Source organism: Microcebus murinus, chromosome 2 (assembly GCF_040939455.1).
Source record: "Microcebus murinus isolate Inina chromosome 2, M.murinus_Inina_mat1.0, whole genome shotgun sequence".
NCBI lineage: Eukaryota > Metazoa > Chordata > Mammalia > Primates > Cheirogaleidae > Microcebus > Microcebus murinus.
The window spans coordinates 80,703,634-80,766,463 of NC_134105.1; the positions used below are offsets into that span (position 1 = coordinate 80,703,634).

At 35.2% G+C, this 62,830-nt stretch overlaps 1 protein-coding gene across 1 annotated transcript; it reads left to right on the forward strand.

The window, feature by feature from the left end:
• The first annotated feature begins 5,826 nt into the window (after window positions 1–5,826).
• On the forward strand, window positions 5,827–58,792 carry SLC35A3 (solute carrier family 35 member A3). The gene is made up of 8 exons (XM_012748641.3): window positions 5,827–6,286; window positions 28,834–29,038; window positions 35,607–35,761; window positions 41,153–41,275; window positions 46,598–46,769; window positions 48,084–48,202; window positions 49,921–50,054; window positions 54,743–58,792. The coding sequence occupies exons 2-8, from the start codon at window positions 28,852–28,854 to the stop codon at window positions 54,831–54,833; spliced, it is 981 nt and encodes a 326-aa protein (XP_012604095.1). The 5' UTR covers window positions 5,827–6,286; window positions 28,834–28,851; the 3' UTR covers window positions 54,834–58,792.
• Window positions 58,793–62,830: the final 4,038 nt, after the last annotated feature.

Consider the following 62,830-nt stretch of genomic DNA (forward strand, 5'->3'; position numbering starts at 1 on the left):
CAAACAGAACTGGTCAGTGACAAGATATTGTGAGGTCCCACTGCTGTGGGTGTAGGGAATACTCTTTGAATTAGATGCTAGTTCTGCCCTATAGGAGGGGCTGCCCAATTCATTGTCACTTGATCTTCTAGGAGGGAGTCCTTTCTTTATCATCTTTTTTAGCTATATTGAAAGTGGGCATTGGAAAATATGTAGTGTTTGGAGGCTAAACAGTGTTTTGAGCTCATTTCCTGTCTATAGAGGGCAGGAGGCCAAGAAAACATGTTAAGTCTTGTCCAGGCTCTTGGTTCCTTTGGCACTACAATTGTCAACATTACTGGCTTCTTATCTATTTGATTCCAACCAACTTCATGGGCCAATAGCCATACCCACAGTTTTTTCCTTGATTCATTTCTGTTTATCTATGTACTTAATTCCTGGTCCCTCGAGCCCATAAATCTTGATAGGAGAACAATACCTTTATTCTCTTTTTACTGAACCATTTCATCCACTTGAAAGGACTTACTGGGTGACATCTCAGTCCATTTAGAGATTTTAAAGACATGAAAGTGTGATGGAGATATGCTTGCTTATTTGATCCTTATCTAAAGGCCTAGTTCTAATAGCCTTTTTTTGGTTTAAAGGCTTCAATTTGAAAAGCATTTGCCACTTGAAACCATGCAAGTTCCTACAATTCTATGCAATCTCTATTTATTCCTTTCTATTCCTGCTTATAAATTAGTCAATTATTTTCTGAATACTTATCTTTCATGAAGTGTCTTGTAAAATATAGCCAATATTAACCTACACATACTATTAACTACTATTTGTTTTCTAGTCTCTTCTCCTGGAGCTATGAACTTATTAGGTTCATTATTTTATTTAACTTTCAAGTTATTGTAGGTTGCAGTTTTATCAAACATTCCATAGCATAGCATAGATTATCATTCTTTAAGCTTCTAAAATTAATGTACTAGTCCCTGTTACTTGACTCCTAAGTCAATGCCACAGAAGTCATATTTTTGTTAAAATACACCTATCAGTTTCTAAATTAATCAATATATGCCTGGTTTTGTCAAAATCTTAATGAGATAAATAATAAAAATGTATTTCTTGTTCACACTTATATGTTTATTGCATGTTACTGGGATCTTCTCTTTATATCTCCTCACTCTAGACTATAGTCTGATGAAACAATCATGAACATGCACATTTCCAGACTCTAAAGCAGAGAGGAGAATTTTGTACAGTCACAAATTGGCAATTCAATTCTCTGGCCCTGAGGTGACACACATTACCTAATCATAACTCATTGCCCAGAACTAGTCATGTGGTCCCACTCAACAAGAGAGCCAGAAAGTGCATCCTACTTTAGGAAGTGCCCTGCTAGTAGAGATTGGGAAATAGTTGGTGAATAGCACAATCCAATTGCATATGAACTTCATAATCAAATGTACTCTAGGACTGGGGAATAGAGGCCCAACTGCGTTAGAGGTGCAGCCCCCCACCTATTCCCAGACTTAAGAGGCCCCCTTTAACAGCACGAGTACATACTGTATATACTGTACACCTTCTTCCTAGTCTTCCACAAAGACTAGGTGGTGCCTTTATCAGGTTACTGCACAAGGTAAATGGAATCCCCAATGCTTTCATTTATATTTAACCCTGACTTTGAGATAAAACCAACTCATTGATCGAAATATAACTTTAGAGCATCAGGTGATAACTGAAACCTTGATCATAGTCAACAAGCCCCATAAGGAAGCAATCATGCAGGGTAATTTCCCCAGTTTTTGAATGTATGGAGGGAGGAGAGGGCCTCACTTCCATGAAATCACACTCTGGGCTCTGGACTCAAGAGTAAGCCTACTACAACAGGAAAAGCCAAGTAGAAGCCACTGAAGCACCCCTCTTTGGTTAAAGGAGGAAATGAAAGGTAAGTTTATTTCACACCTATACATGTTGTATATAGTGTTAAATTCTAAGATCCATCTCAGAACTAAAGGATCACATGACAGTTGAGCTATTGTAATGGAAGTAACTTCATTCAACTCCTGTTGGAAGTAAATGATGGACAAGTAGATAATCTTTGGCAATCCTTTCCAGTTCTGTTTATATTTAGGTTCTTTCCCCTGAAGAACTAACAAGAACAAGCCAGATTCAACTACTGTAATTTGGCAGCTTAAAACAACAAACTGGTTTTTCCTGCTCATGAGCTGTATTTCAACTCAATAGTTTTAAGAACTATAGTAGCATAGGAATAAAATACTTGGTAAAGAGATACCTGGGAACCTGAGGCTTAATTTTCTAAGCACTGAATTTTTAAAATGTATTTTAACTATTTTGAATACAAATCCTTTAATAATGTATATCACCATAGTCCCTGCCTTCTTTCTTATGTGTTGTCTTTATTTTCTACTGGGTCTTCTAACAACCTCTGACCTAAAGCCATTAAACTCCCTAAACCACCAGCCTTGGCTCTGTTTGAAGATACCAATCTGAAGAATGTCATTTTGTGAGCATATAATGCTTGCAGTGTAAACTGCACCAAATATAATTCACTTTGGTCTAAATTTCTCTGGGTTACTATAGGGAATCGCAGTTATTATAATATACTCATGGCTTCGATAGCATTGTCAGATTTACCAAATAAAAATGTAGGATACCCAGAATTAGAATTTCTGATAATCAATGAATTTTTAAAGTATATTACAAATATTGCATACCAAACAATTATTCATTGTTTATTTGAAATTAAAATTTAACAGGTCTTCTGTATTTTATCTGGCAATCCTGGTACCACTGACATACGTAGTTCTATTAGGCCCAGGCTGCCTTTAGACTGATATCTTGTTCTCATTTGTCTATCTTTTCCTTTCTTTGTTTTTTTTAGAGATGGGGGCTCATTATATTGCCCAGACTCATAGCACACTACAGCCTCGGACTCCTGGGCCCAAGCAATCTTCCCACCTCAGACTCCTAAAGTAGCTAGAACTATAGGCGTGGGATACCATGACCAGCTTTGGCTGTCTTTACAGCGCCAAAATTTTGCCTTTAAAATCTGTTTGCCTTTAAAAGCTTTGGCCCAGTGTCCCCAGATTGCTGTTTTTCTCTCTTCCTTCATGGTAAATCTGTTCTTCACTGATACTTCTTACCTCTATTGCTACTTTTGCTGTCTGCTACCTTTTCTGTATTCTATGCTCATTCCTCTTCTGTCCCATTTTTTCCTCCTTTGGCAGCTAAGTGTAGTGTTTTAAAGTATGCACTTTAAAGGGAGACAAAGATTTGAACCCCAGTTTATCCTTCAGTAGATATGAAAACTACATTAAGTTACTTAATGCCTGTGAGCCTCAATTTCTCTTTCTGTAAAATTCAGGTATTAATGCTTACTTTATAGGGCTGCTATGAGAGTTAAATGAGATAATGTAGGCTAACCACTCAAGGGTTGTAGGATTGTTATTATCAAAACAGCCTCAGACTTTGGATATTTACTTGAGATATTGGATGTCCAAACTTGCAGTTCAGGCTCAGCTGACATTCTTGCTATGAGAGTTAAATGAGATAATGTAGGCTAACCACTCAAGGGTTATAGGATTGTTATTATCAAAAGAGCCTCAGACTTTGGATATTTACTTGAGATATTGGATGTCCAAACTTGCAGTTCAGGCTCAGCTGACATTCTTGCCCTGGTGAGCATTTGTAGTGTCTGGCTTATCTTTGATATCATTACCAACCAGTCCAGTTCAGTTCAGGAAGTATGTATTGAGTTTCTAAAATGTGCTAGGTGTTAGAGATCTGAAGATAAATAAGATAGCTCTGACCTCAAGAAAAGTGTTGGGATAAGAAGATAGATATGAAACAGAATCACAATACAATGAAGTAAGTTAAATTACCTAGATACACATGGATGCCTCTAGATGTTATGGGACCACAGAGTGGGGTTCAGATCCTTGGGAGGAAGCAGGCAAAAAAAAAAAAAATGCTTCAAGTTTGGGATGATATTTGAGCAGAGAATTAACAATTAAGTGGGCCAGCCATAAAAAATATGAACGAGTAGCATGAAAGTATTTTACACTTATTAAACAGCATGAGGAAAAAAAGTAGAAATAAACACTATGAATGGTGTAAACAAGGAAACTCAAAGAAGTTCAGTATTATTGGAGTATAAATTATAAAGCTAGGAAAAGCTAATTTAAGTATTACTTTATTTTGGTCATCAGCTTTGAGGCTCATATTTTTATTTCACATCATCAGTTTTGAGTTTTATATATTTGGGCCTTTATTTCCATTGTTGCTCTTCTTTGCATAGATTTTGGTCATTTTTAGTTTCTTGCCTGTCCGAGGTGTCAAAGTGAATGTTTAATAATTGTGTTTCCACTTCTCATTTTTATTATTTTAAAGCTTTCTGAACACACTAAAGGATCTTTCTTTTTTATAAAGAATGTATATCCTAAGATGTATTTTTCTTGCTAGTGTATTTTTAAAATATTTTAAATCTTTCCTTCCCCTTACAACCACATGTTTACTCATTACCAACTATTTTTTTAATGAATATATGTATACGTGTACAAACACACACACATAACAGGCATATGGAAATACTGTGGGTCCAATTCCAGACCACCACAACAAAGTAAATATCACAATAAAACAAGTCACACAATTTTTTTGTTTCACAGTACATGTAAAATTTATGCTTATGGTATACTGAAGTCTATTAAGTAGGCAATAGCATTATGTCTATAAAAATGTACAAGCCTTAATTAAAAAATACTTTATTGCTAAAAAATGCTAACAGTAATCTGAGCCTTCAGTGATTCATCATCATTTTGCTTGTGAAGAGTCTTACAATAGTAACATCAAAGATTACGGATCACAGATCACCATAACAGATATAAGAATAATGAAAAAGTTTGAATATTACAAGAATTATTTAATATTGTATGACATAGAGACATGAAATGAGCACAGACTGTTCGAAATATGGCACCAATGGATGTGCTGGATGCAAAGTTTTTACAAGCCTTCAATTTGTAAAAAACATAGTATCTGTGAAGTACAATAAAGTGAAGCACAACAAAACAAAGCACAAAAATATGAGATGTGACTGTATATAAAAGGATCTTAGAATAGTGCCTAGCTGTTATTATCATATATCAGGCACATGGTTTCAAAAAAATTGGACATATATTAAGATCTAATATATATTTCACCATTCATGAATTTTCTCAAGATCATATTACAGAAAAATTTAAAGCCAGTTACTCTAACACAGTTGATTTTATTTTCCTACATTCTCTTTTTTGTATGTTTCTCTTTAACATAGTTTTAATCACTGCAATATAGAAACAAGCTTAATTTATAGCAGCATTGTTTTAACAGGCAAGGGATAATCCTACTCTACTATTTGATCATCCAACTGAACCTAGAATATTAATTTCAGCCTGTTTTCATCACCATAATGGGCTGCAGTGGTTGGAAGGTTTTCAACAAAGATATTGGAAACCCTTTAAAAGGTGATGTGTAAGGCATCCAGGCAACCAGGAAGGGGGCTGATCCCTTACAACGCTGAGATCCTCTAGCCCCAGCTTTCTTTTTTTCCTCTCCTGGTTAATGGCACTGGGCCCATTTGATGCAACGCTTTGAGTTTCCCTGAGCCTCAAGGTCTCAGTCAGGATGGGAGAAGTGGAAGAACAAGCCTTCTTCCAATTGGTTGGCAGCCTGTGCCAGAGCTAATCTGGTTTGTTTTCAGGTCAATGTCATTTTTAGGAGAGGGTTCGTTTACTTTCAGGATCCGCCTCCCAACTCCTCTGAGTCCTTTGCCCCAAAGGACTTCGCCCTTTCTTTTGCAGTTGGACACCGCGGCCCCATCTGCAAACAGACAACTCCGCAGAGGCCGGCAGCAAGAGTTACCCCCTCTGCCTCGGCCTCTCAGTAGGTGTCTAGCAGGAGGCAGTACGCCAGGCGGCCACGCGACGGTGAAGCAGACACCTGGGGGCTGCCAGCGGAGCAGCCCAGGTGCGTCGCCTTAGGGACAGAGCTGGCAAGTGCCAAGCTGGGGCAACCAGAGCCGAGCCGGGAACGGCGTTTGCCCGAGCCGAGGCGGAAGCCGGAGCATTTGGGGGACGGGACCGCGGGAACCCGGAAACGCCTGGGCTGCACCGAGCTGGCTGCAGCGACGGCGGCGGGAACGGGAGGCGCTGCGGGTCAGCGGTCGCGGCGGACCGGGCGGGCTCGGCAGCCTGGGGCGCCCGGCGGAGCGGAGCCGCGGCCCCCCGTGCGCGCAGCTGGCCGAGCCGCGCGGGAGGTGAGTTCTGAGCGCTCCCGGGCCGGGGCGGGCGTCTGGAGGCCAGCGACTGCGGGGCGGCCCGGGCAGCTCCCTGAGGAGGAGGAGGAGGAGGAGGCGGCGTGCACCGGGGCTGCTGTGAAGTCTGTGTGAGTGAAGGGGACGGTGTCGAAGACCCGTAGTACAGTACTAGCTAAATTGGGGTGGGAGCAAGTGAGGTGACACGTTGTAACCTGGACGAACGACGTGTGGTATGTGCTGGGTGGAGGAGGAAAAAGGGCCTGAGGAGAGGGGTGTGTCAAGCGAATGAAAACGGCCGTGTGTGCCTCAGTCCTGGGCGCGTAGAGCGAAATGACAGTGGAGACACTGGCGGTCAGTCGTTCCTTCAGTGAACGTCCCTCCAGCTCCGGCTCCGTGTGCAGCCCTGCGGTAGGCGTGGATCCACCAGCCCGGGACCTTGCGCTCCACAAGCCGCAGGGACTTCAAAGAATGGAAAGGCTGCCCTTGGTAAGGCTAGTGTGAACAAGGGCTGTCTGAGGTGCGGTGAGATTCCCGTCAGAACAGGGTGTGTGTGTGTGTTTTGGGGGAAGGCGGCGGATTTGAATGAACATATTTATTTAAACCAACTACAGCACCTCACAGTTCAGGAAGGTTAGTTCAAATTAAAGAAGAATATTAAATAGAGTAATGGGCCTTGCTTTAGTAAACGGGTTATATTTCATTGCTTTACAGTAGAAGGCCGACTCCTTTATTATGTTCTCTTAAATGCTGTATTTGAAAAGTAAATATTTTTATTTTTAAAATCAGTGTTAGAATGGTAAAGATGAAATTTGGTACAATTTCTAACTTGGCGCTTTTACTCACTTTCACTGGTAAACTAAGTTTTATTCCTTTAAGGGAATGACTTCTGAATTTACCTTTCTGATCCTAACTTTCCTCCGAAGTGTTGATTCTACTCCTTCATCATCTCAGGCTTAGTTCTTCCCTTTTTCATTCCCACTACCTCTGTGCTAAATAGGCTCTTCTTTCCTCTTATTTTCATTATAGCAATAACTTCCCAACTGGACTTGCTGCCCACAGCCCAGCCCTCAATACTGCTTTGTAAAGCCAAAGGTCTTATGCCATTCTTTGGTCATTCTCTCAGAAACACCCATTGCCTCTATTGGCTTTACAATAAATTTTAAATTATTTAGGGAGGCATTTAAAGCCCTTCAAAATTTGAGTCTGTTCCTGGCTCCTATAAAATCAGTATGGTCTTTTCATCTTTTAAGTTATTACTTTATCTCACATACTATATTTTTTAGCTAAACTAGAGTCGTTAATTTGAATTGTAATTTCTGAACATGCTATATACCTACTTGCCTTGGTCTTTGCTTATATCCTTTCTTCCTACAAGGGAGGTCTTCCTTACTGTCTTGTAGAACTTCTACTTACTCTTCAATGCCTGAAATGCCATCTCTTTCTTATGAAGCTTTTTTTTTTTTTTGAGACAGTCTCACTTTGTTGGCTGAGCTAGAGTGCCCTGGTGTCAGCCTAGCTCACAGCAACCTCAAACTCCTTGGCTCAAGAAATCATCCTGCCTCAGCCTCCTGAGTAGCTGGGACTACAGGCATGCGCCACCATGCTCAGCTAATTTTTTCTATATATTTTTAGCTGTCCAGTTAACTTCTTTCTATTTTTGGTAGAGACGGTGTCTGACTCTTGCTCAGGCTGGTCTCAAACTCCAGAGCTCTAACGATCCCCCGGCCTGGGCCTCCCAGAGTGCTAAGATTACAGGCATGAGCCACCGCGCCCAGCCTTATGAAGCTTTTTGAAATATGAGTCCAGAACATTTTTTCTCTTGTGTGCTGGCCTTTATAAATCTTATAATAGTTGTTAAATTTGCATCATACCATGGTTGCTTGAGAATTTTATTATCCCTACTAGAATGTAAGCTTTCTAAGGAAAGTAATTATACCTTTTAATGTTTCTAGCACATGAGTACTTGAGCACATCATGATATATTAAACTCTTAATAAACATTTGTTACATTAAATCATATAGTGAAACAAAGTCTGTTATAGTGCTCCCAGAGACAAGATTAACTCTTGAGTTGTAATATAACATTACTATAGATTTTTATTAATAATTTTATATTTGAAGGTGCTTTTCTGTTCCATGTTTTAGTACCTCATTTGATCCTGGTGATAAATATTTGAGCGAGGACTGTTATTATCACCTACATTTTATACATAATATTGAAGTTTAGACAAGTCAAATAATTTGCCCTAGCCCTACGTACACTCCTTAGGCTGCCTCAGTGTGTGTATATATATATATATATATATATATACACACACACACACACACAAACACACACACATACACACTCACATGCACACACACATATACATAATTATTATTTTTTTTGATACGAGGTCTCACTGTATCACCTCAGGCTGGTCTTGGATTCCTGGGCTCAAGTTATCCTGGAATCTCAGCCTCTTGGGTGCCTGCCACTGTGCCCAGTTTGCCTCAGTTATATCTGAAATGGATATAATTTGTATCCTCAAACATGTCTTTTACTTAGTAGGGACTCAATAAGTTGAATGAATGACTTGATAAATAATAGAATCAAGGGAAATAATCTCAGTTGTAAACCTAATCTTATAATTCAGTAGCTGTGAAGTATATCTTTTACACTTCTTTCCCTTTCCTGAAAATTTTAGAGAATGAAGTTTCTATTTGATGTTAATTAACTGTGGAATTTTTTTGGTAGAATTGCCAGAAATTTAGAGTGTTAATAATTTGTAGACCTATCTGGTCACTGAAAAGGCTTGAACATCATCAAACCGGCAGTTAATGTGTCATTTGGGGGTATGAATTTATTATTAAAGTTTGGATCAATATGAATTGGTAGCCTAACTGTAGGTTTTAATCCTCACAAAAGCAAGTGTATGCTAAATACATTAAATTTAATTATCCATTAATAAAGGACTATAATGGTTATATATTTTTAACACATTGCCACTAAAAAATTTTTCTTGGGACCATGGTATTTTATGAAAACAGAGTAAAAATTTTGAAAACAAATGGATCCTTTCTAATTTAATGAAAAACAAAATTTTTGACTTCTATTCATTTAATCTATGTTTTTAGAATTACTTTGTCAATATTAATTGTAACAATAAGAACGTCAACAAGATTTTTTTTTTTTTTTTTTTTTGAGACAGAGTCTCACTTTGTTGTCCAGGCTAGAGTGAGTGCCATGGCGTCAGCCTAGCTCACAGCAACCTCAAACTCCTGGGCTTGAGTGATCCTTCTGCCTCAGCCTCCACCATGCCCGGCTAATTTTTTATATATATATCAGTTGGCCAATTAATTTCTTTCTATTTATAGTAGAGACGGGGTCTCGCTCTTGCTCAGGCTGGTTTTGAACTCCTGGCCTTGAGCAATCCGCCCGCCTCGGCCTCCCAAGAGCTAGGATTACAGGCGTGAGCCACAGCGCCCGGCCGTCAACAAGATTTTTATGAACCAACTGCAGGGTTTTGCCCAGGGTTTGCTTCATGAGGCCCGGGCTCAAAACTAGCATGAGTTAAATACAACTCACATGGTAGTTAATGTGTTAACCATTGTTTTCTTAATGTGTTTTGTTATGTAAATTTTAAAGTGTTTGGTATATAAATACGAAAATGAATTTAGAAGCTAGAATGTTACTTAGCTTCTCTACCCAAACTGCCTACCCAGAACTCTTACTAATTTATCATCTATATTGGAGATACCATCTCAAATAAAACCAAAGAACCAGTTTAAGATAAGTTGCTATATGTTTAGAGATAAGAATTTTAATTGAAAAGGTATGCTAGGTCAGGTAGCATAGTAAAAATTAGAGTTAAGGTGAAGCGAAATTTTTAGGTCACTTCAGATAAAATGCTAAGAAATAAGTTCATTCTACAAAGTGTCCACATAGGACTTTATATATACTCTGCCTAGTTTTTTTCTGTGAAAGTTGGATAAGAAGTTTTTTTCTAAATTCATATGTGCTATAAAGCCAATTTCAAACAGCATTTATAGTAGCATTTTCTATCATGAGTAAGTCTTATAAAGGTATTCAATGAATAAGGCATTATAGTATAATAACCACTTTATCTGGTTTATATTCTTCATAAGCACCCTATGAGTTACATACTATTATTTATCCCCATTTTATAGATGAGAGACAGAGAAGTTAAGTAATTTGCTGTAGTTATTAAGTGGTAGAAATAGAATGTCAACTCAGTCTGAGCCCAGAGGTATACTCTTGTATACTGTGGTGACTGACCCTCTAATACTTAGACATACTTAACCACAGGCTTTATTGCAAAAATTATGGATTTTGACTGAGAGAAGTCTTAGTTAATATCTGAACTTTGACTTGTTATGCAAGGCAACCCATACACTTAATATCTCAGAACTTAAGTTTCTTAATCTGTGAAATGAATGATACTTTTACAAATTAAATGAAATTTAAAGGAGATAATGCCTGTAATTCAACTAGCACAGTGTCTGATGTGGTGTAGGTGTTAAAGTTTCTTCTATTAATTTAATTTCTCTTGTATAGGTACAGTTATTAGAAAACATTTAATGACAACCAGTTTTCGGTTTGCATCTGTCTTTTATGTATTACACAGATTTATAAAGAGATTATTCTCCTCTTCTGAGGATTTACATATTGTGTCGTTTATTTATCCTTTTATAAATCCAACTTAGAATAAATGCCTACAACAGGCGCTGGTAAGGAGATGCAGGAAATATGATAAATAAAGAAGGAAGTGTATGTATGTCAACAAGTTAGTCTGATAAAATTTATGAGCGGTATTATAAAAGATATATAGAATGAATGGGAGTTTAATAGAAGGAACTATTCAGTCTGATTGGAAGACTTAGGAAACTTCACTAATAGGAGACCTGTATTTTGAGTTCTGCAAGATATGTAGAAGTTCTAAATGTAGAGAGTGGGTAAGAGTTTTTTCTAAAAGAGGAATATTTGTTGAGAGAATGCATGGAAAAATGTGTTTGAGAAAGGTAATAGTTTATGGCAAGAAATTTAGGTTAGGACCAGATTATGAGGGCTGTTCTATGTGAAGGAGTTTGGACTCTGTCCTCTTATTTGGTAAGGAGTCCATTAAACTTTACAGAGGGAAAGAATGTGATCCGATCTATATTTTCTTAAGATATCTGTTGTATAGAATATAGATTAGAGTCCAGAAAGTCTGAAGCCTGTCCACATCAGTTAGGAAGCAAAGTGACATGAGACTTGAACAGTAAATATTGAACAAGCATAATTAATGTATATGCATATTCTATATAGTTTAAGCTTGCAGTGTATATCAACTTCTAATAATAGAGGTTTACCTAGGAGTGGTTGCAATTTCATGTTTAGAAAGGGTGGTGGTTAAAAACACCTACACAGCATTTGAATTCTAATATTGGAATCTTGTCCTTAGGGGAGGGTGCTAATCTTCCATTAATTATCTAAGGACAGTCAACAGCAGTTTGTCAGACCATAAATCCATGAAAATCTGCTCATTCTATATGTTTTATTAAATTTCAGTTAAATTATTTTCACATTTTTCTAAAATTTTATAGTTTATGAATGTTACAAAGAAAACATTTTATGACCTGTCACCTATTAGGTTTATCTTCAGGCTGAATTAAATAGCTAAACATTATTCTCGATTAACCTTGTATGCTTAAATACCCAAATATTTGAAAGATCATCGGGAAATGCTGGAATCTTGTTATTAATGTTACTGCTTGGGGAGCAGCTCTGTCTTATAGAATAATTATGTTATGTTTGAATTTCTGCATATAGATAGATACCATGTTTCCCTGAAAATAAGACAGAGTCTTATCTTTATTTTTCCTTAAGAAGACACTCCAGGGCTTATTTTCAGGGGATGTGTTATTTTTTTTAAGTATGGTACAACAATCTACATTTATTCAAATATAGTTAACTTGTCTTCTTCTGGAACATCATCATAGTAAATGGCAGTCACAGCTTTCCTTCTTCCCCCTGGGGACACATAATACCTAGAGCAGAACGTCCTGAACCTCACTTCACTGAGGAGACTTTCCCCTCAAAGCCTCAGCTTGCAGCATGCACAGGATGGCCAGGACCTGACAGGGGGAGCCAACCTTGTTGGTGGGGCTGCCCACACCTTTCTGGTCACCTCTGGGATAGTAGCTGTCACGATGGGGCAGATGAGAAGGGCTGCTAAGTGTAGAAATGCATGGGTTGTGCAGATACGCTGTGTAGCCATGCTCATCACTAGGTCTTATTTTCAGGGTAGGGCTTATATTGCGCAAATGCTTAGAAATCCTGGTAGGGCTTATTTTATGGATAGGTCTTATTTTCGGGGAAACACGGTAGTATTTCAGATCACATATTTTGACGCATGAATATCTGAGACTGGGCAATAAATTAAAGGAGTCAACTTGAATAGTCTAGTGTGGACAGAAAGCTTAAAATTGGGAATTTTTTTCTGGCTTATAAGCTTTATATCTGATTATATGTTACTATTATTTCAAGTTATAAAAACAGTGAAAATATCGACAATCTGTATGTTCTCTTGCCTTTTTTTTTTTTTGAGACAGGGTCTCTCTGTGTTGTTTGGGCTAAAGTGCAGTGGTGTGATTGCAGCTAACTGCAGTCTCAAACTCTGGGTTCGAGTGATCCTTCTGCCTTAGCCTCCTGAGTAGCTGGGACTACAGGTGCATGCTAGCACTCCTCGCTAATTTTTCTATTTTTTGTAGAGATGAAGTCTCGCTCTTCTTCAGGCTGGTCTTGAACTCCTGGCCTCGAGCAGTCCTCCTGCATTGGACTTCCAAAGTGCTAGGATTACAGGCATGAGCCACTGCTCCTGGCCTCTTTTGCCTTTATGTCTTTTAAAATAGCAAAGAAATTGATGTTTTCTAAAATTAGCATTAGTAGAAGTATTACTTTGTGACATTGGTCAAGTGTTTACCTTCCCTATGGAAATATTAAACATTAAGTTTTGTGAACAAAATGGGTGGGCTTTGACTTTTCAATGAGAGAAGATTACTAGTGTAATTTCTTTCATTTGGTATCTTTGCTTTGTTACTGAGTTAGGCATTTACTTAAAAAAATTTTTTGTGTGCATACTATGTGTAGTGATTATTCTAGACATTCTTCAGTATAACCCAGTTTTCCTAATAAGTGATTTTTTTACGTATGGAAACTTAATATTAACCAATCTTCCTTTGAAACATATTTAATGCTTTCTGCTTGAATAGACAGAGAATAGGGAACAATTAGATTTTTTAAAAATACAGGCATATATCTTTATATTAATTTCCTGTGGCTGCTATAATAAATTACCACAAATTTGGTGGCTTAAAACAATAGCAATTTATTCTCTCGCAGTTTGAGAGGCCAGAAATTCAAAACCAGTATCAATGGGCTGAAATCAAATTGTTAGTAGAGCCTAACTCCCTCTGATGGCTCTAGGAGAGTATCCATTCCTATCTTCCAGCTTCTGGCACCTGTATCACTAATCTTCAAGGCCAACATCTTCAAATCTTTCTGTGCTCCATATTCTTTTTTTTTTTTTTTTGAGACAGAGTCTCGCTTGTTGCCCAGGCTAGAGTGAGTGCCGTGGCGTCAGCCTAGCTCACAGCAACCTCAAACTCCTGAGCTCAAGCAATCCTGCTGCCTCAGCCTCCCGAGTAGCTGGGACTACAGGCATGCGCCACCATGCCCGGCTAATTTTTATATATATATTAGTTGGCCAATTAATTTCTTTCTATTTATAGTAGAGACGGGGTCTCGCTCTTGCTCAGGCTGGTTTCGAACTCCTGACCTCGAGCAATCTGCCCGCCTCAGCCTCCCAGAGTGCTAGGATTACAGGCGTGAGCCACCGTGCCCAGTTGTGCTCCATATTCTTACTGCCTTCTTCTCTGTGTCTGTATTCTGCTCTTCTTCTTTTTTTTTTAGTTTTTCTAGCCTTATTGAGGAATAATTGACAAAAATTATTTGTATACAATGTGATGAATTAAGCTACATATACACTGTGACATAATTACCTCAATCAAATTAATTAACAAATCCATCATGACACATAGTTACCATTTGTATGTGTTTGCAGAGAGGTGAAGATGTTTAGGACTACTCTCTTAGCAAATTTCAAGTAAATAATACAGTATTATTAACTATAGTTACTGTCGTAGTCTATTTTTTATTGCTATAAAGGAACCTGAGGCTCGGTAATTTATAAAGAATAGAAGCTGTACAAGAAGCATGGCATCAGCAACTGCTTCTGATGAGGGCTTTAGGCTGCATCTACTCATGGCAGAAGGTAGAGGGGAGCTGGTATGTGCAGAGATCACATGGCAAGAGAAAGGGGAGGTGCCCTACTCTTTTTTAACAACCAGCTCTGTGGGAACTAATAGAGCTAGAACTCACTGATTACTATGAGGACAGCACCAAGTTATTCATGAGGGATCTGCCCCCATGACCCAAATACCTCCCATTAGGCCCCGTCTCCAACATTGGGGGTCAAATTTCAACATGAGATTTGGCGACATCAGATTTCCAAACCATAGCAGTCACCATGCTGTACTAGCTCCCCATGTATTCTCCACTTCTGTCTGTCTCTTATAAGTACACTTGTGATGGCACTTTCCACCCAGATAATCTAGGATAATCTTCTCATATCAAGATCCTTAATTTTATCTGCAAAATCCCCCTTTTAAATAAGGTAATGTTTACAGGTTCTAGGACTAGAACCTGATATCTTTGGGGGCTGTTATTCAGCCTAGTTCAATCCTCAAGCATATTTTGATGTACTATGATACAGAGATTATAAAAATATATAGAATATAGGATCCTGAGATCCTGTAAAGTTATTATATAAACTCAGTTTACTTTTTACTTCAGCCTACAATGGAATCAGACTTTAGATTTGGTTTTCAGAAATGTTGACTCTGCTGCTAAATGAGAGGTGGCTTTGTTTTAGGTCAGTCATACAAGCTTTCTGATTCCTTGCCTGGACCTTTGGTTGTGAATTTAGGGCCTCGGGTTCATTATTTTCTTTCTCTAGCTAACTTAAAAGTCATCAGTGAATACCTTTATATCCTATTTCCAATAAAATGTCTGTGTCAGCCACTATTTGATTGCCCAAGGCCTTATCTTAATTATAGGTATCTATGGGTAAAAATTTAATTTACCTCTGCATGATGAACTACCAGTGTTTCCTTTACCCATGTTTCCTTGCCCTAAATTCAGATCTGAAGTCTGATCTGAATAAAAGTTAAGATCAAAGAGGAGAGTGTTGGAGGATTATTGAAAACTCACTAAGCAGCCCTCCTAAAACACTGCTGCATGAAAAGTCAGAGATTTCAAAAGAATCTAGGAAGCTGGCCATGTCCTGCGGCTAGCATAGGATCATGAAATACAGCTGGTGGGAAAGTTTATGGAAAGCTGTCACCTCTGCATAGCATCTTTCTATGTTCACAGTGAAGAGTCTGGTGGAGGGTCTGGGCCCACTGTTGCTCAGTAGGGTCAGGAGTTGAGAAGAAGAACTGACCTACAGCAGGGAAGAGTAAAAATAAACTGGAACCTGCCAGCACTTTTGTTTCTATCTCACCACATTTAACACTGACAATCTTCAGAGAGTAATGGCTGTGGCTTTACTTCTGCCTTCTAAATCTAGTGCAGATTTTGTTTAGCCAGTCCTAACCCAGTACCATGCAGAGAAGGGGTTTCTGGGAAATGTTGTTTGAGTTTAACCAAGTTGACCAAGTATATAAGGTACCATAATTTCCCTTTAATATTTCCCTGTTGCACCCCATATTTTCCTGTTATAGAAGTTTATACACTTATACCATTTCTTGAATTATTTGAATAAGTGTCTTTCATGCTAGAGAATAAGCTCTATGGAGAAACAGATTGTCTTGTTCATCATTATGTACCCATTGCTCATCACAGTGCCTGACCATAGTGTGTCTTAAATATTTGATGGCTGATTGCTACTTGGACAGTTGCGTGATACCTATATTTTCTTACTTCTGTTCCCAGTCATCTTAGTTTTGAACCATTACTAATGATCAGTGCCTGTGGTCCCTACCTGGCTTTTACACTAGTCTCTGTTCTTTGTGGAATACCTTTTACTCCTGCCTTTAGCTGTAAGTAGTGGGAAACGGCCATAGCAGAAAGTGGTATAACAGAATAGTGTGGGGCTGGGGAAATGGGAGAATGGGAAGCACCACACATTGGAAGGGGATGTTAGAGATATACTTATTAGGTCATTTTGTTTTCCAAATCACTGACTTTCTGTAGAGTACCATAATACTGAAAAATTTTTATCTAAAAATTAGAATGCAAATAGATTTTATATTTGTATAGTTGAAGAAATATTTGAATGCTATTTATTTTACTTGAATGTAGGAATGAAAATTCTGCAGTCTGAAAGAGCAAGTTAAAAATTGACAGTGCTGTAACTTACTTACGCATGATATTGTCTTATATAAACAGATATCTGACACCTTGAGGAAGAAAGGAAAGGAGAAACAATGAAGAGTTGTTTAACTCAGAATGTACAGGAACCTGTAGGTGGTAAAGAATTCGTTGTTAAGTGTTGAGTAAGATTTTGCTTTTCTCAACCACTGAAGGGAGCTAATCAGTGGAGGTTATTGTTTATATCATAGAAACAGAACTATAGTGTAAATTACTTTCTATTCATTTTTTTTCACTTATGTAAAAAATAAGATGTTTTGATTTTCCGCAGGATTATTGTGGATTTCAAGTACAGCATATTGTTGCTCTTCTTCTTGAGTACTGTATCTACTTCTGAGGTAGTTAGAAAAGAAGATATATAAACACTGGTGTGAAAAGTACAGTCAGTTGTGATGAAAGTAATTCGTCACTATTTAGTATACAGTTACAGGTTATAGTTTTAAAATTTTGGCATCATGGAAGATAATGGACAAAAAATTACAACTGGGCTCAACATTGCTGTATGTATTTACTTTTTCTGTTCATTTACTGGGAAAAACCTTATGTTTGTTTTTTATACCAGTAGTTATTTCTGACTGGTATACAATGTTTATTTGCATAGCACTTTGTAACTTGTATGTTTTCATAATACTCTATTATCTCATTAACCTCTAGTTTATACTAGACTATTATACTAAGGAAGTATATACTAAGGAAGAACTAGAGTTTAGAAACTATAAATATAGCTCATTCTAAAAATTATAACTTAGATAATTAATATCTAAGCTAATAATATAGCTCACTCTAGAAATTATAACTTAAATATTTAGCCTGTTGATTTTACAATAGGAAAATTGATTTACAGTATATGGTAGATATTAGGTAATATTTTAAAAGGTATATGCATTTTATTACAGTTTTAAAACATTGACTAAGCAGTTAGTTTTTTAGAACTTTTAGTGGTTAGAGACATATCAGCAAAATATGGATATTGTCTTAGAATGATAGACTTTATACACAGACCTAAAGATTATATAGACTATACATTGGTAAATCACTGGAGTAAGTGTAGCAATATTGATTTTTTGGATTTTGCTACAAGAACTTATTCTATCTTTGAAAAGATGAATATTAATTATTAAAATATAATGTTTTGAATATTTCAGAACTTGGTGCATATGTGTAATGCATTTAATGATGGTGTAAATGACTAATTCCTCAGTTATCTTGATTAATTTGAGGGTAAGGGTGGTGGTAGTAGTGTGTAGTAATGATACATAAACATTATGTAATATATATATTTTAAAACAGTTAAACTTGTGAAGTTACTTAGAATTAGCTGGCAAAGCTTTGTAAAAGCAAGGATCTTTGGAAGCTACTTTAATTAAAATGAGGGTAATTAGCATAAAATGTATTATAGTTTCTGGTGTGTTTGAAAACCTTTTTTCTTTAAGACTATTAAATTATTACTGGCAATATCTTTGAATTTGAAATAAGCTTACTAATATTTTTTGTATAAAATGCGAAAGTAAATTCTAACCAAGCCATCATCCAAAGTCGTCAAATACAAATGAACAGAGCTTAGATGAAGTTTTTTAGTACCTTTTTCCCTTGAGAGGTGAAAAGAAATTTAAAAGTAATAAAACTCAACTTTATAAATATCAAACACCTAAGAATTCAGAAGAAAAGTAGTAATTAGAAAGCAAATACAAGATCTATTAAAGTGACTAACCAAATCCTGAAATATTCCTTGCGCATAGGAATGTAAAGAACTTTTAGAAGTACTCGCAGTGTGATTGTTGTATCAAATCAGTGTGTTTGTAGTATATATACTTATATGCAAAGATTATAATTATATATTGTTATTATGTAATAGTTTCCTATATGTTATATGTCACTAAATAGATATACTCAAAGTTTACAATTCACAAATTTAGACATGACTTTTAGAAGAAAGGTGAAATTGAATTAATAGAATTGTGTATGTGTGTGTGTGTATGTATATGTGTATGTGTTTTAGAACCGGAAGGGAGGGGATGAAGAGATTTTGGTTAATGAGTACAAAAATACAGTTAGGTAAAATAAGTAAGTTTTAGTATTAATAATATGGTAGAAAAATTATAGTTAACAATAATTTATTGTATATTTCAAAATAGCTAGAGGAGAAGAATTTTCCCTCCAGCACAAAGTAGAGATAAATATTTGTGGTGATGAATATCTTGATTATCCTGATTTGATCAGATCATTACACACTATACATGTATCAAAATATTACATGTGCCCCCCAAAATATATGCAACTATGAGATATCAATAAAAAACACACAAACAGTAAGAACTGGAAAAGACCTGAGAAATTGTATAAAATATTAAATTTTAGAAAAATACTTCTTCCAGTTGTCATATAAAAAAAGAAAAATAACTTAAAAATGTGTGGTTTATATAATATTTAGAAACTACTTGTTGAAAAATTTTAAGACATAAAAAGGAAAAGAAAAGGGTCCTAAATGTTCATCAGTAGGAGAAAGAGTAAATAAAAGGTCCATTCATTTGATGGAACATTATAGAGTTGTTAGTAGCAATGAACTATGTCTATATATCAACACATATGGCAAAGCAATGCTGAATAAAATAAGAAAAATGCCAAATAATGTATATAGTTTGATGCTATGTATGTATATTAAAATAGGGTTTATAAGTTTATCTATATACATATATAAAAATATAAAAATTTAAAAAGTAGATTACAAATATATACTCCGAATTCATGATAATTGATTTCTCTGGGGGAAGAGGAAAGGAATAGGACTTGGAGTTGTGGATTAAAGTGGACTTTGCCTTTAGTTGTAATTTTATACTGTCAACCTTAATGACAAGATTCAGGCAATATAATTAAGAATTGAGTTTCAGCACAATGTTTGAAGATAGCCACCCTGAGGACACAGACTCTAAAAAGATGGGATCAAACTCTAAAAAGATGGGATCGGTGCTTTGAAGTGTAGAGGTTGAGGGTTGTTTATATAGGCAGGTTCTGGGGAGAGTTAACATGATTACATCATACATAGTTAGTATGTAGTTATAGCAATTTGATTGGTTATAGGCAGTGTTTCTTTTGGGGGGAAAGGTATATTAAGCATTCAATATTAAGGATGTTGAATAGTCAGAGGGTCTTTTATCTCAGTCTAGGGTGCTTCTATCTCAGGGCCATCTGGTCTGAACTGGGACCAAGGAAATAAGGAAGGAAGTTAATCTATAGCAAGAGGTCTGTAATTAATAGGTTGGACTCCCTGACTTGGTCTCTAAAGTCAGTCTTCCTTTGGGACTAATAACTTTTAGAAGCCCAAAATAGATTATTTTTTTTCTTTCACAATACTTAGTAATATCATTTTAAATTTTCTACATTTTTCACATTAAGAATATACTACTTTTTAAAGTAAATAAAGTATAAATGCTATTAAAAAAAACCCAGAACAAACAAAAACAAAAAACAAAAGCTGTCAGAATGATGTCATTTACCCAGTGATCAAGAAGAATGCGTTTTTCAGGTCATCTAACTTTTGACCTTGTTATAAATCTGAGATCCTCACTGAACCCTGAGTAGGGTCAGGGAGCTTAGTAACTAGGCTCCTTAAAGGAATGTGTGCAGTAATTTGTTGACTGGTTTTTGACAATAAATCATGAAAACATAAGGTTTTTGACAGTAAATTGAATGAGGCTACATGTGTGAAAGACCTAGCACAACTTTTTCATGATTATTCATTTGTAAGTTTCTTGTAGGAAATTTTTATGAAACAAAGAGTAATCTGGAAATGAGAATTGGAGACACCTGAAAGGATAAAAGGGAATTAGGTAGTAAGAGGGGAAAAAAAGTGTAGAAAGGGCCGGGCGCTGTGGCTCACGCCTGTAATCCTAGCTCTTGGGAGGCCGAGGCGGGCGGATTGCTCAAGGTCAGGAGTTCAAAAACCAGCCTGAGCAAGAGCGAGACCCCGTCTCTACTATAAATAGAAAGAAATTAATTGGCCAACTGATATATATATAAGAAATTAGCCGGGCATGGTGGCGCATGCCTGTAGTCCCAGCTACCCGGGAGGCTGAGGCAGAAGGATCACTCGAGCCCAGGAGTTTGAGGTTGCTGTGAGCTAGGCTGACGCCACGGCACTCACTCTAGCCTGGGCAACAAAGTGAGACTCTGTCTCAAAAAAAAAAAAAAAAAAAAAAAAGTGTAGAAAGGACTGAAATTAAATCTTATACATGAAATCGTTTTACATTTGTTTTCCATTATAATGGGAACATATCATAGACTTTCAAATGAAGAAACAATATTCTTATAAATTATACAAGTAGAAGATAATCTTTGTTCTGGCTGACTTTGTATTTATGGATTTGCTGTGCATTTATGATGAATGTTAAGTAACTAAAGTTAAAACTTAGTTTTACCTAAACTGTGTTCCAAAACCAAACTATGTATTTGTATAATCTTAGAAATAATAGCATCTTTATTATTTTCATTTTGAGCTTATTCTGCCATTAGGAATAATACAGTATAAATTAAATTATAATTCTTTATAGGTAATCTGGTACAAGTGATTATTTGTTTGCATATATTCTACTTTCCAACTTTTTAAAAAATATACATTATAATAGACACGCTTGAAACTCTGACTCCAGGTGAAAAGTGGGGGTCAAGGCAACATATGTAACCTAAACATTTGTACCATGATATGCTGAAATAAAAAAGAAATAGACTAAGAGCATTATTCAGAACTGTATTATCATGGTGAATGTTTATATTGATGCATATGTTTGAGAATGGAAAAGCAGAATTGTTAAAGTGTACCTTGGCTTAGACACTGCCCTTTATATTTTCATTTGAAAAGAAGTTAGAGAGCATTGCTGTTATAATAGGTACCTTATGGTATTGGTTGCTCAGAATAAACAAAAGACTTCCTTGAACATATTTGAAATCATTGTTTGACATTTTCCAGGATAATTAGATGCCTCTGCCAAATATAGATTGCTGGCAACTTATTCTGCTTCCATATAGAAAAAATTCCAGGATGTCCTGGAATTTTACAGTAGCATATGGGGTAGCTAGGGAGCCTGATATTTAACTGTATAAACTGGTATTTCCAATTACTAGTCATGTGACCTTGAACAAGTCATCTAACTTATTCATTCACTATTTTTTTCATTTTTAAAATGAAGAGATTGGGGCCGGGCGCGGTGGCTCACGCCTGTAATCCTAGCTCTCTGGGAGGCCGAGGCGGTGGATTGCTCAAGGTCAGGAGTTCGAAACCAGCCTGAGCAAGAGCGAGACCCCGTCTCTACTATAAATAGAAAGAAATTAATTGGCCAACTAATACATATAGAAAAAAATTAGCCGGGCATGGTGGCGCATGCCTGTAGTCCCAGCTACTTGGGAGGCTGAGGCAGAAGGATTGCTTGAGCCAGGAGTTTGAGGTTGCTGTGAGCTAGGCTGACGCCACGGCACTCACTCTAGCCTAGGCAACAAAGTGAGACTCTGTCTCAAAAAAAAAAAACAAACAAAAAAAAAAAAAAATGAAGAGATTGGATGATTTCTAAAGAATCTCCTACCTCTAAATTGCTGTAATTTTATTTCACGTTAGGATTCTTTTGGTATTGCAGATTTACAAAAATGGGATAGATGATTGATAAGGAAGTCTGTATTCTTTTCTTTAAGCTTGATCCTTTATATTTAACAAAGATATATTATTCAATTTTTGTCTCTGAAATTCAAATGAAATGCTTATGATCATTTTCCCCAATAATTATGTATATGTATATATATATGTGTGTGTGGGATTTTGTGTGTGTATATATATGCACATACATGTTAAGTGGTAAATATATATATTTCACCATTAAAAATTTTCTTATTATATTCATGGTGCTGCATTGTTTGTGTTTAGGACATATTCAGCTGAGGGTAGGAATTGCCAAATTTAGTAAGCTAGACTTTGTGCCTTCAAGAATAGGTCTCTCTGTAACCATGGTACTTAGCCTAGTGTAGGCACTAAATAATGATTTTTGAATCTGTTTGAATATGCTATTACCATATTGGCAATTAACAAAAAAGGATCATATATAGAACCATAGACTGTGGTAGCTTTGTAGCTTGGTTGTGAGAGCTCTAAAGATATATACTGTAAAAGGGTTCATAGTCAAAGAATTTGAGGTGGGAGATGGAATCATGGAAAGGATAGAGGTGGGATGAAGAACTGACTTAAAGAATGTCCTTGGCATTAATCCAAAGAAATCAGAACCAGAATCAAAGTTCTGAGAAAGGCCTGGTGAGAAATGCTACTATTTGGTATGTCCTAAATTTTTAATTTTAAAAATCAATTTTATTGAGTTTTAATTTACATATAATAAAATGTACTCATTTTAAATGTACAGTTCAGTATATTCATATAATCATGTAACCACCACACAGAATATTTCCATCACCACCAAAAACCCTTTGCTGTACCTTTGCAGTCAACCCTCAACCCCAGCCTTTGGCTGCAGGCAACTGTAAGTTTGCATCTGTCACTTGAGTTTAGTTTTGTCTTTTCTAGAATTTCATATAAATGGAATGATATAGTATACAATTTTTGTACATTTTTTGGCTTATATTTTTGGACATTATTTGGAGTGTTTTAGTGTATATCAATATTTTCTACCTTTTTTACTAGCTGAGTAGTATTCCATTGTATAGATGTATCACTGTATGTTCAGTAATTCGCCTATTGTTGGGCATTTGGATTATTTCATTTCTGCCTGTTACAAATAAAGCTCCTATGAGTACTCATGCACAAAGTATTGTTACGAACATGTTTTTTCAAATTTATTGGATATGCCTAAGAGTGGAGTTGCTAGGTTGTATGAAAAGGTGATGCTGTTGTTTTCTTTTAATAAGGAACTACCAAATTTGTTGTACCACTTTATCTTCCCACTAGCACTGTTGAGAAATCTATTGATGTATAGTATTAATTTGTATTTCTCTAATGTATTGAATGCCTTTTCATATGCTTATTAACTATTAAATTTTTTAGTATTAAAAAAGTTTTAAGTGATTTTCAAATTATATTTTTATAATTGTAAATAGTAATTTTAAAATTGTCAAAGTGCTTTGTTTCATTTCAAAATGTTACAGGGGTACAAATCTTTTTCACTATATGTATCAATCTTGTTATGCCTGAGTCAGGGTTATAAGTGTGCCCATCACCCAGATAGTGTTCTTTGTACCTATTAAGTAAGTTTTTGCCCATCCCCACCTCCCCCCTTCCCCAGTGCTTGATTTTCACTGAGTTTTACTTGCCTTTTTATACATGTGTGCTCATGGGTTAGTGAGTACATGTGGTGTTTGTTTTTCCATTCTTGCAATACTTCACTTAGGGTAATGGTCTCCAGTTCCATCCAAATTGTTGCTAAGGGCCTTAATTCATCCTTCTTCATGGCCAAGCAGTATTCCATAATATACATATACCAAATTTTGCTAATCCACTCATGAATGGATGGGCTCTTGGGTTGATTTCATATCTTTGCAATTGTGAATTATGCTACAATAAACATTTGAGTGCAGGTGTCTTTTTGATAAAATGACTTCTTTTCCTTTGGGTAAATCCTTAGTAGTGAGATTGCTGGATCAAATGGTAGGTCTACTTTTAGTTCTTTGAGGAATTTCCATATTGTTTTCCATAAAAGTTATACTAATTTGCAGTCCCACTAGCAGTGTATAAGCACTTCTTTCTCTCTGCATTCATGCCAGCATCTATTGTTGTTGGACTTTTTAATAAAAGCCATTCTGCCTGGGATAAGATGATATCACATTGTGGTTTCAGTTTGCATTTCGATGATAATTAGTGATGTTGAGTATTTTTTCATACGTTTATTGGCCATTTGTCTGTCTTTATTTAAAAAGCTTCTGTTTGTGTCTTTCGCCCACTTCTTTTTTCCTTGCTGATTTGCTTGAGTTCTTTGTAGATTCTGGTTAGCCTTTTATTGGATATATAGCTTGCAGGTATTTTCTCCCATTCTTTAGGTTATCTATTTGCTCTTCAGAGTATTTACTTAGCTGTGCAGAAGCTTTTTAATTTAATCAAATCCTGTTTATTTTTGTTGTTGCTGTTACTGCCTTTGGTGTCTTAGTCATAAATTCTTTGCCTAGGGTGATATCTAAAAGAGTGTTTCCAACATTTTCTTCTAGAATTCTTATAGTTTCATGCCTTACATTTAATGCTTTTATCCATCTTGAATTAATTTTTCTGAGTGGTGAGAGAGATGGATCCTTTTTCATTCTTCTGCATGTGGCTATCCAATTTTCCCAGCACCATTTATTGAATAAGGTATCTTTTCTACAGTGTATATTGTTGTCTGCTTTGTCATAGATCAGTTGGCTGTATGTGGATGGTTTTATATCTGCATTCTCTATTGTGTTCCCTTGGTCTATGTCTCTATTTTTGTGCCCATATCATGCTATTTTGGTTACTATAGCCTTGTAGTATAGTTTGAAGTCTGGTAATGTGATGCCTCCAGACTTGTTCCTTTTGCTTAAGATTGCTTTGGCTATTTCGGCTCTTTTCTGGTTCCACACTAAGCATAGCATTATTTTTTCTATATCTGTGAAATATGATGTTGGTATTTTGATGGGGATTGCATTGAATCTGTAAATCATTTTGGGTAGTATGGACATTTTAACAATGTTGATTCTGCTGATCCATGATCATGAGTATGTTTTTCCATTTGTGTGTCTGCAATTTCTTTCCTCGGTGTTTCATAGTTCTCTTTGTAAAGATCTTTTACCTGTTAGGTTAAGTATATTCCTGGGTATTTTATTTTCTTTGTAGCTATTGTGAATAGTATGGAGTCTTTGATTTGACTTTCAGCTTGACTGTTATTGGTGTATAGGAATACTACTGATTTGTGTACATTGATTTTGTAACCTGAGACTTCGCTGAATTTATTTATCAATTCCAGGAGTCTCTTGGTAGAGTTTTGGGGTTTTCTAGATATAGGATCATATAGTCAGCAAAAAGCAATAGTTTGATCTCCTCTTTCCTGATTTGGATACCCTTTATTTCCTTCTCTTGCCTGACTGCTCTGGCTAGGACTTCTAGCACTGTGTTGACTAGAAGTGGTAATGGTGGGCACCCTTGTCTTGTTCCAGTTCTTAGTGAGAATGCTTTCAACTTTTCCCCATTTGGTATGATGTTGGCTGTGGGTTTGTCATAAATGGCTTTTATAATCTTGAGATATATTCTGTCTCTGCCTAGTTTGTTGAGAGTTTTTATCATGAAAGGGTGCTGATTTTTAGCCCTGATTTATCTTTATTAATGAAATATCTTTTGCCTATTTTTAACTCGGGTTGTTTTTCTTTTACTTATTGTATTATTAGAGTTCTGTATATATTATGGATATAAAGATATTGTCAGATATACATATTGGCAATATTTTCCTCTGTAATGTTCCATTAAGGGTAGAGGTTCATTGTTTTAAAAAAATGCAGACATCTCATTGTTCCACATCTATACGCCTAAAAGGCTGTCCTTTCTCTTTGGAACTTTTGTTAAAAATCATTTGATCAAATATGTATGATGTAATGAACTGAATATTTGTATCCTACCTTCTTCCTCATTCATATGTTGAAATCCTAACTCCCAATGTGATGGTATTAGGAAGTGGGGTCTTTGGGAGATAATTAGGTCATGAGAATGGAGCCCTCCCCTTCATGAATGAGAGTGGAGCCCTCAGGAATGAGATTAGTGCCTTTATATAAAGAAACCCCTGAGAACTCTCTCACTACGCGAGGATACAATGAGAAGACTGACATCTGCAAACACAGAAGAGGGGCCTCACCAGAAACCTACTGTGCTGGCACCCTGATCTTAGACTTCTAGTCTCTAGAACTGTAAGAAATAAATCTCTGTTGGTTATAAGCCACCCAGTCTATGATATTTTGTTATAGCAACCTGAACTAAGACATATGGATCTGATTCTAAACTGTATTCTGTTCCATTGATCTATACTTTTGTCCTATGTCAATATCAGTTTTGATTACTATAACTTTCTAGTTAGTATGGAATGTCAGTAGTTGAACTCTTTGAACTTTGTTTTTCTTTTTCAAAATGGTTTTGGTTGTCTAGGTCCTTTGTATTTCCATATTAATTTTAAAATCAGTTTGCCAGTTTCTATTAATACCGAAAAAACCAGTAGGGATTTTGCTTGGGTTTGAATTGTATCTTTAGATAAATCTGAGGCAAGGAATGTAATCTTGAGTGGGGAAGAAGCCAGCTGACCACATACTCTGCATTAAGTCCTTCCTTGAAGAACAATCAGGATAGAGCATCTCTATGTCTAATTCAGTTATGGTGGTTGATAGTGTTCAGATTTTCTATATCCTTACTGAGTTTTTTTGTCTATTCTACTTATTACTGAGAAAGATAGGTTAAAAATATCTAATTATGACTAGATTTATCTGTTTTTGTCTTTAGTTATGTTAGCTTTTGCTTTATGTATTTCAAAGCTATGTTATAAAGCACATATATATTTATAATGTTTGTATTTTCCTGATATATATTGATATTGACTATTTTTTTTTCACCTGGAAGTCCTTAACATTTCTCCATGATATTGACTATTTTATCACTATGAAATGTCCTTTGATGCTAGAAATCATTCTTATGTAATCTATTTTGCCTGATATTAATAATGGCCCCTCCAATTTTCTTATAGTTATTTTTTCATTATATATCTTTTCCCATACTTTTATTTTTTAACCTATTTGTATCTTCATATATGTGTCTGTTGGAGTAATACTGAATTATTTGAGGGAAAAGATACAGACTTTGTGACTATTATTATTGGAGGAAGCTGGGCAAAGGGTACATGAGAACTTCTGTAGTATTTTTCAACTTCTATATGAGTCTAAAAATTATTTTGCATGTTTATAATGTTGTTGCTGGGGATGTTTGTTTGTTTTTTTGTTTCGAGACAGGGTCTTGCTTTGTTGCCTGGAATGCAGTGATAGAGTGTGCTGTTGTGATCATAGCTCACTGCAACCACATGTTCCTGGGCTCAAGTGATCCTCCTGCCTCAGCCTTCCAAGTCTGGGACTATAGGCACAAGCTACCGTGCCCATCTAAAATTTTCTGTTTGTTGTAGAGACAGGGTCTTGCTCTTGTTCAGGCTAGTCTCAATCTCCTGACCTCAATTAATCTCCCTGCCTTGGCCTCCCAGAGTGCTAGGATTACAGGTGTGAGCCACTGCACTCAACCTGTTGCTGCATATTTAAGATAGCTTCTTTGAAATTCTTCTCTTATAATTCCAACATCTGTGTCATTTCTGCGTTGTTGTCTATTGATTGTCCTTACACATCCACGTTGAGATTTTTTCTGGTTTTGCGGTATGATGAGTATACTCATTTTGGGTTGTATCCTGGACATTTTGAGTATTCTATTATGAGACTCTGGTTCCTTCTTAAATCATCTGTGTTAATAGACAGCCACTGGGGAGGGAGGAAAGGTAATGCCTCTTACTGACATTCACCTTGTATAGGACAGGAATGGTCCCATAGTTCCTGTGCTGCAACCCCTGGGGGGGGGGGTGGAGGGAGGACCATCATCTCTACTCTCATTTGCTACAAGGATGGTCACCAGGACGTCATCCCACAGCTTACACAGTATCCAACTGAAAGGATTTCGTCCTGTAGGACTGCTGTCTTCCCAGTCCTTTGGTTAGAGAGAGTAGATTTTTCTTGGGGATTTTTTTGCTGCTGTTGTTGTTCTATGCCTCTTGACAGTTCCAGGTTGTGAGTTGTTGTAGCACCCATGGTGGCAAAAAATCTTCAGGGAATTCATTACCTAGACATTGCTCAAGACCTGAGGTCTCAGCCAGTTTGTCTTACTTTCTTCACATTTCAAAGTGTTCTGGTAGTTGCTTTTGGTCTTTGGTACAAGGTTTTTGGTTGGAATTAGCAGGAAAAACTGGGAGGAATGTGCATATCCTTGTCTGGAAGTTGGTGGTTTTTAATATACTATTAATAATTTCTTTGTGTTGCAATTTTATTTATTTGCCCTGTTTATTTTGTTTTTCAGGCAAATGAAGATAAAACAATGTCTACCAACCTAAAATACCTTTCCTTGGGAATTTTGGTCTTTCAGACTACCAGTTTGGTTCTAACCATGCGTTATTCTAGGACTTTAAAAGAGGAGGGACCTCGTTATCTATCTTCTACAGCAGTGGTTGTTGCTGAACTTTTGAAGATAATGGCCTGTATTTTGTTAGTCTACAAAGACAGCAGTAGGTATCTAGGTTTTTTGTTTTTAATCAATGTAATTTATTTAGTTTACATATATACGTAAATGTATATTGATAACTATACATTTGAACTCTTGCATTATCCAATGCTCTAGTATTAAGGACATTTTGGTATTCTAAAAAATTTATTAAGACAGTTTAAATCTAGTAATAAAGGCATTTTATCTTAATCTGTATCATGATTCATGTCTTTTACTTAATGCTGTATTTATGAAACATAGTTTCTTGCATTTATAATAATTTGAGAATTAGAGTAAATTTTATAATTATGTGACTGTTAGAACTTTAGAGGTAAACAATAATTCTTTGCTGAAGTAAAGGCTTTCTATTTTATTTGCTTATTGATTAGTCCAATAGTGACTACTTTTATATAGTTTTTAAAATAGTTTCATTGAGATATAATTCACAAACCATATAATTCACACATTTAAAGTGTACAATTTAATGATGCTTTGATGTATTCCATTTTTAAACTTTTTAAATTGTGGTAAAATGTATATATATAACATAAAATTTGACATTTTCACTGTTATTAGTGTATAATTCATTGACATTAATTACATTCAGGATATTGTTTGTACCACTGTTTCCAAAACATTTTCATCACCTCAAACAAAAACTCTGTAACTATTAAGTAATAACTCTTCATCCTTCCTTACCCTCAGCTCCCAGTAACCTGTAATTTACTTTCTGTCTCTATGAATTTATATATTCTAAATATTTTGTATAGGTAGAATCATATGTTTGTCCTTTTAGGTCTGGCTTATTTCATTTAGCATAATGTTTTCAGCCCATGTTGTAACATGTATCAGAACTTTATTCCTTTTTATGGCTGAATAGTATTCCATTGTATGGATATACCATATTTTGTTTATCCATTCATATGTAGTTGGACGCTTGGGTTGTTTCCACCTTTTGGCTATTGTGAATAATACTGGCATGAACAATGAGTAGTGCTGCAGTAGATGTATAAGTATCTGTTGAGTGCCTACTTTCATTTCTTTTGGGTATATATAGGTATGGAATTGCCAGGTCTGATAATTCTATGTTTAACTTTCTGTAGAACCATCAAAGTATTTTCCACAGCAACTGGACCATTTTACATTCCTGCCAACAATGTACAAATGTTATAATTTCTCATTCCTCACCAACACTTGTTTTTCATTTTTTTTAAAAAATTATAGCCATTCTGACAGTTGTAAAGTAGTGTCTCATTGTGGTTTTGACTTGTGTTTCTCTATGACTAATGAAAATAACTTTTCTTGTGCTTATTGGCTATTTGTATGTTTTCTTTTGAACTACATCTGACATTATTTGCTAATAGATTGGATATGCTAAGATCAGGAAAAAGGAGGAATCCAGTTTGAGGAATAACTCCTGGATTTTTAGGTTAAATTACTGGGAAAATGAGTACTGCAATGAATGATATAGGAAAGATAGATTCAGGAGAAAATTAAGGCTTCTCTTTGGACCTTATTAAATTTCAGACACCTATAAAACATCCCAACTGAGATGTCAATAGAGTCTATGAATATGGAAATCAAAGATTTATCATTTTAAAGTTAAGCATTGGATGAGATAACCTAGTATATATTAGAAAAGAAGATCAGACTGAGCTCTGCCACATTCCCAATATTTAGAGGTCAGATTTAGAAGGAGGAATCAACAAAAAAAGACTGGAAAGGAGTCACCGGCAAGATAGAAAGAAAACCATGAAAACATAATAGGAAAACTGAGAAAGTATTGTTTTTGCTTTTTAGGTGTAGACGAGAGAAGTATCCACTGCATTTAACATTGTAGAGCTAAAGATATCTTTGACACAAATAGTTGCATTGTAGAGAGATGCAGCAAAACCAACATTCAGTGAATTAAAGCACAAATAAATATACCATGCACAAAAATAAATTCCAGGTGGATTAAAAATTGACATTTAAAAAGTAAAACTTATGACCCTGGTACTATGAATGATTTCAAATAAGATTTAAAAGGCACAAATAAGACTTCTGGCATTAGGCAGCAGAGCCATTGATGCTCTCCTCTGAGCTGTGCTGAGGTTGTAGGGCCCAGCTGCATGAGGGGAGGCCTCTTCATGGGCTGTGGTGCTGCAATGGGCGGGAGAATCCTATGAGTGGGTGGGGAGCATGTCAGCCACCTCAAAGGAGAAATCACAAGGCACAGAGATTGAAAAATTCCAGATGGTCTATAGTTTTGATATCCTCAGAGTCTTTGGGTACATCTTTTAGCTGAAGAAGGCACAGACTGCCACTGACAGTGGTGGCCTTGCCACCAGGTTTCTACTGGCGCTCAGGGCCTCATGACTCTCAACTCCCCGTGCCTCATGAGCAGGATAGCTGGCCTCTTTCTGGCTATGCTCTGCTGGATGAGCTATCTCTTCTGGAGACTGGTGGGAATCCTGTATGTGAATGAGTCTGGCACCATGCTGCAGGTGGCTCAACTAACCTTCTGGGGCTGGCAGTAGGACACATACTGTCCTGTGGCAAATGTGAGTCCCCTGACAGAACTGAGGAACAGCTCAGGAGCTGTTCATGCATATATAGCAGTACAGTGGGAAGGAGACCTTCTACCTCACCCTGCACTATGGGATGCATCCTAAACAGAGAGTGTTTCTCACAGGTGTTTGGGATGCTGGACACACTCAAGCTAACAAATGGGAGCCAGGGCTCTGGGTGACCCTGAACTGCCTAGATCTCTGGCAGGAAGACTTAGGGTATGGGTAAGGCTGAAGAAGGTATCAGGCACCCGGAGAGTTTGCCAGGGCCCCTGGGATCTTGTCTTTAAGGAGAAAGAAATTCATGAGGCAGGTAACCAGGTTTAGAAAAAAGGCTTTTAGTGCAAGTTCTTACTGGGCTTGTGTATGACATTCAGTCAGATAATGGCCAGAAGTTTCTGTTAAGAGCCAGTTCTTAGAGGAAGCTGTGCCAAGTCACCCAGACAGTACACTCTGAAATTGGAAGACAAAGGTGTGGGAGGGGGAGTAAACGATTTGGAGTCAGAAGTCGGGTTCTGTCAGTTATCAACTCCCTGTCCTTGGGTAGGTTATCGAGTCTCACTGGTTTTCACATCTGCAAAATGGAAAGTCCTACCTGTCTCATGGGATGGGTGTGAGAATAAACAATAAATGTCAAGTGCATTGCAAACTCAGTAGCCCAGAACAATTATTAAGTGTTTGGTGAAAGGTCAGGGCTTAGTGAAAGGCTTCCAGGCAGTCAGCAGTGACTTCCAAAGCCTGGTGCTGTGCCACTTCATATACCCAGGAGGAGAAGGGACTGGGGTGATGCCTGGATCCTACCAGGATTGTCACTGCATATTGACTCAGGCAGGATGTCATTCAAGTGAGCACAACACCCCAGCTAAGATTTTGTTTACTTCCCAGAGGTCTAGGGGCCTATTCCATCGGAAGGCTTTGCAGTCTAATAAAGCCAGATCAGAAAGCTGAGGTGGGAGGATCACTTGAGCCCAGGAGTTCCAGCCTGAGTGACAGAGAAAGACCCTGTCTCCTAAAATAAATAAAGGAAAAAAGGAAGGAGGGAAGGCAGGCAGGCAGGCAGATGGACTATAACAACAACAAAAGAGGCACAAATAAGGCCATAAAGGAAAAAATAGATAATTTGGGGTACATTAAAATGAGAAACATCTATAAATCAAACCAAGTGAGAAGATAAGCCACAGATTGAGAAAAGATTTATGTCACATGGAACCACCAATATTTAATAGCCAGAATTACAAAGAATTTCTAAAACTCAAGAAAAAGACAACTCAGTAGAAAAGGAGTAAAAGGATATAAATATAGTATATATTAGAAAAGATCAGACTGAGCTCTGTCACATTCCCAATATTTAGAGGTCAGATTCAGAAGGAGGAATCAGCAAAAGAAGACTGGAAAGGAGTCACCAGCAAGATAGAAAACCATGAAAACATAATAGAAAAACTGAGAAAGTTTTCATGGAAGAGGAAACATGAACAGTCAATAAATGTATAAGATGCTCAACCTCACTGGCAATCAGGGAAATCCATTAAAACCAAGAGACAGAAATTGCCCTCAGATTGGCAAAAATAAAAAGTCTTAACAATACCAGGAATTGGCAGGAATGTGAAACAGACCTTCCCTAAGTGCAAGTAAGAAAAATATGTGATAGCATTCATTATTTAAAATTTTTAAAAATGTGTCAATATTTGAGATTTTTTTCCTAGTAAAACTAAGAAAAAATGTTTGGTGACTTTTAGTTAACAATTTTTTGACTATTATTTTTGAATGGGGAGATGGTAGATACCAGGTTTCAATCTTTAATGTTTTTTTCATTTCAAAAGACTTTTCATAATCAAAGTTTTCCCATTTTATTTTGGGAGGGAAAATCATCAACAAGGTGTCATTGTTGGTAAAGTGGTAGGGTTCGTTGGGATTTTTTTCTTAAGGGGTTTATATATCTCTTAAAATTCTTTGGGCATTTTCTGTGACTGATACTATAGGTTGGCAAATTCAAAATCCATTTCTAATCTCTTTCTCCCTTTCCTGTCTCTAATATGGAGGAAATACAGGAAAAGACCCAGCTTCCTTGCAGCTAGGGGTAGCTATGCAACATAGTCCTGTTCAATCAGAGCCAAGATGACTGCCAGTTTCCTCTTCTTCCTTCTGCTGCCTGAAACCAGAACCAGAGGTGCAGCAGTCATTTGGTGACTTTGTTAGGATAATCATATAGACACTAGATAAAAAGTATGAAGGTAAAAAACCTATATATATATACATATATATATATATATATATATAGTATTGTATATAAAAGGATCTTAGAATAGTGCCTATTATTATTCAGGAATAAATCAGGTACATTTTAGTTTAAAAAAATAGGGCATTCATTATCTAATATATATTTTATAATCTAAGAATTTTCTCAAGATTATATTGCAGAAAATTTTAAAGTCAGTTATTCTACTCCAACACAGTTATTTAATTTTATTTTTATGCTCACTCTTTTTTCTAAATATGTTTGTCTTGGACAAACTCTTTTATTTTTATTTTATTTTTTTTTTTTTGAGACAGAGTCTCACTCTGTTGCCCAGGCTAGAGTGCTGTGGTGTCAGCTTAGCTCACAGCAACTTCAAACTCCTGGGCTCAAGTGCTCCTTCTGCCTCAGCCTCCTGAGTAGCTCAGACTACAGGCATGTGCCACCATGCCCAACTAATTATTTCTATATATATTTTTAGTTGGCCAATTAATATCTATTTTTTTTTTTTTTTTAGTAGAGACGGGATCTAGCTCTTGCTCAGGATGGTTTCGAACTCCTGACCTTTAGCGATCCACCCGCCTGGGCCTCCCAGAGTGCTAGGATTACAGGTGTGAGCTACCACACCTGGCCTGGACAAACTCTTAATCATTTGCAATATAAAGAGACATAGGCTTAATTTATAGCAGTATTGTGTTAACAGGAAAGATATAAATTCTGCTCTACTATTTGATGATTCAACTAAACCTAGTATATTAATTTCAGCCTTTCCATCACCAGAGTGGGCTGCAGTGGTTGGAAGGTTTCCAACAAAGATATTGGAAGGCCTTTAAAAGGTAGTGTTAGGGATCCATGCAACCAGGAAGGGGAGGGCACCACTTTGGGTTCCCTTTACCCCTGAGATCTCAGGGTGGGAGAAGTGGAAGAAAAACAAGCTTTCTTCCAGACTACTGGTTGGCAGCTTGTGACAGAGCTAATCTGGTTTCTTTCAAGTCAGTGACAGTCATTTTTAAGAGTGGGTTTATTTACTTCCAAGATCCACCTCCCTTCTCCTCTCAGAATCCTTTGCCCCAAAGGACTTTGTCCTTCTCTTCGCAGCTGGGCACTGTGGGCACCTTCTGCAACTTGCTCAATGCAGGTTTGCCACAAACTTCCAATTTGTAAATAATGCAATATCTGCAAAGCACAAGAAAGTAAAGTATGATTAAATGAAATATGCCTATAGACAGAAAACCTGGATCCCAGAGCTGTTGTAGAAGTTTTAGATCTGGACTCATGATATGTCAGACAAGTCCCTGTGGGGTTGAGTTCGTGTTAGTTGGAATTAACTAACCAACCAAACTTACTCCCTAATTGATTTACCTATTTTTATCATTAAAAATCTCACAATTATTAAGTGGTATGAATGGATGATGATATTTGGAATATACAAAATATACGTTTTTATAATGTTACAATAAAGTAAGAATATCTTGTTGATAAATTAATACTTTGAGCTTTTGGTTATCATAAATATATATACATGTGAGTGTGTATATATGTATATAAATGCATATAATCGATTTGATTATATATCAGAATGAAAGAATATGGGGATAATGCTCTTATTTTTTAATATGCTATCTTACAATATTTAACATTGGAAAAATTAGCATCATAAAGGTATATTTTAGACTTAAACATATCTTACCATGTAGCTCAGTTTCCTTTTTACACAGGTGAGAAAACCAAATCCTTGAGAGAGAGGATATGCAACTTATTCAGAGTTACTTAATTACTGATTTTTCCCATTTAATGTTTTTTCCTAGAATGTAGTCTAAGAGCACTGAATCGGGTACTACATGATGAAATACTTAATAAACCTATGGAAACACTTAAACTTGCTATTCCATCAGGCATATATACTCTTCAGAACAATTTACTCTATGTGGCACTGTCAAATCTAGATGCAGCTACTTATCAGGTACTTAAAATATACATCTTTCTTTAAAAAAATTTTATTGATACGTAATATGTGTACATATTTATGGGATACATGTGATATTTTGATACATGCATACAATGTGTAATGTTCAAATCAGGGTGCTGAGGATATCCATTACCTCAAACATTTATCATTTCTTTATATTGGGAACATTTCAAATCTTCTAGCTATTTTAGAATTTATAGTTTTTATAAATAATGAATGATTATTAACTATAGTCCCCCTACTGTGCTGTCAAACACTAGAACTTATTCTTTCTTTATTTTTTCTTTTTCTTTTTTTGAGGGAGCGGCAAGGTCTGCCTCTAGTACAGGCTGGTCCCATCCCCCTGGAACTAATTCTTTCTATCTAACTGTATGTTTGTATTCATTAACCAAACTCTCTTCATCCCTCCTTCCTGTTTCCTTCCTAGCCTCTGGTAACTATCATTCTACTCTCTACCTCCATGAGATTTAGCTTCAATATATGAATGAGAACATGTCTTTTTGTGCCTGGCTTATTGCACTTAACATAATGACCAGTTCTATCCATGTTTTTGCAAATAACAGGATTTTATTCTTTTGGCTGAATGGTATTCCATTGTGTATATATACCACATTTTCTATATCCATTCATTCATTGATAAGACACTTAGGTTGATTCCCTATCTTGGTTATTGTAAATAGCGCTACTGTAAACATGAGGGTGCAGGTATCCCATTGATATACTGATTTCCTTTCCTTTGGATAAATACCCAGTTGTGGGATTGCTGGGTCATATGTTAGTTCTATTTTTAGTTTTTTGAGAAACCTTCTTATTGGTTTTCGTAGTGGCTATACTAATTTATATTCCCACCAACAGTGAGTTCCCTTTTCTCTGCATCCTCTGCAGCATGTTTTTTTGTTTTTGTTTTTGTTTTTGTCTCCTTGATAATAGCTATCCTAATGAGATGATATCTTATTGTGGTTTTGATTTGCATTTCCCTGATAATGAGTGATGTTGAGCATTTTTAAAAAATACCTCTTGGCCATTTGTATGTCTTCTTTTTATAAATGTCTATTTAGGTCCTTTGCTTGCTTTTCCATTGGATTATTTGTTTTTATGCTATTGAGTTGTTTGCATTCCTTGTATATTCTGGATATTGGTCCCATGTTGGATGAATAGTTGCAAATATTTTCTCCTGTTCTACAGGTTGTCTCTTCACTTTGTGGATTGTTTCCTTTGTGGATGTCTCCTTCTGCAGAAGCTTTTTAGTTGAATATAATCCCATTTGTATATTTTTTTTCATGTGCTTTTGAAGTTGTAGCCATAAAATCTTAGCCTAGATCAATATTCTAAAACATTTCCCCCTCTGTTTTCTTCTATTAGTTTTACAGTTTTGAGTCTTAAGTCTTTAATCCATTTTGAGTTGATTTTTGAGTATGGTGAGAGATAGGGGTCTAGTTTCATTCTTTTGCATATTGATATGCAATTTTCCCAGCACCATTTATTGAAGAGGATGTCCTTTTCCCAGTGTGTGTTTGTGGTGCCTTTGTCAAAAATCAGTTGGCTATAAATACATGAATTTATTTTGGGGTTCTCTAATTCTGTTCCACTGCTCTTTGTGTCTATTATTATACCAATACCATGCTGGTTTGGTTACTATAGCTTGGTACTATATTTTGAAGTCAAGCAGTATAATGCCTTAAGCTTTGTTCTTTTTGCTCAGGATTGGTTTGGCTATTCAGGATATTTTGTGGTTCCATATGGATTTTAGGAGTACTTTTTTCTATCTCTGTGAAGAATGTAATTAGTATTTTGAAGGAGATTACACTGAATCTGTAGATTTTTGGGGGGTAGTATGGTCATTTTAATATTAATTCTTCTATTCCTGAACATGGGATGTGTTTCCATTTGTTTGTGTCCTCTTCAATTTCCTTCATCAGTGTTTCGTAGTTTTCCTTGTAGAAATCTTTACTTCATTGGTTAAATTTATTCCTAAGTTTTTTATATTATAAATAGTATTATTTTCTTGATTTTTTTTTCAGCTAGCTTGTTATTGGTTTATAGAAATATTACTGATTTTTGTATGTGCCAACTTAACTGATTTCATTGATCAGTTCTAAGAGTTTTTAGGTGGAGTGTTTAGTTTTATCTATATATAAAATTATGTTGTCTGAAAAGATGGACAGTTTGACTCCATCTTTTCCAATTTGAATGCGTTTTATTTCTTTCTCTTGCCTGATTGCTCTGGCTAGGATTTCCAGTACTATTTTTAATAAGAGTGATGAAAGTGAACATCCTTGTCTTGTTACAGTTTTTAGAGGGAAGGCTTTCAGCTGTGCCCCATTCAGTATGAGGTAAGCTGTGAGTTTGTCTATGTGGCCTTTATTATGTTGAGATATGCTCCTTCTATGCCTAATTTGTTGAGAGTTTTTATCATGAAGGATGTTTTAAATTTTATCAAATGCTTTTTGCATCTACTGAGATGATCATATGGTTTTTGTCCTTCATTCTGTTGATGTGATGTATCGCATCTATAGATTTGCATATGTTAACTCATCCTTGCATCCATGGGATAAATCCCAGTTAATCACAGTGAATAATCTTTTTGATGCACTATTGGATTCCCCTGGCTACTATTTTGTTGAGGATTTTTGCGTCTATGCTTATTAGGGATATTCAACGGTAATTTTCTTTTTTTTGTTGTGTCCTTGTCTGGTTTTGATTTCAGGGTTATGCAGGCCTTGTAAACTGAATTAGGAAAAATTCTCTGCTCTTCAGTATTTTGGAATAGTTTGAGAGGAATTGATTTTCATTCTTCTTCATAGGCTTGGTAGAATTCAACAGTAAAGCCATCTAGTCCTGAACTTTTCTTTTTTGGGAGACTTTTTATTAATGATTCAATCTCATTACTCATTATTGGTCTATTCAGGTTTTCTATTTCTTCATGGCTCAATTTTGGTAGGTTGTGTCCAAGAATTTATCCATTTCCTCTAGATTTTCCAGTTTATTAGTGTAGCTCATAACAGTCTCTAATGGTCCTTTGTATTTCTGTGGTTTCAGTTGTTATGTCTCCTTTTTCATTTCTGATTTTATTTGGGTCTTCTCTCTTTTTTTCGTGGTTAGTCTGACTAATGGTTTGTTGATTTTTGTTTATCTTTTCAAAAAACCAACTTTTCATTTCATTGATCCTTTCTATTGTTTTTTTTTTTCCTTTTTTTTGAGACAAAGTCTCACTGTGTTGTCCAGACTAGAATGCTGTGGTGCTAAGATAGCTCACTACAACCTTGACCTCCCATGCTCAAGGATCCTCCAACCTCAGCCTCCTGAGGAGCTGGGATTGTAGATATTCATCACCATGCCCAGCTAATTTTTGAATTATTTTTTTGTAGAGACAGGGTCTCAGTATATTTCCCAGGCTGGTCTTAAACTCCTGGTCTCCAGCAGTCCTCCCAACTTGCCCTCCCAAAGTGCTGGAATTATAGGCATGAGTCACTGCACTTGGCTCTTTGTATTGTTTTTTAGTCACCATTTTATTTAGTTCTGCTCGGATCTTTATTATTTCATTCCTTCTATTAATTTTGGGTTTAGTTTGTAATTGCCTTTCTAGTTCCTCAAGGTACATCATTAGATTATTTATTTGAAATCTTTCTACTTTTTTGATATAGGCATTAAATTTAGCACTGTTTTTTCTGTATCCCATAGGTTTTGGCATTTTGTGTTTCCATTTTCATTTGTTTGAAGAAATTTTTTGTGTTGCTTCTCAATTTCTTCATTGACTCAAAGGTTGTTCAGGAGCCTGTTTTTTTACTTCCCTGTATTAGAAGAGTTTCCAAAGGCCCTTGTTATTTATTTCTACTTTCATTTCCTTGTAGTCTGAGAAGATACTTGATATGATTTCAATTTTTAAAGAATTGTTTTGTATCCTAACATATACACATGGTCTCTTGTGGAGAATGTTCCATTTGCTGATGAGGAGAATGTGTACTCTGCAACTGTTGGATGAAATATTCTGTAAATGTCTGATAGGTCCATTTGATCTAATGTGCAGTTTAAATCCAGTGTTTCTTTCTTGATTTTCTGTCTAGATGATCTTTTTAATGCAGAGAGTGTGGTGTTGAAGTCTCCAACTATTATTGTGTTGGAATCCATCTCTCCCTTTATTTGACTTCATTTTGCCAAGTTCACTGCATAATGTTCTGTGAGCAGTTTTTCTCAATTATGACACTATTGACTTTTTTTTAGGGTCTTGCTATGTTACCCAGCCGGGACTCAAACTCTTGGGTTCAAGCGTCCAAAGATCCCTGGTACCTGGTAGGAATTCCTAAGACTAGCATTGACTGGAGGGTTAGATCCCAGTTCCTGGCCATGTACAACCCACTAAACACACCCCTATGATCTTTAAAATACATTTTAATAGTCCTTTTAAGAAACATACAAACATACTGCAGCACTATTCACAACAGCCAAGATATGGAATCAACCTAGTGTCCATCAATGGATGAATGGATAAGGAAATTGTGGTACATATACACAATGGAATATTAGACACAAAAAGAATGGAACCCTGCCATTTGAAACAACGTGGGTGGAATTGGAGAATATCATATTAAGTGAAATAAGCCAAGCACAGAAAGACAAATCTTGGCTGGGCATGGTGACTCACGCCTGTAATCCCAGCACTCTGGGAGGCTGAGGCGGGCGGATTGCTCGAGGTCAGGAGTTCGAAACCAGCCTGAGCAAGAGCAAGACCCCACCTCTACTATAAATAGAAAGAAATTAATTGGCCAACTAATATATATAGAAAAAATTAGCCGGGCATGGTGGCGCATGCCTGTAGTCCCAGCTACTTGGGAGGCTGAGGCAGCAGGATTGCTTGAGCCCAGGAGTTTGAGGTGCTGTGAGCTAGGCTGATGCCACAGCACTCAATCTAGCCTGGCCAACAAAGTGAGACTCTGTCTCAAAAACAAAAAGACAAATCTTTCATGTTCTCACTCATGTGGGAGATAAATATTAAAAACAACTGATGTCATGGAAACAGAGAGTAGAGTAATGGTTACCAGAGGCTGGGAAAGGTAGCAGGGAGCGGGGGATAAAGTGGGGATGGTTAATAGGTGCAAAAATACAGTTAGGTAAAATGAACAATATTTGATAGCACAACAAAGTGGTTGTAATCAACAATAAATTAGGATATACTTTAAAGTGAAATTGAAATGTTAAATGCAAAGAAATGTTAAATGCGTGATGTGATGGATATTCAAATGACCTTGATATGATTAATTCACGTTGTATGCCTGTATCGAAACGTCTCAAGTACCCTATAAAGATATACACCTACTATGTACCCATAATAATTAAAAATTTAAAAAACATATAAACAAACAATAATATTGCTGTTTTCTTTTTTAGGTCACGTATCAGTTGAAAATTCTTACAACAGCATTATTTTCTGTATCTATGCTTGGTAAAAAATTAGGTGTGTACCAGTGGCTCTCCCTAGTAATTTTGATGACTGGAGTTGCTTTTGTACAGGTAACTATTCAAGATGAGTATATCTTTTGTTTTTTATCAGTTTCAAAATCTTATTTATTTTGTATGGAGAACCTATTATTTGTTGAAGCAAATAAATGCTTATTCCTTACAACTGACAGATATATTTTAGGGGTTTCCTTTGTGTGAGACACTACATTGGAACTGTGTCACAAGGAAATTAAAAAAAATAAAATCATATTATCTAAAGAAATGAACAGTCTAGTTGGGGAAATAAGACACTGCATACTAAACAAAGCTGATTTTATTGGATATCTGTAGCAATTAAAATTATTAGTCCTTCCTAGCTCTTGGGAGGCCGAGGCGGGCGGATTGCTCAAGGTCAGGAGTTCAAAACCAGCCTGAGCAAGAGCAAGACCCCGTCTCTACTATAAATAGAAAGAAATTAATTGGCCAACTGATATATATATAAAAAATTAGCCGGGCATGGTGGCTCATGCCTGTAGTCCCAGCTACTCGGGAGGCTGAGGCAGAAGGATCGCTCGAGCCCAGGAGTTTGAGGTTGCTGTGAGCTAGGCTGATGCCACGGCACTCACTCTAGCCTGGACAACAAAGCGAGACTCTGTCTCAAAAAAAAAAAAAAAAATTATTAGTCTTTTATTGTCTGTTAACTACACTGATACCATTCTTTCCTGGTTCTTATATGTTTCTAATGATTCCTTATTGGTTTCCTTCTTGGGCTCATTTTCCTTGATACTCCTTTAGATATTGTGGTTGTTTGTAGGCCTGCTATTATTTTCTAATTTGTGTCCTTATTTTTGGAGATTTCATCCATGTTGGAGGTTTTTATTAGCACATATGCTGACAATTCCTCAGTTTGTGTCACCAGCTCTGGTTATCACTTGTACTTTCAGATTAGTGTATCTAAAAGTCTCTTGGATATCTTCACTTGGTTGTTCAATAGGCCTTATAAACTCAGCATAACTAAAATTAAACTTTATCTCTTCCCTATAGAACTTATTCTTGTTACTATTTTTCCAATCATTATTTACTCAAAGTGGGAGCTATCCTAGATTCTTTCTTCTACTTGTATATCTAATCAATAACTAAGTCCTTACTGATCCTGCCTTCTAAAACTTCCTGATTTTGTCCTTGTCTGTCTCTCTGCTATCACTTCCCCAGTTCATCCTTCCTTGTTTGTCATGTTATCTTTTCCTCCTAACATTATTTCTACTTCAGTTTTACCCATCCCCCAAAGTCCAGCCTCTACTTAGTTACCACTGTGGTCTGTCTAAAAACAAATCCAATCATATCACATTCCTGCCATTGAGAGGTCCCCATAACTTCCCCTGGAGTGTGGTATGTATATTTTGAATAAATATTTTTAATATTTATTTATTTTAAATGGGTATTATAATAGTATAAAAAGCATATCAAACTGATTTTTATAAATATTGCTTAGGATAAGCTAAAGTAGGTATTATTTCAAAAAGTGAGGTATCTTAAATTAATATGTCAAGTAATTGGTCGGGCACGGTGGCTCACGCCTGTAATCCTAGCTCTTGGGAGGCTGAGACGGGCGGATTGCTCAAGGTCAGGAGTTCAAAACCAGTCTGAGCAAGAGCGAGACCCCGTCTCTACTATAAATAGAAAGAAATTAATTGGCCAACTGATATATATATAAAAAATTAGCCAGGCATGGTGGCGCATGCCTGTAGTCCCAGCTACTCGGGAGGCTGAGGCAGAAGGATCGCTCGAGCCTAGGAGTTTGAGGTTGCTGTGAGCTAGGCTAACGCCACGGCACTCACTCTAGCCTGGACAACAAAGCGAGACTCTGTCTCAAAAAAAAAAAAAAAAAAAAAAAAAGTCAAGTAATTAATAGTTAAGGTGGAACATAGGTTTGACAAAACCATGAAAGTAACAGGCAAATAACTGAAGAGAGGCTGATTTGGGTGGATTGCTTGAGCTCAGGAGTTTGAGACCAGCCTGAGCAAGAGGGAGACCCCATTTCTACTAAAAATAGAAAAAAATTAGCTGGGCAACTACTAATAGAAACAAAAAATTAGCCAAGTGTGGTGGCTTGTACCTGTAGTCCTAGCTACTTGGGAGGCAGGGGCAGGAGGATCGCTTGAGCCCAGGAATTTGAGGTTGCTGTGAGTTAGGCTAATGCCATGGCACTGTAACCTGGGTGACAGAGTAAGACTCTGTCTCAAAAAAAAAAAAAAAAAAAAAAAAAGGAACAATGACCTATAGGACAAAGCCCAGAATGCTTAGCATAACACACTGACCCTTCCATAATGCACCTACAGCTCCAGGCTCATTTCTGCTGCTCCTCACTTCACAATCTGAATTTCTAAAACTGAACTGCTTGTAGAGGTTATTTTACCCATCTGTGTGTTTATGCATCCTCTTGTGCCTACAATGACTTCTTACTAGCTAACTCCTATTCATTTTTTAAGACTCAATTGAGGTGTTACCTCTACCTGAATACCTTCCTAACATTCCAGGCATAGTATTTTTCCTTCTTCTGTGCTACCATAGTACTTTGTATGTATCTTTTCCTGGTTACCAAATATATATATATATTTGGGGGGGGGGGTTGAGACAGAGTCTTGCTCTGTTGCCCTAGGTAGAATGCAGTGGCATCATCATAGCTCACTGCAACCTCAAACTGCTGGGCTAAAGCAATCCTCCCACCTTGGCCTCCAGAGTACTAAGGATTACAGGCATGAGCCACCATACCTGGCCCCAGGTTACTTAAATGCTTGTTTATATGTCTGTTTTATACCTACAACTTGAGTTTGTCGAAGGCAACAGCTGTATTTCACTGCTCTTTCCATTTCTAGTGCCTAATCAGCAAAATTTAAACATAGTTTAAGATCAGGAAAAACAAATGACATGTTGTCAACTGATTTTATAAAGTGTAAGTACAGATCACTTTTGGGAAACCTTCAGGAAGGAGGTTGGATTTAAATTAGGTTTTGAAAGATAATAGTTATCATGAAATCTGCATGTTGAATACTTATTAAATACTTATATGCCAGGCACACCCCTCAGTGCTTATCCTTTATTATCTCATGTAATACCTGTTTAAGGTAAGTATTATCCTTCCTATCTTACAGAAGAAGAATTAAAACTCAGAAAGGGTAACTAAGTTGCTTAAGATCACAGATCTAGTAGTGGCAGAGCCAGAATCAAAACTCTTTAAAACTTTTTTCACTATTGTCTTTCAGTAGGTCTGAAGCACCAGAAAAAGCATTATAGAAAAAGGATGGTTAAAAAAAAAATACAGGTGTGCAGCTGTGGATAAGCACAAGATAAATTAAGAAATGGTAATAAACTTTGGAACAAAGGATTGACAAAAGATGTAGTAAAAGATGAAATTAGAAAATACAGATTGTACCAGTTTATATGTGGTCTTCAGTATTGAGGTAGGAGTTTAGACTTGATGGCTTTTGGCTTGAAGGCCTTACTGGAGATATGGAAGACAGAGAGGCATATCAGAGGAATCCTGTTGGTGTGCAAGGCAGATTAGTGGGGAGAAAAACAGAAGGAATGGAGAGTATAATGGGGGCCTAAACTGGCCAGTTAGTAGGGTTGGAATATTTCAGAGTAGGATGGAAGAGTTGTTAAAAGAGAAGAATCAGTATGAGTTTGAGACTAATAAATATCATAGGGAATGGAGATCAAGGAAATTTATGTTTGAATGGTGATTTTTAATAGATATAAAAGCTATGTTTTCAACAGGAATGAGTAAATTTTGGTCCCATTAGCTTTAAGGAGATAACAAGCTTCGGAATAGCAGCAATAGAACTCTTACACTTGAACTCAGAAGAGATGTCGGTGCTTCTGTGAATCAACTCTCCAGACTAGAGGGGATTGGTATAACTATGCTGTAGAATTATGCTGTCCAATAGGGTAACCACAAATCAAATGTAGCTATTTAAATTTAATTAATTAAAATTTTAAAAAATTGAAATTTCAGTTTCTTAGTCACACTCCCTACATTTCAAGTGCTCAATAGCCACATATAAATAGTGCTCTCCCTATTGGATAGCAAAGATAGAGAACATTTCCATCATCAGAGGAAGTCTATTGAGTAGTGCAGGTATAAAGATTAGGAGAACAGGACCAAGGAAAAGAGCAGGTAGTTCCAAGAGGCAAGGAATGAGTAGTCAGTGTCACTGGTACAGTGAAGGCAACCTGGGAATTGCAGGGAGTGGACAATATTGTTATTAAAAGCTATTTAACACATTGATTGAAAAGTCTTTGGTAGCCATGAAAAGTACAGTTACAGGCCGGGCATGGTGGCTCACACCTGTAATTCTAGCACTCTGGCAGACTGAGGCTGGTGGATCGCTCGAGGTCAGGAGTTTGAAACCAGCCTGAGCAAGAGCGAGACTCCATCTCTACTCAAAGTAGAAAGAAATTAATTGGCCAACTAAAATATATATATTAGCCGGGCATGGTGGTACATGCCTGTAGTCCCAGATACTCGGGAGGCTGAGGTAGGATTGCTTGGGCCCCAGGAGTTTGAGGTTGCTGTGAGCTATGCTGATGCCACAGCACTCTAGCTTGGGGAACAGAGTGAGGCTGTCTCAAAAAAGAAAATACAGTTTCAGAAGGAAAAGTAGCTTTAAGAAGCCCAGGTAGTAGGAGTCAAGCAGAGGAGTATGGAAATAGATATGAAAGAAAATCGAGCTAGGTATAGGGTATTCGATTGATTAGATTAAAGGTCTTTATCATCTAACACAAAAGTATCATGCCTGATATGATGACTCAAGTCCCTTCCACACATTTCTTTTCTAGTGTACTCAGAGTTTTCCATCATTTTCTGGTGGGCTGTCTTTCCCTGACAGTGTTTGGGGTTCACCTCCCAACAGCTTCTCTTTATTATGTTTGATTTAGCACATTTCTTTCCAATTGCCTCAGCTTCTGCTGAGGCAGCAGAGGGAATGTAAGATTTTTAGTCTTTCATCTACCTATATTTGAAATGGTGCTTTTTAATAAATTAAACTTTAAAGAATTATATCAAAGTAGTAGATTGGTCTCTGTAAAAAATGAAATGTAAAATATTTGTTGTTTCTTAGGGTTTCTTAAAAATTATAAATTGTCCTTAAAATCTGTACCCCCATAATATGCCGAAATAAAAAAAAAGAAAAAAAATTATAAATTGTAATAGTAATATATTATCACTGTGGGGGGAAAAATCAAATAGTGATAAGGTTTTCTTTCAAAAGCTCTCCTCTGCAATTCCCAGGAATGATATTAGTCACCTTTTCATTTTAAAGTCTAAGAGTGGGCTCTTAATATGCAATGTGTAAAGTATAGTAGGAATTCAGCTTCAATTTTCTTTTTATTTAGTGGCCCTCAGATTCTCAAGAGCTTGATTCTAAGGAACTTTCAGCTGGCTCTCAATTTGTAGGACTGATGGCAGTTCTCACAGCATGTTTTTCAAGTGGTTTTGCTGGAGTTTACTTTGAGAAAATCTTAAAAGAAACAAAACAATCAGTATGGATAAGAAACATTCAGCTTGGTAAGTTTTAAATGCTTTCTAATATTTTTAAAAAAGTGATCATATTGTTAATTTAAATATTTCCATATGTCTTTACATAAATAAGCCTTGCATAAATCTGTTGATCCAAATACCTGGCAATGATTTTTGTCTTTTTTAAAAAATTGTATTTTAAATGAATGCCTTTTATTCAAGAATTTGAAATTTTAGGTCTATAACATAAGGGTGTAGCCTCACCCTTCTGTCCTCACCATTTGGAGCCTTAGTAACTTTACCCTTCATTGCTCTTCTTTCCCAGAAGGTGTTGCAAATAACTTACATATTTTACTCCTAGGAAAGGGGAGTAAGGTACTTAGATGGAAGAAGTTTAAAATGATGAACCTGTTGCCTCCGTTTTAAAATCTTATATGCCTTTTTATTTCAAAATGTTATGTTTTAGCTCTTAAATACTCAACATTTTTCTAACCGAAAGTAAATAGTTTAAAAGAAAAAAATGTCCCACATATTGAAGTATAGTCCTTGAACAAATATTTAAACTATTTGTAGTATTATAATATTTAAATTTTCATACAAAGATTCTATCATTTAGTATTCCTGGCATGCATTCATTCCTGATGATGCTACATAGAACTGCCCATGTGCTGAGCATGGTGGCTCAGGGCTGTAATCCTAGCACTTTAGGAAACCAAGGTGGGAAGATTGCTTGAGGCCAGGAGTTTGAGACCTTATCTCTACAAAAAATAGAAAAATTAGCCAGGCGTGGTGGCTTGTACCTGTAGTCGAAACTATTCAGGAGGCTGAGACAGGAGGATGGCTTGAGCCCAGGAGTTTGAGACCAGCCTGGGCAACAAAGGGAAGACCTTGAGACCTGTCTCTACAAAAAATAAAAACAAAAACAAAAGAACTGCCCATATGACAAGCAGCTCATTAGCAAATCAACACATGTAATGTAAATATATGAACATCTGGACCTAGCAATAGGAAGATCCAAAATATAATGCCATATGCCAAAATTGAGTATTTTACAAATATTTGAGCCTTGGGATCATGTAATTTATGCATTATAGTTTTTAGTACTCTGAAGTCTGTAATCTCTGTTCTTTTTGTATTCTATATCTTTGTCTTTTTATATTCTTATGTCTTTGCCTTATAATCACAGTAGTAAATATACTTTTATTGATAAGTTTATAGAAACCAAGTAATAATTTTAAAAAGTAGTCAAATTTTATCCAAAAGAAAACATTATGTATAAAATTATTTGGAATGTCAATGGAAAAATATCTCTTCAAACAAGCTAACTGACATCTGATGTAGATTTTACATTTTTTTTTTTAGGTTTCTTTGGGAGTATATTTGGATTAATGGGTGTATACATTTATGATGGAGAACTGGTATCAAAGAATGGATTTTTTCAGGGATATAACCAACTAACCTGGATAGTAGTTGTTCTCCAGGTAAAGCATTTAAAGTCTCATATTTAATGCCAATAAACTTTATTTTAGTATAGAGAATCAAAGTAGCTACTGATATGAGGGAAAAAGATCCCTCTTGTTAATGTTCTCGTTTTATCTAGTTTATTTAGGGAACTTAAAATAGAAGTGGTCTTAATGCCCTAATGAAAACTTATTTTGAAAGGGGTCTTAAGCAAACTTTGTGGTATTTAAGTTGAACATGATAAAAATACAAGTTTAAGAATAAAATAGTTGAAACTGAAAGCAAATATAACTTTTTTTTTGGAATTGAATCTGATTGGAGACCTTTGACCATCCCATATCTGGATTTTTTTTTTTTTCAGATTTTTCTAAACTCCTATCATTGTACGGGAAGTCTGCAGTCAGCCATTAAGACCCAACAAGCAGACTTAGATATTTAATTCTGTGACAGTTGATAGCCTTATATTGTAGTTATGTTTTGGACTATTCCTGTCAAATTACTTCAGTTTATATGTAACTTGAAATTAAGTGTTGAGTAATAAATTTCATCTTTAGAAAATACTTGAGTATTATAGAGAATATAAAATGAAGATAAGTAATGGCCCTCAGAGCCTTTTTCTATTCTCCTAGAGATTCTTGAAGCCTGAGGAGTAGGTTCCAGAGGATAAGTAAAAGTGGCAAAGGATAGTTGTGTTTTAAATCATGAAGTATACTTCTAAAGGATAAATGAAAATTTAAAAAATTAAATATTTGAGAGAAAATTTGAAGTGCAGATAAGGTATGTTAGGATAGTTTATGTATAATCTATTTTATCCTAGCAAAGAGAGGAAACCATTTTCCCTTAAGAAGGGACTAAAGACATGAGCAAAATAAAAAAGGTTTGGTGTAACTGGTATGAGGAAGTCAATAGAGAATAAACAGATGAATGACAACATTGCCAAGAAATACTGGGACCCAAACATTAATTTATAGTGAGCTCAATTGTCATAATTCGTGACTTTCTCTAAATAAAGCTTCCATCATAGAAGAGGTACAGTGAAAATTGTTTAGGTAGGTAACCCAGATTTTGAAACTGATAAACAGGGTTTGGCAGAAAGCAAAACGAGGTAGTATAGTAAAAACTCATTATTCAAGTAGCCACAATTTGGAATTTGAAAGGGATTCGGTAGAAAGTTCCTTCTACACTCTTAAAGAAGCATGATTAAAACTGAGCTTTAGGAAGAGTAATCTGACAGCAGTCAGAGGTGGATTGGATTGGGGAGAAACTAGAGGAAGAAAGCCAAATTAGGAGGATATTGAAAGGCTAGTAAAATAACTTTCAAGTTACTTTATTTTTACTCAAAAGTAAAAATATTTCACTATTCCAAGTGACTCATCTTCCCACATTTGTCTGAACAAGTGATGTTTAATTACTAAATTGGATGAAGATAGATGTTTTATTTATAATATGGTCACACTCCATTATAATTAACTGCAGATTGCTGTAGTAGTTACTTTATTAGATGCCCTTTGAAATAAGAGGGCTATTGATAGGCATGATAAATAACCATGTAGGAAAAAATAGGAGGGCTATTGAACAAAACCTAAAAGTCTATTGGTTATAAGAGATGTTTAATATAAATCACTTATTATCATGGGATTGAATTTATAGAACAATCTAAAGCTTCATTGATAGTAACATTGTTTTGAAAAGCAATTTTATGTTTGTTTTTATAAATAATCTTTTAAAACTTCTACAGGCACTTGGAGGCCTTGTAATAGCTGCTGTTATTAAGTATGCGGATAATATTTTAAAAGGATTTGCAACCTCTTTATCCATAATATTATCAACACTGATATCCTATTTTTGGCTACAAGATTTTGTGCCAACCAGGTAAAATATTCTTTTCTGTTTCTTTAAGTTCCCAAGTGGAAATAAGAATAGAAAAATAAGCATTCTTCATAAGGTGATATGACACATTTTGTTCTAATACAACTTTTGAAGAATCATTGAAATGTAATTTAAAAATCCATTTAACTGTCTTTTAAAAAAGATTTCACACTAAATGCATGAAAGATAATCTTCCCCTGGAAAGTTTTTAATACAAATTTGGCTGGCCAGAATTTTTCCAATAGAACTGAATGTTTTTCCCTTAGAGTAAAAAGTCATATAAAAAGTTAATAAGTTATATAAAATGATAAAATAAGTCATACAATGACATTTTAATACATAATTTATATAATTAAAGCCAGGATAGTAGATGACATTCTTGAAGAAGATAGTTTATATAGAGAAAGTAGTTCATGAGAAAACTCTATTAGGTGATAGCAGGAAGAAGAGCAGTTTGAAAAGGAATTACAAAAGGAGTGATAGTTAAAATAGGAGACCCACGACCTTGTACTGTTATCAATGCCAAGGGAGGAGAAAGAGTCAGGAGGAATCGAGTGTAATGAATACCTATTACAGATGGTATTGAAGGTTCTTTTTTTTGGTATAATTATTGATTTATAATCCCAGACTAATGGGATTCTATTATTTTAATTGCTTCCAGGACATGATTCTTGGTCTTCCTCCAACTTCATTTTCCTCCTAATTTTTTTAACCTTTAAATTTTAGAATCTCCCAAAGATCTTTTATCTGTACTCCTTCTCTTAGGTGATCTCTATTCTCATGGCTTTAAATATCATCTATATGCTAACAATTTTTATTTAAATTTGAATTCCAGGCTTGTATATCTAATTGCATATTCAACATTTACACTCTGTCTATTGGGTAACTCATTGCCTATTCCTAGTTGTTTTTCTCATTTCAGTAAAATGGCAGCATCTTCATTCTTACAGTTGCTGAGGCCAAAATCCTCCTCAGTTTAGATAGGAATATAGTTTATCCACAGTATCCCGATATATATAGGGATATAGACAGGTTTGTAAGAGAAGGTTAAAATGTTTGGAAGTTCTTTATTTTCTAAGTGAGATAAAAAGTCAGGTCATCAGCTTCTCTTTTATCTTTCTCGCATATGTCATTCTATTAATAATCCAGTGACAACCTGTCAGCTCTTTCTTTTTAATATCTCCTGAATTTGACCATTTCTCACAAACTCTACTTCTACCACTCTGGTCCAAGCCACCACATTCTTATTGGATTAAGGGACTAGTTTCCTGACTTGTCTCCTTGCTTCTTCTCTTGCCCTGTACCCCTGGTCTTCTCTATTCAGCAACCAGAATGATTCTTTTTCAGTGTAAATCATATCATATTACTTCAGTAGTAACTTTGCTCAGAAACCTTCTTATTGATTCTGATCTCACTCAAAATTTGTCATGGCTCAGTGGGAGCCTATTTGATTTGCCACTTTATCTTCTTGGAATACTCATCTCCTACATATTCCCATGGCATATCCCCTTACTCCCTCAGGTCTTGGCTCAAATATCACTTTACCAAGAAATCACCCTAAATAAAAGAGCACCCCCTCCATTCCAACCTTCTCTTTCCTCTTTTCTTCAGAAGACTTATCACCATCTGATAAATAAGCAGAGCTGGTGCTTGGCACATAATGAGTGCTCAGTATGTTTGTTGAGTGAATGTTCAAGATCTTAAAATTTTAATACAGCTAGTAAAAATTCATTTGTGTTTTTGAGAGTTAGTGAAATAGGATTATGGATGGAATTTGGCAGTAGAAATGTATGTGATTTTTCTATTTCTGTATGGAACATTTATGGTTTTAATTCTTTTCTGGCAACCTGCACAACAGGTCTGGGACATGCATGTTGAGATCTGTAATTTTTATGAGACAAAATTTTAAAGCATTTCTGTGTTCAGCTTGGTGTGGGAATGAATTACTTAGCTTCTGAGACTAGCCTAACAATGATTATAACACCTATGTCTTGTTGCTTTATTCTTTGTTCATTAGATGAGGAAATCATGTGGTTTAATGTTATTTGAGAATGTTTTGAACTTGTAGATTTTTAGGGCATACTTAAAAAGACACACTTTAAAAAAAATTAAACCTCATATAAGACTGAGGTAATTAACTTTAAATTTTTGAATTATTCTTGGAATAAACAAGTCAATGAACAAGTAAACCAGTAGAGAGACAAAAGAGTAGTAGTTTGTCAATAAGATATGTACCTGCATGTAAATTCATGTTGCTGAGGGAGTGTGTAAGATACGTTGGGATGAAGATAAGACAATGATACTGTTATTGAATGAATGAATGAATGAATGAATAAATGTTTTGAGAATATGCCCAGGACACCAAACAAGATGGATAAGATGGATTATTTTTCCTACAATAGATAAATATGCCCTCTATCTTTTTGCAGTCTTACTTTTGTGAAGAATTCATTTTAGCAATAAATCCAGTGACCTTTTCTCTATCTTCATTCAACTCTATTCCAAATGTAATAATATATTTGCCTTTGTTATCATATCCTCATTTCACCTCCTTAAACAGTTTTTTTGCTTCTCTGAAGTGGTATGCCTATACTTATCTTTCTGATTATCCCTTTGGTAGCTTGTTAACTGTCACTCCCTTGGTCATCTCATCCATTGCTGTCTTATCTTTTCTCTCTATGAAAATAAATCCCAGTGTCACCTAAGCTCTCTAGATCCCTATATTCTACAGACTTCAAGACATCTGTACTGATACCATGTCACCAGTATTTACTTTCCTAATTTATTTTTCCTGTGCTCACTATTTTGCTTGTATTATCATCCTTCCATTTAGGCTTACGTATTCTTTTATCAAAAGTTTATTAAGTGTCCACTATGTGCCTGCCAATCACTGTGCTAGATCCTGGGGAAAAAGGAGTGCATGAATGAAACACAGTTTCTTGTCTTCAGGGAGGTCACAGTGATTGGAGAGAGAGAGAGAGAGACACTTGAATAAATTATAACTATATGATCAATGTAGCAATGGAAATATACATATATAATTGCATTAGAGGTGCTCAGATCTTTGAAATAATCATTAAATTCTGATAATTTTTTTCTAGCAAATTTTTTTCTCTCAGAACCATCTAAAAATTGCTGGCCTGAGAAGCAGGGATTTCCTGACATTATTAGGTATTCAAGTAGATCCTGTTAGAGATATCCTAGAAGGGATTCTTGCACAGAGTAAAAAGTTGGATCAGATAACATTGCAGCTAACCATGAACTTTCAGTCTGTGCTGTTCCTGAGTTCCAGAAAGCTAAGAAAAGTTCATAACGACTGATGAAAAAAGTATCTAGTCAGAACTTATGCAAAGCCTAAATAATTGCCAAATATTCCTATGGTAATAATTTCTTCAAGATACATTATAGGAAGTTTTATGTTATCTTAATCTTGTGTGTATAACTGCACACAGAGCTTTTGAAAAGTTAATTATTTGCATCAAGTCAACACTAGTTATTAATCATAACAGATAATTATTGAGCTCCCTATATATGCTAGGCACTGGGGGTATAATAATGAATGAGGAGTACATGTTTGAGCAGAGGAGCAGGCATTATAAATAATGCATTATTTACTAAGAGCGTGATAAGTGTGATGATGGAATAACACTGCCTAGGGGAATGCATCTTGGAGACATTAGACCTGAATTGTTCTTGGGAGAAAGGAAATTGTAGATAGAGGGAATAGCATCTATAAAGACAATCATGAAAGGGCATATTGTATTCACTGAGTAGAGTGAATTATAGATTGGGTGGGGTGAAATATGGGGGGATGAGGTTAGAGGGACTATATTATGAAGAGCTTTTTATGTCATAGTAAGGATTAGTGATCTTTTTCCTTTACAGAACAAAAAAAATTATTGAATCAGGAGAGTGACTTTGAGCTGTTAGTAGAAAAATTTAAAACCAAGAGCAATTCATGTTTCTGTAACAGCATTTTTAAAAATGTACATATCAAAAAATTAAGATTGCTAGTCTGGTTTACATCCAGTCTAAGTTCATTTTCCGTTTATAGTATAGCATAGATTATACCTACAGATAGATAGAATAAAGAAGAAGCCAAGAATTTCCTTCATTTAATATAATTTCCTTTTGTAAAGCATCCTGTAAAAATCAGTCCTGAGATTTGCTTCTTATTACCTTGGGTTTTAAACTGACTTTACATTGGTTTTACCTGGCAGAATGAAATTTTCCTTTTATATTTTCAGATATTTAAAGAATTAAGACCTTTTATTATTGAATGTATTGCATGCAAAATGCATATTAAGGTGAAATACAGCATTTAAAACATTTGTTTTGGGAGACAATATAGTGTAATGGATGAGAGTGCAGATTCTAGAGTTAGACATACTGGATTTGAATCCTGTTTTTCACTTAAAGTTATGGGATTTAGGCATGTTACTTTCATGTGTAAAAAATTAAGATAATACTAGTACATCTTCATAGGATTACTGTCAGAACTCAATGAGATAATACTTGTAAAGGGCTTAACTAAATACTGATTTAGTAAGTACTCAATATTGGTTGGCCATATTACTAGAACATTTTTGCCAAAATTATGATTGTTTTTATAGTAAAGAAATAGAAAACTTGTTTTGCTTTTAATCTGATTTTCTCTTTTTTATTTTTATTTTTTTTTTCATCTTATTTAGTGTCTTTTTCCTTGGAGCCATCCTTGTAATAACAGCTACTTTCTTATACGGTTACGATCCCAAACCTGCAGGAAATCCCACTAAAGCATAGTCGTATACTATCTTTAACTGGTTTTTCATGATGGTGCACTAGGAATCTCGACATTAATCTTGCACAGAGGACTTCTACAGATTCTGTGAAGATATCATCATGCTGAATCTGATCATATTATTCAAATGGTTTAACATTTAGAAGTTTAAGGCTGAAATATGTATATATGTAACAAAACAAATGGCATCTAGAAATTAAAACTTGAAAGTATTTCCAGGGATTAGATTTAGAAGGAATATTAAATTTAAAATCTGAGTTTTAAAAGATTTTACCTTTTTGATTGCTGCAGAAATGTCCTATGCACTCTTGGCAAGAGCACACAACAAATGTCAGATATCAGTTTTTGCAAATAGATCTATTTAATCTTATCAAATGTTTTATCTTACTCTTTCTGTATAGATATATCAAATCACATGGAATATTCAAAGCTTGAAATAGTAATTACCTATAAATCTGTGAAAAAAGAGAAGTATGATTTGAAAAAACATTTTCATGCATCTGAGATTTTTATATTTATACAAAAGTTTACTGAACAAAGGATTGCTAAATGTTTTTTGTTCAATTACATAAAAATTGATAAAGTAATATTCTGGGTCTGATTTGTCAAAGAACAAAATTTATATTTAAATTTAATGTAGAGATATACACATCTATTTCTCCATATATATTTTAAGATCTTTTAGTGTCTCAAGACTGCTGAAAGCAATCCTAGTTGCTCCTGTGCTAGATAGTAGCCAGTGACTTTTACATTAATGGAGTTTTGCTCTTAATCTCATAATTGCATTTCTTTTCTATAAATCAGATAAATCCTTAATATTACTTTAAATTAAATTCATGTATGTGTTAATTGCCATTAAACTTTTTAAAGTAATTTAAAGGGATTAAATAGTCATTTAATAATTTAAAATAAATTAATTATTGTCTAATATCTCCATTTGGAGAAATTTGAACTATCAAGCATATATTGTATATGACTAGAAAGTTTTTAAATGAATATTTTACTCATTGATCTGTAAAAACTTCCTTTAATCTGTAACTGTTGATAAAAACAACAACCAAATAGTAGTACAGATGTCAGTGGACTGAGACCAAAATGACTTTTCTTGGAGACATTCCAGATTGCCATATTACATTATTTTAAATAGCACTATAACTTTAAATTCAAGGCTGCTCAGATAAACTTTTTAGGCTTCTAATAAATCCACTGTTCCAGGAATACTCTGGTCTCATGACTAAGAGAGTTAGCTAAATTCTGAGTTCCTTTTCACAAGAGCTGCTGGGAAGGAGCCACCATTTTGCTTAAAAACAGTGAGGATTTTTCCTTTTTGATTAACACTGGAGCTGAGAATGCAAATTACATGAGTTATTTAATAAGTTGGTTCAAGGGAGAGAGAATATATTAGAAATGGTAAGATGACTAGGGCAAAAATGCTTTCTATGATTGGAATATAGTTTTAATTTAATTATTGACTATAGGCAGAATTGCTTATTGAGTCTAAGAAGTGTTTTACTTTATTTTTTTCATTTATATTGTATATATTTTTAAAAGTCTGTTCTAATAGATATAAAAACTGTAAAAAATAAATATTTTTATATAGTTCTAAATGGACTTTGTTAAATAGAATTTGGCTCAAAAATACTATGTTACAAATTGTTGGGTACTCTTGGGTACACTGTAAAGTGGTAGTGTTAACATGCTACTACGAATATAGCTACAGATTGTAGGCCTGATCAATTCCATCCAGAGTTTAAAAGGTTTAAAATTACAAAATATTTAAAATCAATTTGCTGGTGATTCCAAGAAAATTTTCTGGATGCTTGACTTAGAGTTTTCAGTAACCACCTTTTATAGTATTTGTTTAATAACTTTACCACATTTTGAGTATGGTGTTTTTAGACTGCAACAATATTCAGACTTACATCCTATTACCTACAGTTAAGTGAAATCTAAATCCTGCAAATGCATGGAATTCAAGACTAAATATAACAATTTATGTTCAGCTCACATTGAAATGTTGATTGCATACGTATGTATCAATGCAGTGTACGTTCACAATTGTTAATTCAGGTTTAGTCTGTCCCTATTTTAGCATTTTAAAAATTATAAGTAAATTATTGGATATTATACATATTAATTACAATAATAACACATTCTCAGGTGTTCAAAATAACAAAATTTTCAAGATTCCTAACGAAAGTTATAAAAATGTAATCAAGAGTTGTAAAAATGGACAAAATAGTCTACAATATATTTTCAAAGCAAACTTTCATTAGACAGGCATAATTTATATTTTTATTTTCTAATGGGTTTGAAAATGTTTATTAGAGATTGGGCTGTGTAGTTTAATTTTTAATTGATAAATAATCATATTTAAAAAAGCAGATCTGTGTCCTAGATCATGTCATATATTCAGACAATGCCATTTTCTTGCATGTGTGGTGTGTGTTTTCATGACCTCCAAAGGCCTTACTGTGTCAAGATTTTACAATGATGACTCCTTGATTATTTAAATTCCTATCTTTTTAAAATTTATTATGTCTCAACTACTTTGTTCAATGTGAAAATGTGTTAATTCATAGAAGAGTGTCAATTGATAGTTCTATTAAAAATTAAGAATATAGTATTTGGAAAGATGCAACAGGTAGATGCTTCAGTACAGTAATATTATCAATTCTTTAATAAATGATTTTAGAGAAGTTGTTATGGTGGAATATGTAGTTTAGAGATACAAAACTTAAATGTTTACATCAATTTATATTGAATGTCACAGAATTTCATAGAAGGAAAGGTAGTTTGATATTTAAACTGGATTCTAAGGAGTTAGAATCTAAAAGGAAACTAATTGACTATGTGCTCTGTACACTTACTGTAATACTGACTATTCTTACATATCAAATTATTGAACTTTTAAAATGTCATTGCATAGTCATTCAACTGACTTTTTTAAAACAGGGTTTAGCATCACTCATTTACACATTCACTGTTATAATATTTAATTACTATGGGTGTATGCTTTACATAAGAAAAGGTTTATAAAAGTTATTTGTGCTATACTGAAAGTCATCTGTAGAATCTCCAGGATATTTAAAATAGTCAAAGGAGCAAACAAAAAACTTTATCAAAATCTGGTCCTATGTGCCTTGCTTTACCAAATACCTGACTTTTCTGGAGAATATTTCTGTAATTCACAACTTTAGACACATGGGCAAAACTAAAATGTTTAAAGAATAACTATAATTCTATTTTTTGGTTGTTTCAAGATTTGATCTTTAAATCCATTATCTAACAAAATTAAAATAGGTATATTGTAAAAGCATTAGTGAACAAACAGTACTTATTTAAATAAATGGTGGCACCATTGCTCCATCATTGAGCTTTTTGAAATTTTAACAATTGTGTAAAACTGTTATTTTGTTGTTTTGTTTCTTATTACAAGATATAATTTACTGTGATTTTTAAAATATTTTTTAAATGACTTGGATTCTGAATTTGTCTATGTCTGTATTTCATTTTTTTAAAAAAGATTCTTTTGGGTTTGGGAATGTGATTTGTATATTTAAATTTTTTATGGACATAATTCAAAGGAATGTATAAAATGGTCTTTTGTTAAATGGCTTTTTAATTGATAAATTTGTCATTTTTGAGTATCCCGTTATTACCTATTTAATAGATTTATTGAAATAGATTATTTTCTTAACTCTATATAGATTTTTTCTTGTTTCCTTATTTACCTATGTCATGACTTAACCCATGAATTAGTCTTCTCTCTTTATATATCAAAAATGAATTGCTGATCTTTTCCCTACCTCTCTAGCTAACTAAACACATGTTATCTTTCTTTCTTTTCTCTATCCTATGCTCTTGCATGAAAGACTGGGTTTATTTAAATTAGTTAGAATTTCTTGTATGATGATAACAGCCTAAAGGGTTTTGTTTTAAATAAAATATCTGTTTGCTAGCCTCAGGGTTAAGTAATTATAGTAATTTGGTATATATTTTCTTCATAATTTGAATATATTTATAATTGCTTCAATTGTGACTATCAATTCAATGCATAGAGATCAAATGTGATAAGCAATATATAGGATTTTATTCCTATGTCAACTACTAAAATAAACTTACACAAAATGTTTTCTTTTAAAAGATCACTAAGGCCTAGCTCAGGACTTTGAGACTAGCCTGAGCTAGAGTGAGACCCTGTCTCTACAAAAAACAGAGAAAAAAAAATTAGCTGGGCATGGTGGCGCACACCTGTAGTCTCAGCTACTCAGGAGGCTGAGGCAGAAGGATCGCTTGAGCCCAGAAGTTTGAAGTTGCAGTGGTTTAAGGTTGCATTGAGCTATGATGATGCCACTGCACTCTAGCTGGATCACAGAGCAAGACCCTGTCTCACAAAACAAAACAAAACAACACAACAACAATAAAAACCCCATTAAAATATCAGCATTTAAAAAACGTATATTTTTCTTTGGTAATTTCTCATGAGAAGCACTAACTGAAAACCTTTAATGTTTTGGTTTTTTTTTGTATTAGAATATTTCTTTTTTTGAAAATATATCACAATCCTTAAATCCCAGTGCCATGTAAATATATTTTATAATCTAAATTTTACAGATACTGCTGTCTTCGACAGAGTCAGTGACCACCATTAGCGATCGTCTTTCTCACTATTCTTAAAAAAGAGAATTCCTTCAAGGCAGGACTGATTATATACTTCAGAAAAGAAAATAGCAAGGAAAAATTAATTGCCTTCAGTTACCAAACATTTGAGTTTCTAGTATAGTCGAGAGTGTCTGGATGATTGCAAATTCAGGGGTTTCCCAAGTCTACCCTCAGTGAGAGCTGAAAGCTATTATACTCACAGTCACATACATTACAGGGAAAATAAATACAAATTAAAATCAGCCAAAGGAGGGGATACGCAAGGCAGAGACTAGGAGGGGTCCAAACCAGGCTTCCAGTGTCTTCTCCCTATAGTCATAGATGGTGTTATTTACTCTTGGACATATGTGACAATACCCACCAAATATTGCCATTCAGGAAAGCTCACTTGAATGTGAGCTCAAGCTTCAGTGTCCAGATTTTTACTGAGACTCTACTAATTGGCATGATTGATTCCTTTCCCATATGGTTGTACTCTCTTCAGCCCCAGCCCCTTCTGGAAATCTAGCTGACATCAGATTCCAGGGGCTGGCTCACCATAGGTCTTCTCCTTAGCTTTAACTGTCAGGTGTGGTCTGAAAAGCCCAACCATGAACATTACTATCACTGGGACCTCCCACAGACTTAGGCCAGAACTCTCTTTGGGTTAGGCCAAATTCTGTTCATTTCTATACATTTTCCTGAAGAGGATGACACAAGCAATGACAATTCTTGTTTATAGAGACTTTTAATTGTCCATTGTTAGTTTTAATTTTAGAATTTCTGTCAAATAATTCTCAACATAAGATGAATCCAGACTAGAAAAACATGTTTATAATCACACTGTAAGTAACACATATATTATTAATATAAGTACAACACAGTATTGTCAGTTTTCATTTCTCATGTTTAATGACTTTATTAAATGATGGAATATTTTAAAGAACAAATTTAAAAATTGGCTTTTATTTATATTGCATATTAATATACAATTTTGATTTTAAATTAGCCATTACCTATCACCATTATAAGGAGGAGCTAATAGAATAAAACTGATACCACTTGTTACTTTGGCTCACAGTAGGGCTTCACAGTTAATTGTTAGGTTCACATTTCGCTCCATTGGACTTGAGGACCAGGTGTTTTTCATTTTTGCATTTATTCATTTAGAATTTCTAAAATCCTAGAAGTAATAACTTATTTAAAACAAATAACATGGTATTCTTTTGGAAATACATAGTTTACCTTAGATATATACTTTCCTCCTTTTTAAGGTAGAACTCACTGAAGGTTTAAAAGAATAATGAATGTTAGTTATCATAGTGTTTGAGGATAGTTACCTGAAAATTCATTCTTGTTAAAATGTACTTTAATTGTAGATATTTAAGAGGATTAGTTAAATGGGCTAAAGAAACGTGTACTTTTAACAAAATATGTGTTTGCTCTTTTAAAAGACAATGCATATACAAACATGATTTCTAATAATTAAGGGTTTATTTTTTTCCTTTAGGCTAAAGTTTTATTATGTTTTATTTTCGTTTGCTTGGATAGTAAATACAGCCTTTTAAATTATGATGCTAAGTGCTTTTTTACATATATGCATGCTGCTTCAAACAGTCTTCTAAATATGAGAAAGTTGGGGTAATATTTCCTGGGTGATTGATTGTATTGCAGAGAATCATGAAAGATATGAGCCCGTCTTTTTTTTTTAACTGTTCCAATACTATTGTTATAGATTCTAGTATTTCAAAACTTGCAGTTTATTTTTGGTGTTATATACATAATGCCTCAATTTCCATCACTTCGTATTATTTGTGTCCACTTTCCTCATAGGCCAAGTTTTGTTTTGAATATTTTGATTTTATAATATTGCCATTTTAATGGCTTCAATCATGCTATGACAGATTGTGCCAGCTTAGCTTTAAAAAATTCATGGGTTGGGCCAGGCACAGTGGCTCACTCCTGTAATCCTAGCACTTTGGGAGGCCGAGGCAGGAGGACTGCTTGAGCTCAGGAGTTTGAGACCAGCCCGAGCAAGAGCGAGACCCCGTCTCTACTATAATTAGAAAGAAATTAGCCAAACAACTAAAAGAAAAAATTAGCCAGGCGCAGTGGCATGTGCCTGTAGTCCCAGCTACTCGGGAGGCTGAGGCAGGAGAATTGCTTGAGCCGAGGAGTTTGAGGTTGCTGTGAGCTAGGCTGACACCACAGCACTCTAGCCCAGGCAACAGAGTGAGACTCTGTCTCAAAAAAAAAAAAAAAATCATGGGTTATCTCCATGAGCTTACAGAGATGGCATTGTTAAAAAACTTTTTTTTTAATTTAAATATTCTCCAGCTTTTCATTTTGCACCATGCATAAACGTTGAAAGAATGGTATACCACCTAAATTCAACCATTATTAACATTTTGCCACACTGGTTTTATCTCTATCAAGACATTTTACCCTTAAATACTTTAGTATGCATGTCCTAAAAGTAATGACATTTTCCTTTAAACCCCAATACCAGTATCACACCTAAAATAATTTAAATTATCATCGAAGTTCAAATTCAACTACAGTTGTCCCTCAGTATACTCTGGGAATTGGTTCCAAGACCCGCTCCCCATGCTAAAATTGGCGCGTGCATAAGTCCCAAAGTCAGAAAACAGTGCCTGGGAAAAGTCAGTTCTGTAAACACTTGTATTTTTCATCTGCATTTGGTTGAAAAAATTCCACTTCTAAGTGGGGACTTAAGGAGTTCAAACCTGTATTGTTCAAGGGTCAACTGTATTTCCAATTGTCTCAAAAATAACTTTTTACAGCTTTTTTATTTTGGAACCAGGATACAATCAAGATTCATGCTTTGTATTTAATTGTCTCTTTTAGTCTAGAGGACCTCTCCCTGCCCCACTTCTCAAGACTTTTTTTTCTTAATACCAAGAGACTCAAAATGTCACCCCCAATGGCACCCCTATGATGTGACTTTTGAAGAATCTAAGTCACTTGGTTCCTATTCTGGATCTTTGTGCTTTGATTTTATTCCCTTTATTCTTTGCATTTCCTTTGAACTGGAAGTCAAGTCTGTAGGTTTCATTAGCTTCAGCTTAAATGTTTTTGGTAAGAATATTTCACAAGTGATGTAGATTTTATATTATATCATACTGAAAGGCACATAATTCTAGATTGTCTCATTATTGATGTTGAGAATCGATTATTTGGTCAAGGTAATGACTACCAGATCTCTTCTTTGTAAAAGTCATTTTTTTCACCTTAGTAATCTATGGAATAATATTTCAGCACTATGGGAATGTTCTGTTTCCCAACAACCTTTCATTCAGTGGCTTTAGCATCATCAATTAATGATTTTTTTTTT

Bases quoted from the DNA above. Each gene is read 5' to 3' on its own strand.
- SLC35A3 (XM_012748641.3), top strand. From the start codon at position 28,852: ATGTCTACCAACCTAAAATACCTTTCCTTGGGAATTTTGGTCTTTCAG. The intron at 41,276-46,597 runs GTAACTATTCAA...CTTTTTATTTAG, and splicing joins CTGGAGTTGCTTTTGTACAG to TGGCCCTCAGATTCTCAAGA. The intron at 50,055-54,742 runs GTAAAATATTCT...CATCTTATTTAG, and splicing joins CAAGATTTTGTGCCAACCAG to TGTCTTTTTCCTTGGAGCCA.